At 42.4% G+C, this 62351-nt stretch overlaps 1 protein-coding gene across 7 annotated transcripts; it reads right to left on the reverse strand.

Moving 5' to 3' along the window:
- Positions 1–13571: 13571 nt before the first annotated feature.
- Positions 13572–60041, reverse strand: EVA1A (eva-1 homolog A, regulator of programmed cell death). 7 transcript variants are annotated; one of them, XM_074332235.1, is made up of 5 exons: positions 59737–60034; positions 38013–38135; positions 31356–31528; positions 30662–30799; positions 13572–14818 (listed from the first exon to the last, which is right to left on the reverse strand). In XM_074332235.1, exons 4-5 carry the CDS (start codon positions 30687–30689, stop codon positions 14445–14447), a joined length of 402 nt encoding a protein of 133 aa, XP_074188336.1. In that variant the 5' UTR covers positions 30690–30799; positions 31356–31528; positions 38013–38135; positions 59737–60034; the 3' UTR covers positions 13572–14444. The 7 variants fall into 7 exon arrangements, with proteins under 7 accessions (XP_074188336.1, XP_074188334.1, XP_074188337.1 ...); XM_074332233.1 differs by lacking the exon at positions 30662–30799 and adding an exon at positions 32167–32296 and having other exon boundaries at positions 59737–60006; XM_074332236.1 differs by lacking the exon at positions 30662–30799 and having other exon boundaries at positions 13572–14719; positions 59737–60041.
- Between the last annotated feature and the right edge of the window lie 2310 nt (positions 60042–62351).

Raw genomic sequence — 62351 nt, forward strand, 5'->3', positions numbered from 1 at the left:
ATGTTTGAAGTCAAACACATCACCACTGTATTTACCAGCATCTTTTGTATTGCAAATGACAAATCCAACTTAAAGTAGAGGAATATATTTCCATATGCCACCACGTGTGTTGTCTAAAATTGAGTCTCTTTTCTTCTCTCCCCTCCCTTTCTCTCTTCTTCCCTCCCTTTCTTTTCTCTCTTCCCCCAACCGCCGTGTGTGTGTGTGTGTGTGTGTGTGTGTGTGTGTTGATTTCATTCTTTCTTAGTCAGAGTCTCCCTATTATAATTACCTGTTCATATTACAGGGGTCTTAGAAAGAGAGATCTTCTCTTTCCCAATAGTTCCATCAAAAATCCTACAGTTGAATCTCACTGGGCTGACTTGGGACACTGGCCATCCTGCAACAAATCACATAATTAAAATGTGAAAATAAGCTAATTATTATTATTGTTTAAATAGAACAAGGAGTTTATTACTCCCACTCAGTAGTTCCTGGGGGCTGTTAAGTCATACATAATTCAAGAAATACCAGGAATCTTCTTAATATCCATGACCATCTTTATCACCACCTCTACAGGGGTGGAAATATATTAATTATTGTTCTAAATTGTTGGAAGCTGTGGATTAGCTTCAATCACATAAACTGTAGTCTTCTATAGAATAAATTGAGAAAAAGGAGAAAGTCTGTTGAATCAGCAAACACAACAGCCGTCAACTGTAATTTACCCCCCCCAACCAAGTTTTCCCCATTGATTAACTTGTTTCTGTTAAACAAGATAATATCTGTAAAACCATTATGTAAATTAAACTGTGCTCCTCAAATCTTGTTAATGTTACTACTACTATTTTAATGATATCACAAGTTTAAATAATTCAGACTTTAACCCTCAGATCACTCTTTGACTTTATCTTCCTCTACATTGTCCCCCATCAACATTTAATCAGTTGTCAGATCTTCTTGATTCTGTATCAAAACTATTATAAAAGTCTTCTACCTAAACCCTTTTCCACAAGACCCTACCCTTTCCAATCCAGGTTAACATTTTTGAAGCATGTGCTGATCATATAACTTTCTGGTTCATAAATCTTTCCTTGCTCTCCATTGCCTGAGGACAAATGGCCAATCTTATTAGCCAGTTCTCAAAGTCCAATCTTCCAGAAGCTAGATCTAACCTATCTTTCCAAATTTACTCCCCACCACTTCCCTAAATATGTCCCATGCCTCTAGCCAACTGGAACTATTCACTATCTCTTATTCTGCCTCTGGAACTTTCTCTGGCTGTTTCCTACAAGCAGGATGCCACCCCACCCCCGCCACACACACTTCTCTGTCAGTGTTTTCACCACTCTTTGAGCCCAACTCTAGGACTTCTGTGGGTATTTCAGAAAGAGATTGTTACGTAGTCATTGAAAATGATTTTGAATAGATAGAAAACCTGGATCAGATGGGCATTTTCTGTTAATCTTGGATGACACATATCTATCTTATAAGATTCTCTTGGGCCAGCCTGGTGGCTCAGGAGATAGGAGCTCTGTGTTCCTAACGCTGAAGGCTGCCGGTTTGATTCCCACATGGGCCAGTGGGCTCTCAACCACAAGAATGCCAGCTTGATTCCTGGACTTCCATAAGGGATGGTGGGCTGCGCCCCCTGCAACTAACAATGGCAACTGGGCCTGGAACTGAGCTGCGCCCTCCACAACTAAGATTGAAAGGACAATAACTTGACTTGGAAAAAGTCCTGGAAGTACACACTCTTCCCCACTGTGTACTGTCCTGCTCCCCTTCCCCCAATAAAATCTTTAAAAAAAAAAAAAAGGATTCTCTCATATCTGAGAACACATTATTTACCCACAAAGGACTTTGATGAACAAGAACTAACCCAGTGTGCTGGTGCATGGAGCACCAAAAAGACATAGAGGTGAACATTACTGGTGACTAGAATGTACAGATAAGGCTGCCCTTCCTATGAATGAAAGCAAATACTATGAGCATACGCTGTTCCCCAACTGGCTGGGAGGTGCCTGGTTTAAGAAAAGATGGCTAATGGGTGTGTGTTGACTTTGAATGTGTATTTATTTGGCTTTCCTGTGTCACTGAGTCTTCATTCTCCCTAAGACTGAACACTTCAAGGAAATGGAGACAGCTCCATGGTTATTTTCCCCAGCTGCCAATGTTCTCTCCATCCTTGAAAGTTCTAGTACTTTTTATCTTTCAGTCTTATCCTTATCACATTATACTTTGCAAAGCAGCTGTTATGTGCTTTCTTATATCTTCTAGCAGACTGAGAGAGAGGACACAACTATCCTGGTGTCCTGAACATAGTAAGTCCTCAATAAACACTTGTTGAAATGATGAGAGCAGAAACTCCAGAATCTATGCCAAGGAATCTCAGGGGTTAAAAAAAAAAGTGTCTTGTTAACATTCTACTCTTTCTTGGGTTGTCCTCATGTTAATAGAATCTGCAAATATAACCAGAGGCTATTTTATTTATTTGTTCATTTTCACCAAAAGAAGACCTTTTTCCCCTATTGGCAACTAAAATAGCCCGGCAGAAAATAACTCATTAACAATACACTTAGTATTACTGCCTTATATAGCAATAGCAACAACATCAAAATTGTTGCAAATACTATAAACATACATTGTTCCCCAACTGGCTGGGAGGTGCCTGGTTTAAGAAAAGATGGCTAATGGGTCTGAGTTTCAAAAGAGTTTTTGGGTGCTAAAACTTAATGTTCATTCATTCAACACATATTTCCCGAGCACATATTAAGGCATGGCATTGTGTTAGGAATACTGAAAAGGCAAATTTATTGACCTCATAGAACTTAGAGTCTACTGGAGGAGACAGACAATTAAACAAAAAAATTACTTGTCAAATACCCTTTAAGTGATGGGCTCATAGAACAGTTAAAACTCAATTGACAAATTGCCTACCATTCTATTTGCAGTATCTCAAGGTTGATCCTTGGGGTTCTGTTTCATATCCAACTAGGAAACATCAGCACTCTTACACACTTTCCGAGTAAGCAAAGGGGCAGAGTTGGGTATCCTGCATGTCACAGAGATCTTTAGCAGCACCTGCTTCCTTCCTGGTCCCTAGAGAAGTCTTACCCAGGGTCCCCATCACCTACAAGGAGATGGTGATTGTGAGCTGCAGGCATCTTGGGAAAAGCAATACTGTGGGTCATTGCACCCACAAGACTACTCAGATATTTGGAAAGAACCTCTAAAAGTAGCTTTGTGCTTTCCTGCTTTTATATTCATATTGTTTATAAATAATTTGAATTATAGGATCTGTTCCAGGGTGGACCCAAATTTCTGAGAAAAGCCTCAGGAATTCCATGTACTGGTATCTCTTCCAAGGCTTGCAACGTAAGCAGGAATTCACTCCAAATTTTAGTTTTAATCTGTGTTTTGCATTCAGTTTTAATGATTTAAGGAGGTGCTTCCCATACTGTATTCTACTGTATTCCCATACTGACTCCTAGTTCCAAGGAATGATAATTGGTGATCTGCATGACATAATGTGAGAAATGTTGTCTTAAGAGATATTGGTCTGTTTAGTAAATAGTTTCTGGAATACGGACATAATTTTGAACACTAAGGGCTGTATTGGCAACAAATGACTGGTTGCCAAGGATACCACTGTGTGCAAATTACAGAAAACACAGGGAACAGATGGATTCTTAGTGAGAGGGAGAAAAATTCATCTGAACTTAAGAGGCAGGTGGAGATAAATATTCTGATTGGAAGGGAACTATCAGGCTTTATATGGTTGATAAAAAACCACACCCTTAACATTTTAAGGGCTTTCTTTCTTTCTCTTCTGCTGCCAATGGAGACATCATTTGAGTTCAGATAGATAGATACCTGGGTGGAGGCCATTTGAAACCTGAGGCTAGCTAATGCAACTGTGTCTCTTCTCCCAGGTCCTTCAGTCATTTCCCTTCCCTTGACTTTCACCCTCATTCCCTTGAGCAGTTCTTCTTTCCTTAACAGATAACAACTGAGCTGTTCTTTGGGTGCCTTTCCCAAATGCTCTCTAAACCATCAGTCTGCAATCAGCTGCATATCGTATGCTCTAAACTTTCTCTCACAACTTTACCTCTCCCCCTTACCCAGCTTGCCCATAGGAACTCACTATATTTTGTGAGACTCCACGGTGAAGCCTATGATTCTTCTACAACCCAAGGAGCACAGGGATGATAAATGTATAGGTTTCCTCTTGCTGCTATAACAAATTCCCACATCTTTAATGGCTTAAAACAACACAATTTATTATCACATAGTTCTGGAGTTCAGAAGTCTAAAATGATTCTTATGGGGTTAAAATCAAGTTGTCGGCAGGGATGGTTCCCTCCGGAAACTCTGTTTCCTGACACTGTTTCCTGGCCTTTTCCAGCTTCTAGAGGCTGCTCAGGTTCCTTAGCTCTTGATTGCATCACTAAAAGCTCTGCCTCTGTCATCACATGTCCTGTCTCACTCTGACTCTTCTGTCTCCCTCTTATAGGGACCCTTATGATTACATCGGGCTCATCCAGATAATCCAGAATAATCTCATATCTCAAGATCCTTAATTTAATCACATCTGTAAAGTCCCTTTTGCCATGTATGATAACATAGTCACAGGTTCCAAGGATTTGGACATGGACATTTGGGGTGGGGGGGTCATTATTCAGCCTACCACAGTTAGGGAAGGGATAGAGTTCTGCACTAATCCTATCCTCTATTGATATTTCCAGGCCATTACTCTGCAACAGGTGATAAAGTGCCATAAGTAAATGTTTTGGCTTTGTGGGCCCTGAGGCGAAATCAAGGCTAGTGTGTTGGTACTTATATAACCATTTTAAATGTAACTGTTTTAAGATGTAAAAACCATTCTTCACTTGCAAGTGGTACATAACCAGGTAGTGGGCTGGATTTAGCTCATGGACTGTAGTTAACCAAATTCTGCTCTCCAATCTCTTATAATATACTTCCCTAGAGCTCATGCCATTCAACTAAATTGCTTCTACTTTTGTAAACTTGCCTTTGTCACTATGGACAGCCTGGTAACTCTTTCATATATATTGATGAATCACTCACTTGGGGAAGTATCCAAAAAAGCAGGAGCAGCCTCTTGAGCTCTGGATATGCAAAAGTCTAATTCTGCAAAGTAACAGTAACATCATAAAGAGAAAACATATTTCTGTTCATGCATCTCTCCTTTCTGTCAAAAGTTCCTCGTTCAGAAATACATTCTTCCCATTCAAGGAATTCACTTGCGAATATACAGATATTGCAAAGTGGCAACAGTTTTTCCATTCAAAAGACATACGTAAGACTCGGTGTGGTAACATAGTGTAAGACATCTAATACTGTTCATGAAAAGACCAGAGACTGTGAATTAAAAAAAAAAAAAAAAAAAAAAAAAAAAGAGTTTTCAGGAGTACAAAAGAAATTCTTTAGTTCATCACCTTGTCTTTTTGACTATATAGAGCTGGAGTTGATTACATAATTATGAGTCTGAATGGACTCCCTTTCTCTCACCTCAGGCCCAGAGAAACCTTTCTTCTTAGAGCCTCAGACCTTCCTTGTGTTCTTCAAATGCAGGTCATTTTAAATGTCACTGTTGCCAGTGTTAGGCCCAGATCTCTTCCTACTGCTGAAAAAAGGAAAACAAAAAGGACCAGATGGCTAGGAAAAGAGACTTTCATCTAGAAGTTCCCTCTCTCAGTGACTGAATGATAGTTTTCCTATAGAAAGGAGATTTTAAATATATCTGAGGGTCAAGTGCCTCAGATCCAGTGAAACAAAGATGATCTTGAAAGTAAGAATAATAAAGAATATATGCTGTGACTATTTTGGAAGCACAGTCCAATGGTTAAACTTTAAAACTTTCTTGTTATTTGTTCAAGCCTGCGGGACTAGAAAATTGGTAATCAATGAGGTTAAGGGCAGCCATTATAATTTCAAGAATGAACATCCTTTCCTTATAAACCTGTAAGAACTTTTTGTAAGACTCTCAGTGCTTAATTGAACTTAGAAAGTACGCTGAAAGCCCTACCACATGGTCACATATGAGTCAATGTAGAAGATGATGGGAGAACCTAAAGTAGAAAGAGGCAAGGAAATGGTTAACAGTAAAGAATAAATGAAAGCAGATAAAGCAGACCTTCATAAAGTTAAAATCATCTTTGTCACAAACAGTTATGGCTTTGAGGCTCTGTAGAACAGCGCACTGCAATATGCTCTGTTTCCCATTGTCCAAGTCTTTGTGTTGCTTTATTAACTCAAAACTTAAAAATATTCATGAATTTTTAAATCAACAATTAATGATAAAGTGAAGTCATGATGCAGATTTTCAAGAAGACTTGGAGAGACTACCATCTTGCAGGCTGATACTTCTAAAGCTATATATTTTTTAATGTTAAGTCTAATATTTAGGGCAAGGAAATAATATATTCTGATCTATAAAAATTGATTTGGCCTGGCAAATAATTAGAAAACTGACACCCCTTTTCTGACAACAGTTTTAAAGAGGAGCCCATTTTTCAATTTGTGCAGTCGAAAAATAAGTTGAGAAGATGAGGAAAGACAAAAAAATGAGGCTAATTTTGCTCTGCCCCAAGCTGATTAAAAGAGTAAGTGTAACTGCCTTTATCTGATAGTACTACCACTCTGATAAGAATGATGCTAAAGCTTTTGTGAAAGCTATGACAAAAGGCAGGAAGTATTGCCTGACCCATTTTACTTCAACAAAGTGAATACAAGAAATGTTTACATGTAAATAAAATATTAGGATAAAAAGCAAGAAGTACCATGAGAAACATATAAATAAATTTGAAAATATTTAGCATGAAGAGAGGCAAGGCAAGGAACATGTCAACTTTGAATCTATCAATAATATAATATAATGTAATACCGGTCTTATATTAATTTTTGCTCCAAAAGACGCATTAGAGCCGATTGTCCGGCTAGGTGTTATTTTGCGGGAAACACAGTATTATGAATTGAAAAGAGAGACGGATGAATATTCTTGATGAACATAAAGTAACTCCAAGAAGCATAAGATCTTAAAAGTATCCTTTCATGACAAAAATTCTCAACAAATACATAATAAAGGCCATATATGACAAACCCACAACTGATATCATACTCATTGTTGAAAGGTTGAAAACTTTTTCTCTAAGATCAGGAACAAGAAAAGGATTCCCCTTTCACCACTTCTGTTCAACACAGTACTAAAAGTTCTAGCCAGAGAAATTAGACAAGAAAAAGGAATAAAAGGCATCAATGAGGTTAAGAGCAGCCATTATAATTTCAAGAATGAAAATCCATTCCTTACAAACCTGTAAGAACTTTTTGTAAGACTCTCTGTGCTTAATTGAACTTAGAAAGTACACTGGAAATAGAAATGGAAGAAGTAAAATTATCTCTGCAGATGACATAATCTTATAGAAAACCCTAAAGACTTCACAAAAAAACTCTTAGAACTAATAAATTCAGTAATGTTGCAGAATACAAAATCAAAATACAAAAATCCATTATATTTCTATACATTAACATCTGAAGAAGAAAGAAAAGAAAATGATACCATTTACATTAGTGCATTTTATCAAAAGTAATAAAAGTTTAGGAATAAATTTACCCAAGGAGGTGAAAAATCTGTATATGAAAAACTATAAGACTTTGATGAAAGAAACTGAAGAAGAAACAAATGGAAAAAAAAATAGCCTCTGTTCATAGATTGGAAAAACTAATGTTGTTAAAATGTCCATACTACCCAAAGCCATCTATAAATTCAATTCAATTCTTATCAAAATTTCAATGGCATTTTTCACAGAAATAGAAAAAAAATCCTAAAATTAATATGGAACCACAAAAGACCCCACACAGCCAAAGCAAGTTTGGGCAAAAAAATCAAAGCTGGATGCATCACACCTATTGGTTTCAAATTATATTACAAAGCTATAGTAATTGAAACAGTATGGTACTGACATAAAAAACAGGCCAATGGAATGGAATAAAGAACCTACAAATAAACCCATGCATATTTGATTAAGTAACATTTGACAAGGGAGTCAAGCATACTCAATAGGGAAAGGATCATCTCTTCAATTAATGGTGTTGGTAAAATTGTATGTTCACATGCAAAAGAATGAAATTGGACTGCTATCTTGTACCATTCAAAAAATCAACTCAAAGGGCCGGCCTGGTGGCTCAGGAGGTTAGAGTTCCATGCTCTTAACTCCAAAGGCTGCCTGTTCGATTCCCACATGGGCCAGTAGGCTCTCAACCACAAGGTTCCCAGCTCAATTCCTCAAGTCCTGCAAGGGATGGTGGGCTCTGCCCCCTGCAACTAAGATTGAACACGGCACCTTGAGCTGAGCTGCCTCCCGGATGGCTCAGTTGGTTGGAGCATGGGCTCTCAACCACAAGGTTGCTAGTTCAATTCCTCGAGTTCCGCAAGGGATGGTGGGCATTGCCCCCTGCAACTAAAATTGAACATGGCACCTTGAGCTGAGCTGCCGCTGAGCTCCCGGATGGCACAGTTGGTTGGAGTGCATCCTCTCAACCACAAGGTTGCCAGTTCAATTCCTCAACTCCCGCAAGGGATGGTGGGCTGTGCCCCCTGCAAGTAGAAAACGGCAACTGGACCTGGAGTTGAGCTGCGCCCTCCACAACTAAGACTGAAAGGACAAGAACTTGAAGCTGAACGGCACCCTCCACAACTAAGATTGAAAGGACAACAACTTGACTTGGAAAAAAGTCCTGGAAGTACACACTATTCTCCAATAAAGTCCTGTTCCCCTTCCCCAATAAAATCTTTTAAAAAAAACCCCTCAAGATTAAAGACTTAAACGTAAGACCTGAAATGGTAAAACTCTTAGAAGAAAACATAGGGGAAAGCTTCTTGGCACTGGTTTTGGCAATGAGTTTTTGGATGTGACACGAAAAGTACAAGCAACAAAATAAAAAAGAAATAAGTGGGACTATATCAAACTAAAAGCTTCTACGTAGGGAAAAAAGTAAACAAAATGAAAAGCCAACCTATGGATGGGAAAAAATATTTACAAATCTTATATCTGTTGAGGAGTTAATCTCTAAAATATCTAAAAGAGTAATATAATTCAATAAATGAATGAATGAATGAATGAATAAATAAATAAATAAATAAATAAATAAATAAATAAATAAATAAATAAATAATCTGATTTAAAAATGTACAGAGGACTCCAATAGATACTTTTCTAAAGATATTCAAATGGCCACAGGTACCTGAAAAAGATGTTCAACATCAGTAATCATCAGGAAAATGCAAATCCAAACCACAATAAGACATGAGCTCACACCTGTTAGAATGACGATTATCAAAAATACAGGAGATAAGTGTTGGTGAGAATATGGAGAAAGGGAACCCTTGCACACTGTCAGTGGGAATGTAACCTGGTACAGCCACTATGGAAAACAGTATGGAGGTTCCTCAAAAAATTAAAACAGAACTATAACACCATATGATCTAGCAATTCCACTTCTGGGTATCTACCCAAAGAAAACAAAGTCACTATCTTGAGGCTATATCTGTACCTGCATGCTCATTGGAACATTATTGGAAATAACAAAGACATGGAATTAACCTAAGTATCCATCAATGGATAAATGGATAAAGAAGATGTGGTATATACTATGGAATATTATTCAGCCATGAGAAGGAAATCCGGCTATTTGTGACAACATGGGTAAACCTTGAAGGCATTACACTAAGAAATAAGTCATACAGAGAAAGAGAAATACTGCATGATCTCACATTTGTAATCTAAAAAAGTTGAACTCATAGAAACAGAGAGTAAATTTGTGGTTTCTAGGGCTTGGGGTCGGAAAGATGGGGAGATGTTCGTCAAAGTACAACTTTCAGTTATAAGATAAATATCTTATATTCATCTGGGAATCTCATGTACAACATGGTGACTGTAGTTAATTCTGTATTGTATACTTGAAATTTGCTAAGAGAGTAGGTTGTAAATCTGAGTGCAGGATGTGTTAACTAACCTTATTGTGGTAATCACTTCACAGTACATATGCAATCAAATTGTTTTAAAAAAGGAACTTAAAAGTAGTAAAGAAAAATTGTTCCAAAAATAAGAGTGTTACTCTGACCTCTAGAATTTCCTCTAAAAATTTAAGATCAATTTTACTCATGAAGAATGAGTTAGGAGTAAGCCTATCTACCATGTTTCCCCTAAAATAAGACCGAGTCTAATATTAAGGTTTGCTCCAAAGGATGCATTAGGGCTTATATTCAGGGGATGTCATCCTAAAAACCATGGTAGGGCTTATTTTCTGGTTAGGTCTTATTTTCAGGAAAACACAGTAGAAATAGAGTTGGAACCAGAGATGTCAAGAGTCCTCCAGGAATTCATTTCATCAACATCTCTCCGCTCACACAAAGTACAATGTGCATGTTCCAGGTCAGTGGGTGGCCTTCTGTGTGGTCATTTGAAACCCAGGTCCTTTCTATTTTGTGGCTCCACCACCCCCTAAAGCCACAGAATTCTTTGCTGGATTCAGTGCATCCAATCAGCACATAGGGAGAAAGGGAGTATAGAGGATCATGTGGAAGGCAAATTCAAATGCAAATGTCATTTAGGGAAGCCTACTATAGTCCATTGGGCAGAACTTGGTCACATGGCCACCTCTAACTTCAAGGGAGACTGGGAAATGCAGTCCTTCTATGTGCCCAAGAGGCAGAGGAAAGAGAGTTTGGTGAATACACCATAGTCTATACTACAGTTCAATAAATAACTGATGAAAACATATGATGTGACAGGCTCTGTGCATCCTGCTGGGACCCAAGATGAACATAATAGACTCCCTGCCTTAGAGGCACAGATGGATAATTTCACAACAAAGTGGTGATAGCAATGATCATAGCAAGCATAGGACACATGAAAACTTAGAGGATGATGCACAGCCCAGCCTGGAGAAGGCTTGGAAGTCTTCCTGGTTGATGAAACTCTTGTGCGGAGCTTTTAGGGTGAGTGGCAGAGAGGGAGAAAGAGAGTGGAGAAAAGGTATTTTAGGCAAAGCAATGATTAGCTCATTCTGTGTGGAAGAGGACTATAAGCAATTTAATATTGTTGGAGTGAAAAGTGGGCACAAAGGGGCAAGTCATGAAGCTGTGGGGGCCTTCATGGGGAGACTGGCATGCTATCTAGAGGCATTTGGACATTTTCGATAAGCAACAGGAAAACGTAGGGAAGATAAAAGAGGGACAGACACATGGAGAGCTACACATTTAATAGAGATCACTTTAGTGTCTAAATTCAGGATGACTTTGAGGGAGACGAGAATTGGAGAACAATTTGGAGGTTTTTACTGTTGTCCAGATAATAAGGGCTTGAATTAGGTTGTAAAAGAAAGATTGACACAAGAAATATAGATAACTTAAAATTGGGAAGATTTGCTAACTTAGTTATATGTGAGGTTTAAAGGAAAAGAAAAAAACCTGGAATCAGTCCCAGATTTCTGACTTGGGTAACCCTGCAACTTGTCTTGTCATGACCTGACATAGAAATGTATGCCTGTACAAAATATAGATTAGAGCAGTGGGTCTGGGAGAAGGTGAATGCAGTTTGAAGAATTCTCCAGTGATGTATTGTGTAACAAACCACCTCTCAAAACCTAGTGGCATAACCGGTCAAGATCGCAGAGTAGAAAAACACTGCACTTGCCTCCTTCATAACCACATCATAATTACAACCAAACCACAGAATAATCGTCATTGAGAACAATCTGAAGTCTGCTGAACAGAAGTCTTGTAACTATGGATATGAAGAAGCTACATAGAGACAGGTAAAAAGGGCAAAGATGTGAAATGGGCTGGCCCGACACCCGCATGTGGTGGTTAAAATTTGGGAGGGATACCTTGGCTGCAGACATCCTGCCCTGAGGAGTAAGGAGTCACAGCCCCACACAGGCTCCCCAGCCTAGGGTTCCAATGCTGGGAAAAGAAGTCCCCACAACTTCTGGCTTTGAAAACCAGAGGAGGTTGTGGCTGAGTGACATGGAGGGCTTCTGGAGTCCCAGACATTCCACACATGGACTTACTCGCTGACGGGCTTACTCACTCTGAGCTCCAGTGCTGGAGCAGCAGCTCAAGGCACCAGGGACATATGGGAAGGAACTAGCTTCAGGGTGAGGGCTGGAGAGGCAGCTTTCTCTGACAGAAGTGCTGACAGAAGCCATTGTTCCTTTGTTGAACCCTCCCTTGCACCCCATGTGCAGACACAGATGGGCCCAATATTGGCGTCTCCATCAACCCTACTAACACCATTTGCCCTGTGCTGGTGATTCCTGAGACCCCACTCCATTCAACTTTTGGTCTCATCCAAGCCAATTCCAGTGGCTTTGCCATAAAAATGGCATGTCCTGGCTCATGCTGCAGACGTGCCTAAAATATGAAACTGCTTGGGTCAAGATAGAGAAGGAGGTTTCCCTATCTTTGGCTGAAAAACTAGAATCCTTGGTATATGGAAGTGAAACCATGAGTTAAACTGTTGCCTAGTATATTTTGTGCCTCAGGCAAAGCCTAAAAATGGAAACTTCATGAACTTGGTAGAAAGGTATTAGGACATTGGAATGAGAACTGGGACAACCAGATGTCCCAGAACCTTCCCAAACACCTCCACCACTGCAGTCCCCCATAGTCCCTGCCACAAGGGGTGAATCCCTCCCCGTTGCCAGCTTTGGATGCATCCTGGGGGGTGGAGGCAGTTTCCCCACTGTTTCATTTTTATAAGAGGCAGAGACCAAGATAGATAATGTTCATTTAAAGCCCAGGGGAATGGGATGATTCCTGCGTTGCTGTCAAGGGACTGAAACCACAAGGGTGGGAACCCAGATTCAGAGATGCTGATTAACTAGATTTTTGGCAGTTGTTACTAGCCAATGAGGCCACCCCAAAATGATATAGTCAGGCCAGCCTGTGAGGGTTTCAAGCACATCGTAAATAGAGATTTGTGATTGTTCACATCTTAAGACAGTCCTCCAAGCCCCTATCTCAGAGAGTAGGTTGCTAAAGTAGTAGAAACCCCAGCCGAGGATGTCTCCCGACCCCCCTCTCAGGCACGGTGACAAAGCAAGTGGACAGGGGAGAGCCTCCCAGTAGGCAGGCTCTGGGGCATCCAGACAGGCTAAGAGAAGGGAGATGACAGATAAAACTCATTATTCAGGCTGGAGGAGGCTGCTTCTTCCTCTGTAACCCATTTCTAAATGTGGCATAGCCCTGTCTCTCTCTTTTCCTTCCCAACCAAATTCCCCTTTCCATATAGGGCCGCCATCTTATCTCTAACTTTAGGTAAGTCTTCTATTTCCCTATCTGCTTAACAATCAGTCAACTATACTGTAACCATAACATACAACATAAAGAAAATGAAAAGCCCATAATCACACAGGGGCCATTTCTCCATTCCCCAGTTTTTCCATTTCTCTCAATTCTCCAATTATTTGAAAGGCCTGACAAAAGACCCAACCCACCTATATAAACGGGCTGCTGTTTAAGGTAACCAGAGAGACAGACATGAAACAAAAAAGATTTTATGCAACATTTATGTTTTTAATCCCATCCTAATTTTGGCTTTATTCCTCATTTCCCATTCCCATTATTTTCTTGGCAATCCAAACTTGGATTTTTTTTTAAACAAATGTTTGAAATCATGATTATCTACAGTCATAACAAAATTTTCTTCTCTTCAAAAGGGGAGAAAACACAGCTTTTATTCTTATGCAGCATTTTCAAACATGCATGTTAATAGATATCTTATAAACTATTTAAAATAAAACCCTTCATCCTTTGAGGTTAATGTCATTGTCTAGTTCACTGACACATCTCCCATAATACATTAATTCTATTCATTTTCATGAATGAGGTGGGAACTATACTAAAAATTAGGATTTTAATCCCTGAGGTGCCAGTTCAAATGGACGAGGTTGCTATTGCAACACAAGATTTTAAAAAATCAGCCTTAAATAATAAGTATGGCTCACGCTATTTGGATCAGAATAACTTCCACAGCATGAAGTCATTTAGAAAATTGCATTTACTGGAGAAAGTTCACCCTGCTGTTCCTAGCCCTCACGCTATGACCACCGTTCCTTTTGTAAAGGAATAACTCATAGCAATGAAGTCCGCAGAAACTCTGAGATCCTCAGAAATCAAGAGAAACCGTAGTCCTGTTTCTCTCATCTCCGTCCACATGGTGGGAGAGTGTTTTGCAGCACCATTCCAAGGCCTGGAAAGGTTGATGAACCGATGGGGTTTTTCTACTGCTCCACAAATCTCATCCCAAAGGAGAAAACGGGGGTGTCCTGCTCATCTCCTGCGCCAGCAGTAACCGTAGCAGAACTGCGTTCAGCTCTCTGTGCCCACCCTCATTGGGGACCCACTCCCTTCGGGGAGCCTTCCAGCAGTCCTGCCCCTAATAGTAGCGGTTCAGGCTCCTGGTCCCAGGCACCTCGGGCTGGCCATTCATCCAGATTTCCCTGATGATGCGCTCCCGCTCCTCCAGACGCTGCGCACGCTCCAGCTCCTCTGCCGAGGTGAACACGTTCTTATTCAAACTCCTCTCGAAGCGGCGGTGCCTCCGGATGGAGATGTCAGACGCTGTGTCTGAGCTGCCATCCTCGCTGTCGCTGCTGTCACTGCTGCTCTCTTGGTCCTGCAGGAACTTCCTCCGGGGACGCCGCCGGCAGTCTGTGTGGCAAGAGAGCCTCATCACCAGGGCAGCCAGGGTGAGGACCAGCCCGATGCACACGCCAGACACAAAGTACAGAGCTGCTCGCTCAGGGTTTTCTGGAGGAGGAGGAGGCAAAAGAGAGCATTTGAGAGAGGACAACTCTACGTGCAGAGAGAGAACAGGACTCCAACCTACCTGCACACCTCTTGCCAGACCCCAAAGCTTTGATGGTTACAGACAGGGCCTTCCCATATGACAAACTGCATAATGTATTCAAGAATATAATTATTCACAAATGGTGAATCTGGATAAAGGGTGTATGGGATTCTTTTACTATTCTTTCAACTTTAAATCTGAGATTATTTCAAAATGCAAAGTTAAAAGAAAAATAGCACCTATTATAAGCAAGCAACTATGCTTACATATCACTTGATTAAGCGATGCATCTGTCTAAAGCCTATTTTCGCCTATACTAGAAAAATTTTTGCTTCTGCATTTGCTCCTACAAGCCCTTGACTAAACTTTTAACCACAGTTGTAGGCACCTTATTCTTCTCCTCTTCCTTCTTCTCTTTCTCTTCCTCCTCCTCCTCTTCCTCCCCTTCTTCTCGACAAATTTATAAATAAAACCAAGGACAAATGGTGTCTTTCATCCTAAATATACCATCACAGGCCTTGTCAACAAATGTAGGCAGCTTCTAAGATGCCCCCAAGTCATGGTATTCACTCTCTTATGCAAGCCCCTCCCCCTTGAAGGCTGGACTTAGTGGGCTGAACCCAGCGACTTGCTTCTAACAAATAGAATATGGCAAAAGTGATGAAAGAGTCCAAGGTTAGGTGACATAAGACTGGTTTCCTGGTTTCCAACTTGCTCATGTTCACTCTAGGTTTTCTCACTTGTTTGCTATGATGAAGCCAGCTGCCATATGGTGAGCTGGCTTCACATTGCAGAGAAGCCCACATAGCAAGGAACTAAGCGTGGCCTCTGCCTAATAGCCTGCAAAGAACTGAATGATGCCAGCAGCAATGTCAGCGAGCTTGGAAGTCAGTCATTCCCTGGTGAAGCCTTGAGGTGACCACAGTCCTGGTCTTGCAGCAACCTTGTGGGAGACACTGAACCAGAGAACCCAGCCAAGCCAAACCCAGATTCCTGACCACAGAAACTGAGAGATACTAAATGTGTGTGTTTTAAGTCACTAAGTTTTGAGGTAATTTGCTACACAGCACACAGCAATAGGTCATTGTTACAATCACAGATTAAAAGCCAGGGTAGGCATTTTGGAATGACCTCATCAGGTTAACTTGTGGGGAAGGAATTTGAGCTCTTCCTTGGTTAGGGAAAAAAAAAAAATCATTCTGTTGATGAACAATATGCTTAGTGGGCCCTGTGATGATCCTTGTATGATGTACTCAGCAGAATGAAACCCTTTGGGTGAACAGCTTTCCCTTTCTAGGTAAATGTGAGAACATGGGGATATGCCTGGCCTTGAGTCATAGAGCACTGTCAATCTGACAGGACCCATGATTGACATAAGCAATGTCGTTTTCCATAATCTATATTCACTGGTAAGTATGAATTAAAATATACATTGTTTTGTGGGTTTTTTAAGAATATAATTGGGACAATATATGACACATATTTGTTTTTCAAATTTAAGAATATTTCTTAGATTTCCAGATATGTCAATAGCATTCTTTTTGCCTGCTGCATAGTGTTCTGTAGTATAGACCTATCATAGTTTATTTAACCATTTCTTTATTGATAGCATATAAATTGTTTCCAATTTTTTACTATTACGATCAATGCTAGAGTCAATGTCCCTGTGTTCTTGTACACATCTCTTAATGAACACAGATTTCCATAGGTTAGTTATCTAGAAATAGAACAGCTGCATCAAAGGGCACAGGCATTTTGAAGTACAATGTATTCTAAATTATACCCCCAAGAGTCTCTATAAGTCTAAACATAGCACATGGAATGTATACGCTTATGATCCCATCTTCTCTCTGAAACCCCCACCAATATTACAGGGATGTGAATAAATAAATACAAATCATAGGTACGAGGAGAAGAGTAGAGAAGAAATGAGAAAATATGAACAGTCAATACAAGAGTAATCAACATACAACGTAAATGCAGTGAAAGAGAGTGACATTAGCATCATGGCATGTGAGACATCCCTACCTCTTGCTCCTGCCCCCCACCCCCCACACTTTTTTTAAACAGCTAAATAGGCACACATCCACAAACCAAAGCATCTCTATGGGCGTTGTGTGATCCAACAACATATGCCAAGGGACCTGGGAGGAGTGTCGCCCACCTGTTCTTTTGTAATAGGCAAAGATAGGACCTACCCCAAATCTTCCCAGAGCAGTTGGGGAAAAAACTAGAGAGTGCCAACTTGGGCAGATACCCACAGAAGAAAGAGAATTTGTAAATCCATCTCGTCAGAGTGGAGATTCCAGCACACCATTGGAGCAACCAAACAAAACAAGTTGGGATTCAGCAGAAAGGAGAAGAGAAACTTCCAGCACTGAAAGTGACACAGCAGAGAACTGAATGATCCCATGGTGACCTCTCCACAGGGGGAAAAGGAGAGTAGTGTGTGTGTGCGCGGCTACCCCAGCTGTGATGGATGCTGTAGGATGAACCCATTTCTCTTCAGCAACACCCAGATCACCGTAGCGGGACCTCCATGACTGGAGGTAGGGAGGATATTGAGAAAGAAGCAGATACAAATATCAAAGGGTATTAAAGTGACGTGATTCCTGCTGACTTCACTCAGGATTTCAGCAGGAAGTTTACCAATAAACCTCTGGGAGAACCTCAGGCACGAATCTACCCACGAGCTGGTGGGCAGCCCCAAACCCCCATATGATAAACTCACCCCCCCCCCCGCCCCCGCAGTGGCTCCTTGTGTGAGTTCCAAGATTAGCAGAAGAGTGAATTAGGTAAATGGAGTGCCATCAGAAAAACAGACCAGGATCTGTGGGCAAGAGAAAAATTCAGAAACTTGAGCTATAGCTCCACCTTCTGGGAAACAGGAAAGAGGTTTCCAGCAGCCAGCCAGGTGAGTTGTAAGAACCAAAGGTATAAAAGTTTAAGAATTCTGTCACAAAAGCGAACAAGAAATGCACAGCAGGTGTATAAATACAAGGTCAGAGAGAATCCCAGATATAACAGGATCAACAGTTACTCCATCTGAAGGCAACTAGTAAATATTTGAGGAGGTGTCTGCTCCATCAAAGGCAAAATTAGCAATACAAAACTATAAGGAACATAAAGAATCAAGAAAAAAAAACTAATCACAAAAAGATATTAATCCTTAAATAACTGAGCTCAAAAGCAAGCACAAAATCTTGCAATATACTGGATAAAGAATGCAAAATAGCTGTTTTGAGAAAATGATAAACTACAAGAAAACACAAAACACAATTCAACAAAATCAGGAAAAAAAATACATGAACAAAATGAGAAATTTAGCAAAGAGATTATATATATATATATATATATATATATATATATATATATATATATATGAAATACTGCAGATGAAAAATTCAATGAATTAAATGAAAAGGTCAGTAGAGGAAATCTGAATGGGGATAGATCAAATGGAAGACAGAATAAGTGACCTAGATGATAGGAATTTTGAAATAACCCAATTAGAGGCAAACAGAAAAAAAAAGAATGAAAAAAAGTGAAGAAAGCCTACATGATCTACAGGGTTCAATCAAATGTACAAACATCAGCATAATCAAGGTTCCAAAAGGAGAATGAAGAGGAAAGATGAGAATGCTTATGTAAAGAAATAATAGTTGAGACCTTCCCAAACCTGGGGAGAGACTTAGATATCCAAGTTCACAAAGCTAATATATCATTCTTTTATTTCAATGCAAAAAGACCTTCTCCTAGATACATTATAACAAAACTGTCAAAAATCAAAGAAAAGGAAAGAATCTTAAAAGCCGCCAGAGAAAATATGACCTCCAAAGGAACCTCCTTTAGGCTACTAGCAGATTTCTCAGCAGAAACTCTACAAGCCAAGAGTGGGTAGAATGACCTATCTTAAGTGTTGAAAGAAATGCCAGCCAAGAGTACTCTATCTGGCAAAGTTAACCTTCAGATGTAAAGGAAAAATAAAGACTGTGTATACACATTTTAAGAAAGGCAAGCTGCATTAAAATTTTAATACTCAATATATACCGATAACAAAAGATGAACACAAGTCACATTTGACTTCTGCAATTACAAGAGGTGCTCAAAATGGTTACCACCAACGTCCAGATACTTCTGATTACAACGATCTACTGCTTGAGCAACATTGACCAAAGTGACCACTTGTATACATTTTTTTGGCACCCCCGGTATTATTCATGGCAGCATTATTCATGGTAACCAAGACATAGAAACAATCTAAGTGTCCATCAACAGATGAATGGATAATGAGAACATTATACACACACACACACACACACATACATATAATGGAAAATTCAGTCATAAAAAAGAAGAAAATCCTATCATTTGCAACAACATGGATGGATCGTAAGAGCATTATGCTAAAATTGAGATAAATTAACGAAGACAACTACTGTATTATACCACTAATATGTGGAACCTATAAAAGCTGAACCAGTAAAAACAGAGTAGAATGCCGGTTACCAGGGGCTGGGGGTTGAGGAATTGGCAAAATGTTGTTTAAGGGTAAAATTTGCAACTCGTAGCTAAGTAAGTCCTGGAGATCTAATGCACAGTGCAGTGATTATACACGACAATATTGTATTATAAACTTTAAAGTTTCTAAGAGACTAGATCTTAATTGTTCTCACCACAGAAAAAGAGATAATAATTACGTAAATGTGAAAGAGGTGTTACCTAACACTATGATAATCATATTGCAATATATAAATGTATCAAATCAACACATTGTTATCTTAAATCAACAATGTTATATGTCAATTATATCACAATAAAAATAAATAAATGAATGAGTGCAGTGAAGAAGGCTGAAAGCAAACTCTGTCCCATTGATACTCAGCAAACATTGAGAGGACTGAGGGGGCTTAACAATCCAGCAGGGAAGCTGACCCACCTGTTTTATTACCAAAAGGAAGTGCTACTACCAAAGCATTAAGAGAAATCTCTAAAAACACAAAGGTGAGTGGAAAGGCTGAGTTCAGATATGGGGATCTGAGAAGGCTTTCTAGAAAAAAATTCCCAAATCCCTTCTTTCTTTCTTCCTGACTCTTTTCTCCTGCCCCTCCCTTCCCCGCATCCATCTATCTATCTAGTCTACCTGTTTTCCTCCCTTTTTCCCTCTTTCTCTTCTTTCCTTCCTTCCTTTTCTCATCCCATCCTTCCTTCCCTGTGAGTGTATATCTCACACTGTGCCCTCACCCCCACCTATTACACAGGTTATTTCTGAAGATGGTTACTGAACTATCTTAGAAACCACTGTTCTCCCTCTAGTTTAACTAATCCACTCTGTCCTGCTACCTGATCAGAAAACATCCTCTTTTGCCTATAGCAGTCTCAGACATGGATCCCAAAAGTAAAAGCAAGCAGAAAGAGCAAGGGAGTTTACTGGGCCTCACCGGCTCCTGAGCAGGTGACTCAGGGCTGATTTTCAGAGCTGATATGATTTGTGTTGTTTCTCTTCATCATTCCTCTAAAAAAATCAAAACTGTAGCTCTATCATGGTTGTTTTTTCTCTCCTCTGCTCCAGGTCACTTCCTCTTGGCCAATGATCTGCCCCAGTCTTGAGCAGATCCAGACAGCTGTTAATTGCCCGGGAAGCAGAGTGGGGAGGGCTATTGTCGGTTGGTTTCCCTCAATGAATAAAAATAAATGTATTGCTATATCTTGCTTCCTGCAGGGTCATTGTTTCCCTGGGCAGGAAGAGGCCCTATGTGGAGGTCTTAGGGCTAATTTCATTTGCACCCTCTGAGGTCAGATCATATGAGCCCAGCAGATTCTGCAGGACAGAAGAGCAATACCAGCCCAGGCCAGGTCAGCTGGTCTCCATGCAAGTGGAACCTTTCCCCTGCCTGGACTTTCTTGTTGGTCCCAAAGATTGCAATGCCTTCCGTGGAAAGGAAGAAATTTTAAAAATAGGCCTTAAAGATAATAACGGGGCTTGTGTGGAATCAGGAAGTATTCAGCATCATCTCTTCTCTGAAATCTGAATGCACTGCAAGGATGTCTCTTTATAGGATTCTGTCCCTTCTCATAGAAAAGCAAAGACTCCCGCTGCTAACAATTCTGCCCTCTCTGAAATGCTGGAGGAAGTTTCCTTCCTTCCCCTCCCATCCCTGACTCATTCTTCCTCAGGAATAAGTAGCATTGGAAAATCACTGTCCTCACTAGGCTGGCTCTGGTGCATGTTCCTTTGCTTTCACCTCTTTCATCTTCCCTTCTCTTCCCTTAGCCCCGTGAGCCCCAGCAGTAGGCATCCCAGAAGAGGCCTTCCATTATCCTACCAACAGCCTAATCTACTCTCTTCATTTTTCTTCACTTGTACTGGGACAGGCCTGCTGGCCTACAAACCTAGGACTCAAGGGAAGATGGGTAGAAGCCCTGACCCCTTCTCTGATCTGGCTCAAACACTGCAGAAGTTGATACTGTATTTTGATACTTTTCCGGTACCTTGAGTCTTAGAAAAGAGGAAGAATGGGATTAATTAGCCCCATCGATTTAGGCAGCACTTTATGTAGTTGTATTATAATTAGTTACAAAACCATTATCTTTCCTACATGACAGTAAGAAATTTGAGGGCAGAATCCATGAGTCACTGGATTTCCAGAGCATCTAGCACAGTGCCTTGCTCATGGTGCATATCTCACAAATGCTTGTTGAATTAAATCATGAATACACAATTTCTAAAAGTCCAGTGAATAAATTTATTATATATGGACAAATATGTATATAGATGTATGCATGCATATATATGCAAGTGTGCATATAAATATGCATGTATATACATATTGCAATGTCATAAAATGTATGACATCTTTCTCTATTGGTCCATCATCTTCCCCTCTATCAGCCTAACAATGGCTACAAAACTATTCTATCCCATGAGTGCACCACAAATTACAAAAACAGTTTCCTATCTTTGGGCATTTAGGTTGATGCAAATTTATATACATTAGTACAACATTAAAAGAGTAGGGGATGGAAAAAAATTTATCATATCACCATAATCTCACTACCTGAATATGCAGTGTAGTGAGGTGAGTTTTCTTCTGTCATTTTTCTCTCTCATAGAAATATTTATTTCTATTTACTTGGTTATAGTTGGGATATAAATACAATTTATATATTTTTATCTGGATATACTTTTTTGTCTGCTTTTAAGACTACTTTTTAGAGCAGTTTTAGGTTCACAGCAAAATTAAGAGAAACATACAGAGATTTCCCATATACTCCCCACCCCTACACATGCATAGCCTCTCCCATTACCAACACCTCCTGACAGAGGGGTACATTTGTTTAAACTGATGAACCTACATTGACACATCACACTCACCTGAAGCCCATAGTTTACACTAGGGTTTACTCTTGGTGTTGTATATTCCATGGGTTTGGACAAATGTATAATGACACATCCATTATACTATCATACAGAGTGTTTTCACTGCCCTGAAAATCATCTGTGCTCTACAGATTCATCCTTCCCTCCAAGGGTATACATTTCATACAATATATAACACCTTTCTTTATCGGTCTATTGCAGGGGTGTCCAAACTGCAGCCCATTGGCCAACTGCGGTCCACAATCCATTGTTAATTGGCCCGCAGCAAATTCCAAAAATATATTTAGTTTACTTAAATAAACCAGGTGAGGCAATACGTACTTCACCTCGAGTGAGTGGCCCAGCTGTTTGTGTATTTTACCGCATATGGCCCTTGGTAAAAAACGTTGAAAAAAGTTCGGACACCCCTGGTCTATTGTCTTCCCCTCAATCAGCCGAACAATAGCTACACAGTATTTTATCAGGTGAATATGTCACAAGTTACAAAGTTTCCTACCTTTGGATATTTAGGTTGTTGCAATTTTTTTTTAATTAAAAATAATGATGGAAGAAATATTTTTGTGCTTAACACCCCTTCTTTTTGCTTGTTTATGTCTTTCATTTACTGCCTTATGATGGATTCTCAGAAAAGGAATCTCTGTGTCAAAAGGATACATATTTTTATTCCTCTCGATACACACTGCCAAGTCACTTTTCAAAAGTGACACATTAATTAATCTTGCCATTAGCTGTGTATGAAAATACCATATTCACCAAACCCTCTCCAGGAGGGGATATTCCAATTATTAATTTTTCCCCCCAAATTTTATAGGTCAATAAGTGATCACTTTATTTATTCCACAAAAAATTTACAATGCCTTTGGGGCTAGAGACAGCAAGGTTCTGAACCCTCACGGGATTCCCAGTATAAAGGGGAATAATATAAAACAGAAACTACAGTGCTTTCGAAAATCCCCAAATTTGTAACTATCAGTTGAATTATGGTGGGTTAGGCTTCCTCGCTGCTGAAAGACCACCTCATTCATGACAATCTCATAGGAAAAGTGATTCATTTTCTGGCTTACTACTACCCAATCCACAACACTGTACTTGCAAAGAATACTGGTTAAATAATAATAACAACAACAACAACAACAAAAACTGACACCCCCAAAACGCCTGCATTGAAAAAAATTACTGTAAGCAAAGTCAAAAAATAAATGCCAAAATAGGAAACATATTTGAAATACGTAACAGAGACAAAAAAAACTAATGCATAAAGAGCACCTAGGAGGAGCATTAAGAAAAAGAACAACAATCAATAAAGAAAATGGACAAAAGATATGAGCAATTCACAGAACAATAAATATAGATGGCACTTAAACATATGAAAAGATATTTAAAAGAGGGATTGGCACACTATAGCTTCCAAGCCAAACCTGCCCGACTACTGTTTTATTATTGGCACAGAGCCAAGCACATTCATTTATGTTTTGTCTATGTCTGTCTCATGCAATACTGCAGAGTTGAGTGGTTAAAACAGAAACCATACAGCTGCAGAGCTGACAATATTTACTATATGATCCTTTACAGAAAAAATTTGCTGACCTAGAAAAACAGAAATTAAATGACATTTAGATATTGTTTTTCGTCTAACAGATTGTCAGAAATCCAACAGTTTGAAAATACTGTTGCAGGACTTTCTCATACTTCTTATAAAGAGTAAATTGATAAAGCTCCTTAAATTGCAATTTGGTAATATTTATCTTAATTAATACTGTATATACACTTTGATCCAGCAATTCCACTTTTGAGAGTTTATTCTAGGAATGTATTTGAACATGTATGTATGTGACAGTTATTTATTGCAACAACTCTGAAAAGATCTGAACCATTTCCACTGGCCATCAACAGCAAACTGGTGAAACTGTGGCTCATCTATACAATGAAGCAGTATGTAGTTATCTAAAAGCATGCAAAAGTTCTCTATACACTGATACAACATATCTGCACAATATATTGTTCAGTGAAAAAAGCAAAGTACCAAACAGTATGCACACTATGCTATGTTAAAAGGGGAGAGGATGAGACTATAGCTTCATATTTTCTTACATTGCACAAAGAACTCTGGAAGGATGCAGAGAAGCCTGGCGATGGACCAAACTTGGGGACTGGATGGAGGGGGTTGCTCTGGGGTAAGACTTCTCACTATGTCTTTTTATATTATTTGATCATTGAGCCATGTTCATGCACTGATGTATTCAGCATCTAATAGGTGCCAGGCACTGTTCTAAGTGCTGCGGATATAGCAGTCAACAAAAGAAAACAAAAAATCTCTGTGCTCCTGGAAGCTTACATTCTAATTGGGGAGATAGACAGTAAACAAGATAAATAAAATAGGTAGCATGTTAGTTGGTGATAGGGAGAAAACAGGACAAATAGGTAGGAGGATTTGAAGTGTTTAACGTATGCTGGAGGAGAGGAGGTAGACAGAGTGACCAGAGCACGTCTTGCAGAGAAGGTGACTTTTAAGGAAAAACATAAAGGAAATGGAAGAGTGAGCATGGAGAATGTATTATCAATTCAAAACATTAAATTAAAAAGAGCAATCATTCCATTTAATCTTTCTAACAACCCCATTAGAAGTTATTAATAGGATTATTAATATTAATGACATTATGACCTTCATGATAAATTATTATATTATGCTCCAAAGGAGTTGCTTGCAAATAGTTGAAACAAGAAATGCTAACTCCTGGCCATATTACCCAAAGAGATATACAGATTTAATGCAATCCCCATCAAAATCCCAATAGCATTTTTTAAAGAAATAGAACAAAAAAAATCAATAGATTCGTATGGAACCACAAAAGACCCCAAATAGCCAAAGCAGTCCTAAGAAAAAAATAACAATGCCGGAGGTATCACACTCCCTGACTTCAGCTTGTACTACAGGGCAACAATAATCAAAACAGTACGATATTGGCAGAAAAACAGACACACAGACCAATGGAATAGAACTGAAAATCCTGGAATAAAACCACATAAATATGGACAGATAATTTTTGACAAAGAAGGAAAAAGCATACAATGGAAAAAAGACAGCCTCTTCAATAAATGGTGTTGGGAGAATTGGAAAGCCACGTGCAAAATAATTAAACTGGACTGCTATCTGTCACCATGTACCAAAATTAATTCAAAATGGATCAAAGACCTAAATGTAAGTCCTGAAACAATAAACTTCATAGAAGAAAAAATAGGTACTAAACTTATGGAACTTAGGTTCAAAGAGCATTTTATGAATTTGACTCCAAAAGCAAGGGAAGTAAAAGCTAATATAAATGAATGGGACTATATCAAACTAAAAAGCTTCTGCACAGCAAAAGAAACCATCGACAAAATAAAGAGGCAACCAACCAAATGGCAGAAGATTTTTGCAAGCAACGTCTCCGATAAGGGGCTAATAGCCAAAATATGCAAGGAACTATACAACTCAACAACAAAAAAATGAACAATCCAATTAAAAAATGGGCAGAGAACCTGAAGAGACATTTTTCTAAAGACGACATACAAATGGCCAGCAGACGTATGAAAAAATGCTCAACTTCACTAATCATCAGAGAAATGCAAATAAAAACCACAATGAGATATTACCTCACACCAGTTAGAATGGCTATCATCAACAAGACAAATAGTGACAAGTGTTGGAGAGGCTGTGGAGAAAAAAGAGCCCTCATACACTGTTGGTGAGAATGCAGACTGGTGTAGCCGCTATGGAAAGCAGTGTGGAGGTTGCTGAAAAGGTTACAAACAGAATTACCATATGACCCAGCACTCCCTCTTGTGGGTATCTACCCAAAAAATCTGAAAACATTTATCCATAAAGACATATGTGCTCCAATGTTCATTGCAGCTTTATTTATGGTGGCCAAGACATGGAAACAACCAAAGTGTCCTTCGATAGATGAATGGATAAAGAAGTTATGGTATATATACACAATGGAATACTATTTGGCCATAAGAAAAGATGAAATAGTACCATATGTGACAACATGGATGGATCTTGAGATTATAATGTTAAGCGAAATAAGTCAGACGCAAGAACCATACGATTTCACTGATATGTGGTATATAAACCAAAAACAACAAAAGAACAAGACAAACAAATAAACAAATAAAAACTCAGGGAGAGACAATAGTTTAGTGGTTACCAGAGGGTAAGGGGGGAGGGGGGTGGGAGATGAGGGTAAGGGGGATCAAATATATGGTGATGGAAGGAGAACTGACTCTGGGTGGTGAACGCACAATGGGATTCATAGATGATGTAATACAGAATTGTACACCTGAAATCTATGTAACTTTACTAACAATTGTCACCCCAATAAACTTTAATTGAAAAAAGAAAAGAAAAATAAAAGAAATGCTAACTCCTCCAATACATATGCTGAGATAGAGGGAAACAAAATATGTGTGAGGAGAACATGGATGGGCACCTAAGCTAAGGTGTGGAGTGAGGGGAAAAGATGACACTGAGAGAGTTCTGAAGACTCGGAGGGAGTTAGTTGAGGACTGGACGAAAGAATTCTTGGAAAAAGTAATGACTGTGCAAAAGCAAAAAAGGGAGAAAAGGCCTGGCAAGTGGTTTAAAAAGACTGCAGTGAAATCTTGGTCAGGGAGGGCTATAACTAAATAAGGGCCTGAAGATGTGTAGGTCAGACACTAAAAGCCCTGGGAAGGCACATAGTAAACTACAGACTAGAGTACCTCAAATCACCCCCATGGCCCTTCTCTCTTGCTTCCTCTACTCTAGAGCATGTTTTTTCAACTTTGGCACTATTAATATCTTGAACCAGTTCATTGTTTGTTGTGGTGGGGTTGTCCTGTGCATCTCAGGATGTTTCTCCACCAGCTAGATGCCAGTAGCAGCCCCCCCACATACACACCCCACTTGTGACAACCAACAATGTCTCCAGATATTGCCTGAAATCCCCCTATAGGGCAAAGTCACCTCAGTTATAAACCACCAGTTTGGAGGTTGAAAAAGCTAAAATTCTCATTTTTCCAGACTCCCTTGCAGCTAGAGATGGCCATGTGGCATAGTCGTGACCAATGAAATATGAGAGTAGACCTGCAGGAAACTACTTCCTTTTATTGCCGTCTTTCAATCTTGAATGAAAGCAAGAGCAACAGCAGCCACGTTGTAGCCATGAGATGACAAGCATAAAAGAAAGGCATTGAGAATCACAGAGATGTTGGTCTCTATGTATTTGAGCCAATGGACCAATGCAAGCAACCACCTACCTCCACACTTCCTGTTATGTGGGTAAGATCCTATGTGTTTAGGCCACCAACCTGAGGTTTTCTATTATTTGCAACTGAAAACAATCTTAATTGTGAAACCGTACAAAAGCATTTGGATTTTATCCCAGAGATAATGAGAATCCAATAAAGGATTCTAAAAAATAACAAGAACTGGATCATCACATCTACATTTTGGAAATATCATTTTGCTTCAAAACACTAACTAAAAAGCAAGATCGGAGGCAGGTAGACCATGGAAAACGGCATTATGTCAAGGCAGGCAAAAACATGATGGAGCCTAAACCAATTCAGTATTGGTGGAAATAAAGTGGAGGGGACATATCCGAGGGACATTGAGAAGCAATATGGATCAATCCTAAGCAATTGGATATGGACAGTGAAGAAGATGTATCAAAGGCTAAAAATTATATCTTTGGTGTAGGTGATGTCTTAGATGGTACACAAAAGAAGGAGCATATTTAAAGAGAAGAACAATATTCCATTCTAGTCCAGGTTGAATTTGAAATGCTTATGATATATCCAAGTGGTAACATTCAAGACATTTAAACACATGGCTCTGAAAGTCAGAAGAGTAGGATAGTGGTGATTTTTTAAATACATGTATCATAGATTTCAAAAATTTAAATTCCAATAAAATAACATTACTTATTATAAAAGTAATATCAACGAAGTATAGAATACGTGAAAATATAGCTAACCACAAGAAAATTGAAAACACACAGACACACACTCCTACAACCCCAGCATCCACGTATAATTTGCAATATAATGTGGTTATATATACATGTGAACACACACACATACATGGGATTATACTGCATACGCAGTTTGGTAATGAGCTTTATTCACTTAACAGCATATCATAAACATCTTTCTACTTCAATTAATATTCACCCATTTTTCTGATTTTTTTTTACTATTATAAACAGTTCTGATAAGATCAATTATCCTCACAGTAAAATTTTTACCCATGTCCCTAATTATTTCCTGAGGATAAATTCCTAGATGTAGAATTGTTGGCTAAATGGTATACATGTTTTTAAGGTTTTTGACAAATGTTCCTAAATCATTCTGTAGAGAGGTTTTAGCAATTTACAATCCCATCAGCACTATATGCAAGTACTCATCTCCCCACATTTTCTCCAAAACTGAAGTTATACATTTAATCACTCAAACCTTTGAGAATTTGGTAAAATAAAATGTTAACCTCATTGTTGTTTTCATTTTGCATTTGTTTAATTGCTAGAATTTGAGCTGTTTATGATGTTTTATATCAGCTCTCTGTATTTTTAAGTTTGGCAAACTACTGGTTCTTGTCCTATGTCCACTTTACTTTTGGTATACTTACCTGTTATTGATTTGTAAGAGCGCTTTATATGTTATAAACTTTAACCCTTCTTCATCACGGCTACAATTTTTTCTTAGTTTTCATTTGCCATTTCATTTTTGGCTACATTTTGATAAACATATTTAAAATTATTGGCATGGTCATGGTTTGAACTGGCTATTGTGAAGAATGGGAACAGGATGGATCCAAAAGCAAATAGGAGAGACTGAAGCACTATTCGAAAGGCTCAGCTGAGGTTAGATATCATGAATTTCTAATGACTTTAATCTGTAAAGATGTGGCTGCATTTGGTTACTTGAGTGCAAAGAGAGAAAGCAGTATTCACTTAAGAGTTAGGATTTGCCTGTTAGTTTAATCAGAAGCTGGAAAAGGAATAAGAGAATTACGCACATGTGTATTAGCAAGTGTGTTGCTGAAATGATGGGCGGGGATAAAATGAGAGGTAACTGCTGTGCTAGAAGAAAATAGGAGGGGTCAAGGGCTCCATGAAGTTGAAGTCCAGACACAGCCTAATGAGCACATGACAGAGCTAAAAGAGTAGGAAATTTTCTACAATTTTCCTCTATCATATTTTTTGTTATTGCTTCTGATCCACTTATTCTGTTTTCTTGTTTTAAAACAATGATGAATTTTATGTGTTATAGTCACATTCATATTTTACCATTTCTTTATTCATTTCCTTTATAGGCAGGCAGTGTTCCCCATTGCACTCAGAATCAATTTTCAACCATCAAGTCTATTGATTGGATCGAACACGTTTTATTTTAGCCACTCTACTTTCCATTTCCTTGCATTCCCTTTTTATCTTAGCCCATACTTAAGGAAAGCATTGTCTTCCTACATCCCAAGAAATATTTAATCCTAGAATATGGGGTGGGAAGGGGAAAGGTTGGAGGGGGGAAAGAAACAGCTTTCACAAGATCACAAGATACACAGTAAACACCAGACCATTCAATGAGTTACCACACTTAGTGGTCACAACTCAGAGTCATGCTGGCCAAAATGGAAAACTGCCAGGTACCTCCTGTGCTGAGTAGAGTTCCAAAGTCCAGTACCCTGTTTGCTCTCACATAAGATATTTTCTTGCAACAGCTGACTTGCAACTGTCCTTTGAAGCCTTGGAAATTCCAGACCCTCCCTGGCACCCCCATTTCATTTTGGGGGTGTCTTTCCTGTACAGCTGAGGGGACCATCATTTAATTGCTGGTGAATATGATACCAGAGTTTCAAACATCTCTTTTCCAGCTCCAGTGTCCTTTCTCCCAAGAATAGCTTTGAAAAAAGAGCAAAGCTGGGATTCCTCTGATGGATGGGTACCTGGGGAAGGCGGCCCCAGGCACTAGGCTTCCTTAGGAAGGTGCAGAGCTGACTAAGGACCTGAGAAAGAAGAACCCTGGATTTGAGACATGTGCAGACTACATGTTGCATCTTGCCAGACACAAGGGAGCCAGCCAGGTATGCCCTGAGAAGTCTTCCTTTCTAAAATCAGGCTGCACGTCATACAAGATCCTCTCACAAAGAGAAGCCATGAGCTTCCCTTATCTTCAGCCCTGGCTCAGATTTTCCATTGTAAATAGAAACGTCAGGTTTTGCATCTGAACTCTTAGGTCACCACATATGAACCCTGCTTAGAGAACTAGAAAGTAAAACCTAGTCTTTGCCCAGAGGAAATCTAATCAGAACTTCAGTCCCTTCCTTTTCATACAACATCCCGAGAGACATCAGGTGAAACAAGCACAGTAAAAACAAACTATCAAAAAATTAAAAACTCACTCCAGTAGCAGGAAACCAGTCTGGTCATTCAAGCAGGTGAGCATTTGCATGTTCTGGTTTTTTTTAAATTTCAGCTTGATTGAAGAATATTTTCATGTGTTTTAAAACATCTTTTTTCATGTATTATATGAAGAACATCTGTCTTCAAGAAATAATCTTAAGGAGAAAGTCAGCTATCTTTCTAAAAGAGTACAACTTTCAACCAAGGATGGGGTAAATATCAGACTATCCCAGACCCACATAGCCTCTCTCTCCATGTCTCCCAGAAGGTTATCAAACACCTCACACAGCCCCCCAAACACAGAGGTGCCCCTCCTGCCACACACACCGGACCTGGACGGGGTTGAGATCCTCTGCACATATATAGCCAGGCTGAGGATACTCCGTCCAGGCCTTTCACAACAGAGTTAAATACCTAATGACAGAAGCAGACCACAGCCCCAGGCTACTTCATTCACTCACTTAAGCCCAAAAGAAAACCAAACATTTTCAGCAAGATAAAGCTCTTAGAATGCCCAACCCCATTTGCCAAATTAGAGAATGCCACGCTTAACTCTCAGACCAGATGACCTTTCATTTCAAAACTCAGCATATCAGATCCCCCTCTGCTAGGAGGCAAGCATTTCTCTCCTGAGTGTGCCCCTAGCCCCAGCCCCAGGCCTCAGCCCTGGCCCAGCCCAGACCGGACTACTACCTGAGACATAGGAATAGGCCGCTAGGATGTTGCTGAGTAAAGCCATTTCCGCAGGCTCCCAATCACCGGCTCTGACTCTGTGCTGTGGCAGAAGGGCAGTCTCCACGTGGCATCCAGAGAGCCTCCTGGAGATGCTTGAGCTGGATCAGTGTGGCCCCTCCCTCTCTTCTCTTCTGTTTGGGAACACAAAGTGAGTGATGAGAACACATTCTGCTTTCCTGCAGCTGTGTGCCAGGTAGCCTGGGCTCAAAACAAAGAGCCAATTTCTTAAATGCCAGCCAGCCTTCCCAAGCAGGGATCTAGAGTCTGTCCTCTTTGCTCCACCCAGCTTCTTGGCTTTCAAGGAAATGGCACCTCTTTTCATCTCTGTTTTTCCTGGCTTTTCTCCTCTCTCTTCCCCCTATCCACCCAACTTCCCATTTAGCACTTCTCCGTCACCTTTCCTGGTACTTTTTATTTCATTCTCCCTCTGTTTGCCTCTGAGGCACAGCCCATCGTCATGTGAATCACTGCACTGCCACCCCAAGCCCAGCCTGCTCCTCACCTGGCTCTGCTCCCCTGCCCTGACGGCACCTGTGTACTTTGATCAGCTTGTCTCATCCCATGGGTCACTAAACGTGTATCCTTGGCAATGGGGCTGAGCTGGCTACTCCAGCCCTGCTGAAGTGGCTCCCATTCTAAAATGCCCACAGGAACTTGGGAGGTCAGGCCTGCTCCCTGCCCCCAACTCCACAACTTCACCTGTGACTGCAATGGGCCAACCAAACACACCTGCACTGCCACAGACTGCCCACCGGCAGAATCACATCACCTGGGTTCAGACCACAGATTTGGGATCTCAGTATTCGGGGGCTCAGCCTCTGGCTGGGGGAGCACATTCTCTCCCTAGCTGTGGCGTTATCATTACTCAGTTCACTCAGAGAAGCCCTCGAAGAGAGAACCTGAGGATGGAAGGGAAGACAAGTGGCAAAGATCTTGATGACACTTATTCAGTTCAGACCCATTTCCTAACTATCCCCACTCATTCTACCATAGAGCAAATCTCATCATTTCATTTCTGGGAATTTTAGAACAGTTTCTTATGTGGTCCTTCTGCCAGCATCTACTTCTTGCTCAATCTAGCACCCACTCTCATCAACAAGGTCATCCTTATAAAGCACAAATCTGATCACCTCACTTCATGGCCCAATCATTCAACTAATCTCCATTGAAGTTCTTAATACCGTGTTTCCCTGAAAATAAGACCTAACCAGGAAATAAGCGCTAGCATGATTTTTCAGGATGACATCCCCTGAACATAAGCCCTAATGCATATTTTAGAGCAAACTTTAATATAAGACTCGGTCTTATTTTCGGGGAAACATGGTACAACACACATCCACTTCCACAGTATCTGACTCTTACCTTAGCTCCTAATTCATCTCCTACCCAAGGCTACACCCACACACATACACAGAGATGCAAGCATGCTTAATGCTCCAACAATATCAGATTATTTTTAATTCCCCAAATATACCAAGCTGTTTTATCTTTCCATGCATTTGGTTTTGTTCTTCCTTTGCTTAAAATGCCTCCCTCCCCTTATCTGTCTGGCAAGTGTTTCCTTTAGAGAGAATTCAAAAGTCCTATGGCAGTCGTCCCAAAATCCCAATGACTTCTTTTGCAGAAATAGAAAAATCCATACTAAAGTTCATATGGCATTTCAAGGAATCCCAAATAGCCAAAACAATATTGAAAAAGAACTAAGTTAGAAGTCTCACTCTTCCTGATTTCAAAACGTATTGCAAAGCTACAGTTATCAAAATAGTATAGTACTGGCATAGACAGACATATAGACCAATGGAATAGAGAGCCCAGAAACTAATGCTTACATATGTGGTGAATGATTTTCAACAAGAGTACCAAGACCATTTTATGCGGAAAAAACAGTCTTTTCAACAAATGGTGTTGAGAAAACTGGTATATCTACATGCAAAGTATAAAGTCAGACCGTTACCTCATACGATACTAAAAAATTAACTAAAAAATGGATCAAAGACCTAAATGTAAGAACTAAAACTATAAAACTCTTAGAAGAAAACATAGGAGAAAATCTTAATGACACTGGATTTGGCAATGATTTCTTAGATATGACACCAAAAGCACAGCAATAAAAGGAAAAATTGATAAGTTGTACAACTTCAAAACTTAAAACTCCTGTGCATCAAAGGACACAATGAACAGAGTGAACAGGCAATCCACAAAATGACAGAAAATATTTGCAAATCATATACCTGATAAGGGGTTAATATACAAACTATATAAAGAATGCCTTCAACTCAATAACAACAAAAACAACCTGATTAAAACAGGGGCAAAGAACTTGAATAGACATTTCTCCAAAGAAGATATCCAAATGGTCAGTAGCACATGAAAAGATGTTCAACATCACTAATCACTAGTGAAATCTAAATCAAAACCACAATGAGATATCACCTCACACCCAGTAGGATGGCTACCATAAAAAATAAAAAAAATAAAATAAACAACCCCCAAAACAAACAAACAAAAAAGAAAACAACAACTGTTGAAGAGAATGTGAAAATACTGGACTCCTTGTACTGTTGGCCGAAAGGTAAAATTGTGGACTCGCTATGGAAAACAGTATGGCAATTTCTCAAAAATTAAAAATAGAATTACTATAAGATATAGCAATTCCACTTCAGGGTATATACCCAAAAGAACTGAAAAGAGGAAGTTGAACAGTTATTTGTACATCAATTATTATGAAGCATTATTCCCAGTAGCCTAAAGGTAGAATCAATCAAAGTGTCCATCCACAGATGAATGAATAAACAAAATGTGGTAGATACATTAATGGATTATTACTCTCATCCTTAAAAGAAAAGGAAATTCTGACACATGCTACAACGTGGATGAACCTTGAGGACATTACGCTAAATGAAGCCAGTCACAAAAGAACAAATACTGTATGATTCTACTTATGTGATGTATCTAGAATAATCAAATTCATAGAGACAGAAAGTAGAGTGGTAGTTGTCAGTGGTTGAGGGAAATGGGAAATGGGAAGTTATTGTTTAATGGATACAGAGTACAAAGTTTCAGTTTTGCAAGATGAAAATTATTCTGGAGATGATGGTGGTGGTGGTTGCACAACAATGTAAATGTACTTAATGCTACTGAACTATACAATTAAAAATGGTTAAAATGGTATTAATAAATTTTGTGATATATATTTTATCACAATTTTTTAAACTAATAATAAATTCTAAGTAAAAGATGTTAGTACACTTATGAAAGAAATTAGAAACTAATTGTAATCTATCACATTTACAGATTAACAGAAAAAATATATCACATCACTAGATGCAAAAATGTGTTTGTGTAAAATTTAATAAAAACCCATGATTTAAAAAAAAAAAAAAAAAGTCTAGTGCAGTAAAGCTCCAAATCCTCCAGGCTCTTTTCTTTGGCTATCAAAGTATCCAGATATTCTTTTAATATTGAACCTATGTATTATAATTGGAATTATCAGTTTACATGCTTCCCTCCTAGACTGAAGAGGCATCTTATAAAACCTTGTTACCCAAGCACTTAACGAGGTGCCTGATGAAAGGAGATTCTCAGTAAATCCTGGCTGCCTGACTAGATGAAACACAAAAAAGAACAATTAGGCATGAGCTTTGTATGCGTAAGTCTCAGAGCGTATTTCTAAACAGGTCTGAGGGTGAGCCACCTTGAAGATGAAAAGGACGCCAGGGCTGACTGGCTCTGAGCGGGGTACCAAGCCGAGTACTTTCTCAGGATTAAGAAAGGACCACATGCAAGATGGAAGCTGTACTGTGGCATGGAAGCTTCCTGCAACTCGCTTCATGCCCCAGGTGCTAATGGAGAGGGCTGCAAGAGCCAGAGGTGAGAGGAACTGTGACAAAGAAGGCAGGCCAAGTGTGAGAAAAGACAACCTCTGGATAGTCCATCCTAAAGAGCAACCAGGAAGACCCTCCATGGCCCTCGTGGCACAAGTCAGCCTAGAGAAGGGGTCAGGACATCTTTTTCATATAGGCCAGAAAATAAATATTTCAAGATTTGAGGGCCATATAGTCTCTATCTCAACTACTCAACTTTGCCATTGTGGTCCAAAAGCCACCACAGACAATATGTAAACCAACAAGTGTGACTGTGTTCCAATAAAACTTTTATTTTTGAAAATAGGTGGTGGACCCAGTTTGGCCCATGGACCATGGTGGGTGGACCTCTGTCCTAGATCTTATTACTCAAAGCATGGTTCAAAAACCAGCAGCACTGACATCCCCTGGGAGTTTGTTAGATCTGCATAATCCTAGGTGCCACCCAGACCTTCGGAATAAAAATCTCATTCTACAAAACACCTAGGAGTGTTTGCAAAGTTCTCTACCTGACCTCTGTGTTCCCCTTCAGTCTAAGCATTAAGATACGGTAATAGCGCAGGCCCAGGACGGGTTTCACTTAGTGCCTCCTTTGTAAATCTGATCCCGGGTAGGAGAGCGAGTCCTCACTGGCCCTGCCACACGGTCAGCTCTCCAAGTGGTTACAGAGCACCTTAGTGAGGACACTGGGACCAAAGTCAGGACTCGGCAAAAGAGACTGTGTTCAGGATAAATGCCAGTGAGACAAGATCTGCAGAAGTTAGAAAAGTGATGAGCCCCAGAGCCAAACTCTTGTCCCGAGCCCTCCCTTAATAGTGATGGAACCGCTCCAGGTAGCTGTGGACACTTTTCACTGACAGTTTGCCCTCTAATGAAAACATTTCTGCCAGTCATGAGTTAACTTGATTGGCCACGGGGTGTACAGATTAAACATTATTTTGGGGTGTGTCTGTCAGGGTATTTCCAGATGAGATTGGGATTTGAATCGATGGACTCACAAACGTAGATTACCCTCCCCAATGTGGTTGGGCACCCTCCAACCTGCTGAGGGCGTGAATGGAACAAAAGGTGGAGGAAGAAGGAATTTGCCCCTTTTTTTCTGCCTCACTGTGTGATCTGAGACCTCCCATCTTATCTCATCTTCCCCAGCCCTCAGATTGGGCTTTATACCATCAGCTGCCCTGGTTCTCAGGCCTTTGGACTCAGACTGAACTACATCACCAGCGCTTTTCTGAGTCTCCAGCTTGCAGATGGCAGATCCTGGGACTTCACAGTCTCCATTTTCCCATGAGCAACTTCCTCATAATGTTATTTAAGATGTTATCTTAAAATGTGTATACATTTTTTTTGCACCCTCTGTATGTACATATATATATATATATATATATATATATATATATATGAAAGAGACTATTAAAATTGTAATAATTTATACTGATAACAAACGATGAATACAAGTCATGGGTATACATTTTTTCGGCACCCCAATAGTCCATTGGTCTGTTTCCCTGGAGAACCCTTACTAATACACCTATCAATATAAGGTAAGGGGCGTGAAACACTCATACTCCCCCAAATGCAATTTTGTGTTCTGTTTCTCAAGGAAACTCCGTATCACTGGCTAGCTTTTATAACAGTGATTCTCCACTCTGGGTAGTTTGTCCCCCAGGGGACATCTAACAACGTCTGCAGATATATTTGGCCGTCACAATTGCAGTGGGGATTAATATGGCATCTAGTGGGTAGGAGGCAAGGATACTTTTAAACATCCTACAATGCACAATAGCTCCCTACAACGAAGAACTAGCCTAAAATACTAATGTATTGAGGTTGAGAAACCCTGTTTTAGAACACACATCATTACTTCACTGACCAGTCTGTGTTCTCAGTGTTTGTGAGCCTCATGCACATCACCAATATAACAAACTCCCAGCTGCCTTGATCAGGACACAAGTCCAAGGCCTAGACCAGAAGAGAATGGGCTCTGGGAGAACAGCCACATTGACCAAGCCCTCAAGAGAACACATCAACCAATACCAGCTCGTTAATTCATAACTAGAGAGCCACCGACACAAGCTCTAGATCAGGTCCTCTTCTAGACAAGTTGACCCTGGGAATTATATTGATGAGGACAAAATTAGGACTAAGGAGCTGTATATTCTCAAAGCCAGGGCTTTCTTCCAGTGGTAACCCATAGGACTAACCCCACACTATTCTAGGGAAAAATCATGTCTAGAGAACACTTGTGGGCCAGTGAACCAGCATTGCAGCACACTCTTTTTGGATACACCCTACCAATACTTATAAATCTTACTCTCCAACAACTTTCTTTCATCTATGACCCAAAGCTCCTTTGCCTGATTACTGAGAAACTGCAACACAACTGAAAACCAATAGCTTCTTTCCATGACTAACATCGCAGAATTTTGTCTTCCTGAACACCTGCTGGTCTCTGGATGAAGAGGACAGCCTGTCTTATGAGCACCACCTCTTAGATTGAATGGCTGATTGCATGCATTGTATGCTGTTTTTCACTGGGTTTCATTTTTGAGGTAACCTCATTTCCACTGCTGCAATTCATCTTCTCTGAAACCCATTTGTACCAAGTGTAAGCACTGAACGTATAAAATGAAATATGCCTGGTGATGATACTTTTCATCTTATATTGCAATAGCACCCATGCAGGAGACTAACTTATTACAAAGTATGCAGAAAGTGGTAAAAATAAAAAATCTCATTATCTCCTTACTACCTGGGGAGAGGTGTGCTGTCAGGAACAGAGGAGTCTCTGATAAGAATAGTTCATCCCGGGTGATGCTGGTATCAGGCAGTGCAGGTTTTGAATCCTGGTTGGCCCTACTTGGCTTCTTAGGCTCTGAAAGAAAAGAGACGTGGCACAAAAACCATCAGAGGTCATCACATGCCCAGGAGATCACATCATGCAGTAGACCTGGTGTCATCATAAATGGCTGAGCACATCAGCCTTGGTGATGTTTGTCTGGATCCCTGAAGAGCAGGAATGCCATCCCCTGAGAGGGTACAGCCCACTGCCAGAGTTTAATCTGGAACTTGTACCAGACAGCCAGAGAAACTGATCTTCCCAGGTCATAGCAGAAAGGGAAGCAAGGGGTGAAAGATCAAAGACACATGCTTCCTCTTCCCTCCTGTCGGCCAAAACCCACAAAACAGCTAGAATGGGATGTGTCCACATGGCCCCTCATCAATGAAGTTTTCATGCCAGCCTTTCTGGAACAGGAAGGGAAGGGATTCGGTTCCCAGATATCAATGCCCAGATGGGCCATGAAATGAAGTCTCATGAAGTGTGTGTGGGCACCAAAAACCTGGAAATGCTGATATGTGGAGTCCCACAGCCTGTCCCTTTCATCAAGACGTTTCAAGGCCTCTGTTCACCCAGCTAGGGAAGCCAGTGGGGCCTCTGAGAGGCCTGGATCCCACACAGCTCCTTTATGTTGTCAGCTTCATTTAGAAGTGTGTGGAAAGAATGAAATCAGTCACGGAGCTCACGGAGCCCTGAGCAGTCCCCCAGCTCCACACAGACACACTCCTTCATTTGTCATCCCTGCTTCCTGCTGACTCCTTCAGCATCCGACTGCTGCTGCTTTATTTAAATCTTTATAGATACTGGTCCCAGCTGCCTCTGCCTCACAAAGGATTTGTGGCACCTTCCTATCTCCATTTTACTGGTAAAAAACATTAAGGCAAGAAAGAAAAGGAAACTTGAAGTACAGGACCAGTAGTTCTTTAGAGACTCATGTACAAAAGCGTGGAAGTAGCTCTTTGAGATGCACTCACCCTCAGCTCTACACTAATGAAAACCACCCTTATGACTGATTCCAGTGTGGTCACACAGTCTGAGGTGCAAAGGCTTCAACGGAAAATAGCTCCCTCATCACAGGATGGGAAGAGGATACACATGGCCCAAGAGAAATAACTGAGCAGAGAGAAACCCAATTTTCTCTGCAGGACTGACAAACACCTGTGAATGACACATCCAACATGCTGGCCTGCCAGTTGATGGACTTCCTTTGCTCCGTCAACCTTCCACTCCAACCCACTGCAGCAAATCATTTCCAGAGACATATCCTTGATCTTGTCGTCACCTGCAAAGTACTGACTCTGAAATCTGGGCTGTGAACTCCTTAAGAACAGAGATTATGTCTTCATTCTTCTCTTTTTTCCCAGAGTTTCCCACAGTAAGTGCACAGAGCTGACACTGAGTGACGGTTAGATGAATGACTCACACTCAGAAATCCCACTCTCCAACCAGAACCTTCTATCCTTCTAGAGGAAGTTAAAGGGAAGAGAATGTTTCACCTGGGGAAATCTTGGAGGAGATTATGAGAGTTTTCTTTGTCCAGAACATGAAGATTATACAGGAGAAGTTAGACTTGGTTTGTGTGGCACCAGTAAACAGAACACAGGCCGATGTAGGGAAAAGGGCACTAGCTGCAGGATTGAGCAGGCAGGAGCTTAAACCCAAGCTCCACTATTTCCTACCTTAAAACTAGACAAGTTCATTAACTCTCTGACCCTCTGTTTCCTCATCATTAAAATGAGGCTTATGATGCCAACCTCAATCCATCAACCAGCATCTACACAGAGAAACAGAAGCTGCTTCAAGTATTTGCAGCAGAAGGAATTCAATGCAGGGAACTGGTTGCGGGGATAAGGTAGAAATAGAAGTTGAAGGTGATAGAGAAGCTGAGATTTGCAGACTGCTGCAATAGATGGCAAAGCCAAGAGTTTGAAGGGTGAAGGGAGGAAGTTGTGTCAGCAGAGAGCCAGGATCATCAGGACAAAGGGAGGAGGCAGTGTTACCCAGGAGCCAGAGTCACCAGAAAGAATCTGGAACCATGGAGGACTCAAACAGTGGGAACTGGAACCATGGAGATGCAGCCACTACTGGAGGAGATGCTTAAAGAAGAGAAGGAGGGAAGACATACTCGGGCTTCCTCCTTTCCTCTCCCGCAACTTCCCGCTGGTGATTCCATTGGCCAAACCTAGCAGGAAGTCAGAGCATCCTTCCTGATCAGCCGCTGCTATCCAGGGCAGAGCAGGAATCAGAGGCAAACAGACCGAGGGCTGGCACACTCACAGGGTGTCCGTAAGGATGCAGAACATGGAAGATGCCTAGCACATAAACGGTAATTCTAACTTTTACGTCCCAAAGTTATATGATGGTCGTTTTGAACCACATTTTCTTACTATTTTTTATCTGAATATATAGAAGCACAAGCTGGGCTATTTGGCTCATGCCACATGGACTCTGCCAAGAATGCTTATTTTTTTCCAAATGAGTAGCATATCTGAGAAATGTGAAAAGCAGCCCTGTCCTAACATTTCACTGTATAAAAGCAAATGTTGAGTTTCCACAGCTGCTGGCTTCAGCCTACCCAGAGGAATAGTTTTAGTGAAATATTAATCTCTGAGAAAGCCACACTGGGGTAAGACTACACAGTAATCCAACCAGCATGTGCAAAATTTATTTAGTGTTGGCCAGGAATGGTTTTAATTACGCGAAGCATTCAGAACGAGAAGAAAGTGATTGAAGATGTTTTACTAAATCACAGAGCCTCTGGATGCTACCAGCTCTCTCCCCAGTTTCAGTTTATTTCCACAGTCCCCAAATCATAAACACAAAGGAAGCTCCCACGGAACTGGATGATGGCACCGTCAGAACCAAGGTGCAACCAGCGGCAAAAGCAACACAGACAGGAAACATCAGCACCCCCAGTCCAAAGACCTCAGTGTCATGTGAAGGTCAGGTGTCCAGCTGTGGAAGAACAGCCAGGGTAGAAATGAAAAAGGGGTGAGAACCCAAAGGCGTGTTTAAAACCAGGGAGGCAGGATGCAAGATGCTTTCCTCAGAGGTCACAGGTGAGTGCAAGGTGCAGCGTGTGCTGTTTCACGTTTCCAGGGAGTTACTGATAAGGTGTTGGTGTTGAACTTGAAGTAGCACCTGGGTGTAAGAAGAAGGGCAGGATCCATCCCTGAGGATGATACAGGCACTGGAGACTAGGCCTTGCAGGCAAAAGTTGAGCCACCCCTATGGGTCTTAAAAATGGTCAAGGATCAGAAGCCACACAGTGTCTCCCAGGTTGGTGGAACAGACAGGAAACCCAGGAAGTTATCTGTAAAGAGTAGCTTTCAGCCTTTGGGTTCTGTCCATGGGTATCAGAGCCCTGGCACCAGCCTGGGGGCAAGGGTTTCTCTCTCAGAAAGGCCTCTACAAGTGAGAACATCAGAAATGGGACAGATCAAATATATGGTGATGGAAGGAGAACTGACTCTGGGTGGTGAACACACAATGGGATTTATAGATGATGTAATACAGAATTGTACACCTGAAATCTATGTAATTTTACTAACAATTGTCACCCCAATAAATTTAAAAAATAAATTAAAAAAAAAAAAATGGGACAGGAATTTGAAAAGGACACAAGCGAAAGCTGATTCTGTGAGGCAGAGCACATGGTTGGAGATGGGCAACAATGTCCTCATGACCAGCCTTAGGTTGGCCCATCAGGACTGATCCCTGATATCTATGCCCAGAGCGTCAGGTCTCAAGGATTTACTGCTTCAAGTCAGATAAGCCTGGGCAATAAGGCAGGGCTGGTCCTAGCTGGGAAGAGTAGGGCAGAGAGCCAGACCATCCTGACCTGAAAGGAGAGTCTGGAACACTGAGGTTGGATGAGGGCAGAATGCGATTCCCCACCTGGATTTCCCAGAGCTCTCTCCAGCACACAGTGTCCTAAACTCATTCCCCTGCCAATCTGCTTCCTTTTAATTTCTGAGCCTCCTAATCACTCTGGCTCAAAGTTGGGGGTCACCACAGACCCTTCCTCTCTCTTGCCCTGAAAATTCTATTCTCATGTCCATTCTAACTCTCCATCCCCACTACCACTCACCCAACTCAGGAGTTTCTCCTTTTTCTTCTCCCCGTACCCCAATATCATATACTGATACCAGATGGAGCATTGGGAAACTGTGTTCTAATAATGCCACTCCTCTGTTCTAAAATTGTCACCTACAGAGTAAAATTAAAATATGAGCCTGTAAATGTTAGCTCTTCATGGGTTCTTCCCAATCCTTCCAACACAGCCCAATGTCTAGGCAAATGGAATAGCCCTCGTCTCCATACCCTTCCTACCTGAGTCTACCTCTGGGTTTTGCTCTTCTGAATGCATTTCTCTATATGATGGCATTCCTGGATCCTACCCACCTTCAAGATCCATGTCACATCCCCTCCTACAAGAACATTCTCCCCCTGCATACGTAATTGTCCCCTCTTTTGGACTCCCATAATCCCGTGTGCCAATCTTTTGCAGACAGTAAAAGTATGTGATTTTTATATATATTGGTACTGGGCTATGAGCTCTTTGAGAATAGGGGCCTTACATCAGATTCTCCTTCATGGAGGAAGTGCAGGCAGACCCAAGAACACTGAGTTTGACCAGCTTGTAAGAAACGTAAACAAGTTTGGGAGAATAACTTTGGAAAGGGAAACTGGAGTAATTTGAGATCCTGGACTGATAATTAAAGACATTTCAGAGTCATCAGCTGAAATATGAAAACAGATGAGGTAACCCTTACAAAGAATACCAAATATAAAGGAAAAGGCCCATGGCTCAACCCTGGAGAAAACCAGTGTTAGCCAGATAAGGAAGAAATTGTCATGGAGACTGGCAGGAAGTGGTCAGACAGAATCACAACCTTCCTACCACACTGGCATGAAAAGAATTTCCACCCTGCTGGTCAGCTACATCAACATGGGCTTGAATAATTTTGACCAAATCCTGTGTGGCTTTCTCTCTAGAACTGCAAGTAGGGCAGGACATGCTGGCAGATTAGTGGATCCTTAATCCGGACCATTATAAAGGCGATCCACTTGCCATTTTATCCCTAACCAGCATTCAAGCAAAAGCTTCGGTCCACCACCAGTGGGGCCTCCCAAGTCCAGCATATCTGAGGCATCTGCAAATGTGGACTCACAGAAATAGTGCCCAACTGAGCAACATGCAAATGGGAACAAGGAGATTCCTGGTCACTGATGCTTTTCTATTTTGGCCTACGAGTCCCAAGCTGACTTCTAAGTCTATTACAATTATTAAAACCAGAGCATAAGCACAAGAACCCTGACAAAGTCAGAGTGTAGATCAAAACCCCTGACTATGGGGAGTCTGGAGGCTCAGGGCAGTCCCTGAGAAAAGGGAAATTTTAGCTAGTGGGGGTACCAGACTTCCTTGGTGGGAACTATGTGGATCCTTGGGGAGACAGGCAGCTTCCACTTCCTGATGTCTCCTCACCAGGGAGACCTAGTTCCACAGCTACACAGGACCTGCTCTGTGCCCCTTCAATTCACTTCAATGCAGACAAACTACTGAGTACCAGGGACATGAAATGTCCCTAGCTGGACAGGTATTCTTCTGATTCTAACAGGGAGGCCCTCCCAAGCCAGCTCTACAGCTTTCCTGCAACTGCAATTGCCTTACACCTTACTCCAATACAATGGAGTCCAACCTATTTGTTTCAAGGGTTCTACAAATGTTTGATTTAAACTACATTTTCAAAAATACTTTTCAAACTGTAAACAGACACACTTAAGTGATATGCCAAATTTGAACACTCATAGACCCCATGAGCTACATGTTAATATACTCATACCCACTTCAGAATAAAGGTTCTATTGCCAACACAGTGAATATGTTTGAACACACATAGATATGTCAATAATTAGGAAAGCTGTAGTTCCAAAAATGTCTTTTAACAGTTCATATCCATGCAAGTCTCTTCATGCTATGAAATTGTACAAGCAAGTAGCCAGCACAACCCTAGCTCAACTAAATGCCAGGCAAGGCTCAGGGATCTCCATGCACGTACAAAGATATAATAATAAACTGTACGGTAATAAGTGGACACATAACACATGGCACTGTGGAAAGTATTACTGGTAGCTTTCACACTTGTTTTATTCTTAGAGTGTTTGGCAGGCTTTTAAAAATCCAAACAAGAGCAACTCAGAAATGCAGGGCTATGCTCTTACAATTCCTCCTATAGCTGATAAAGTGTTAATGATGAAAATGGTAACTGATATTTTGACTTAACCTGCCAAATTAAAAAGGGTTTTTTGCTGTGTTAAAGGTTACGTGATTACTAGAGAGAAACAGACACTGAAGTTTTTGAAAATAAATTCAATAACACAATTAACATCTCCTAAAGGCACAATCTATTTTGGGAAGTATTTTCTGTCAAACAAAGACATAACTTGGTTGAAGAACCTGCTCATCTATTCTTTTCAATTAGATCCTTTGTAATTAAGGAACGCAAACAGTAGTTACATAGTGTTGGTGAGTCAACATTAAAACCAAATTTTCCTATATTCCTCTTTCAAGTTTCTGGATCTTTTAGTCAGAGTAACCTGAACCTGCAAGTATCCTGTTTAAAAGTGCTGTCACTTCCAATGTCTAGCTGTCACAATTTCCTCAAGGCTCTCCAGCCAATATAAAACACATGGACGCATTAAGAGTGACGATGCTAAGTAAGAGACTGCAATTCTCATCCCAAACCCTCAATTTCAAATTTTCATATTCATCATAACAGTCTCAGTGCTTTCATTAATTAACTGTATGTTATAAATTAGAATTATCAAATAAAATGATACTATATACAATATATTTGTTTCTTCTGTTTTACTCATTGATATGCCATGTACGATTTCATTTGGAGTTTTAATGCTGAAAAAAATTGAAAAATCACTGTGTTGTTCAATACATAGGAGAAACCCAATATATTAAGCAGGAAGGGGTTAAAAAAACACACCACAGATCTTTTTGGTTACAAAGGAAGAAACTAGATATGAGTTAGTGTGCTTCACACATAGCCCCAGGTATAAACCTGGGATTCAAACAAATGCTTGTTGAATTAATCAATAAAGCAGAAATAGTGCGTCCTTGCTCCTAGAATTGGGAGGGAGGAAACTGGAAATAGAGACACAGGGAAGACCATAGAGGAAGTTTTGCTTTTCCTATGAGAACCATTTTCCCACAGGCAAGTAAGCAGGCCTTTGTTTGTGTGAAGCAGGGCAGACCAAAGAGATGACGGTCAGTGGATAACCACACATGGCCACTGACCGTTAGGGACAACACAGTTGAGGTGTCAGCATAACAAAAGAATATCATGAGCAGTGAGGTCTCTGGAGTTGTGTTGGAGAAAAAGTGGTGACCACACATATGATTTTGAGGGAAGGAGGCCAAGGGAAAACTGCAACCTAGGGAGCAGAAACAAAGAACAAAGCACAGACTAGGAATCATTCATTCGTTCATTCACTCACTCACATATTGACTAAGCACCTACTAATACAGGCATGATACTAGGTACCGGCATTATGAAGATGAACAAGCCTCAGTCAATGTCTCTTTGTGTGTGTGTTGGGGACGGGGGAGTATCATTCCCAAACGGGAGCACAGGGAGCTAGAGAAGATTGGGGGGGGGGGGGGTGCAGGCGCAGTCAGCTTCCTAGTAGAAGCAGCTCCAGAGATGAGTCTCAAAGAAGAAACAGGACTTAATCAAGGGGATAATAACTGAGGATGGTGGAGGGGGAATACATTCTAACAGAGGGAGCATTCGTGTAGAAAGACATGATTTGAGACAGAAAATTGCATAGTTGGGAAAGAGCAAGCAGATAAAAAATGGGTGTAGCACAAAGTGGAAGGAATGGCAAGAGATGAAGCTGCTGAAGGGGCCTGGTGCGCTCTGCTAGGGAGTTAGGGAGCTTGGAGGCGCCTGTCAGCCCTAGGGAGCCAAGGGGGGTAAGAACTTGCGCGTGCACTCCCCTTGGCATTTGTTTCACTATTTGCTTGTGTGGCCTCCCACCAGAACTCCCGGAGAGCAGCAACTGTCTTTTTTCACTTTTTTCATCTTTATGTCCTCGGAGTTGAGCATATTGCCTGAATGCAACAGGAACTCAACACTGATTGTGACTCGTATATTAACTAATAAAAGAATGAGCGAAGTGCAAAGTAGGGAAAGGAGAGGCTGGGGGCACAGGAGCAGTGAGTGTGGCCTAGAGAACACTAGTATGTGCAAAGGCTGAGCAGTTAGGACAGGAAACCATCCGGAATATAGTAAGCTATGAGTGAATAGACACAGAATCACCATGTCCCAAGCAGCATGTGGAGGAACTGGACAGAAAAATGACAACAGATGAAGAGGCCTCGGAGTAGGCTCTGGACTGAGTCCCACTTAGTCACCTCAGTGTGAGAAAGCAGTCTGAATTCTTCTTGGGAAAGGGCTGTGTTATGGGTTGAATTATGACCCTCAAAAAAGATATGCTGAAGTCCTAACCCCAGTACCTCAGAATGTGTGACCTTATTTGGAAATAGGGTCTTTGGAGATGTAACCAAGTTAAGATGAGGTCATTAGAATGGGCCCTCTTCCAAAATGACTGCTCTCTTTATTAAAAGGGGAAATTTGGACACAGACACACACAGAGGATGAAGAGATGCAGGGGGGAAGACAAAATGCCTAAGGCCACCACAAGCTAGAAGAGAAACATGGGACAGATTCTCTCCTAGGGCCTTCAGAGGGAGCGTGGCCCTGCTGCTACCTTTTCTGGCCTCCAGAACTGTGAGACAATACATTTCCGTTGTTTTAAGCCACCCAGTTTGTAATACTCTATTATGGCAGCCATAGGAAACTAATACAGGCTGGTAGTCAAAACAGATCAACAACTGTGATGGACACTGGTATCTAGCTCCTCAACAGGCATTCCCTCCTCCGTGCTGGAAGCCCCACTTTTGTTGTGTGTCCATCCTCCTTGGCCCAAGGCGTGGGGAATACAATCGATTCACATCATTCATGGAGGTCTCTTTGCCATTCCATTTACCATGTGACCCAATCTTGGCCAATAGGTCTCACTGAAAGGAATGTTTTATCCATGATATAATTCAGATGTTCCTGGATATTTCAATGTCTCTAAAGCCCTGTTTAAAATATTCCACACAGAGGCTGTCTCTATTTGAACCTAAACAGGCACTAAATTAATGATTAGTGGGGTTACTAGACAACCTAATGGAGAATGGTAACTGACTTCTTTGATCACACTGGTCAGATTTGTCCTTTCAGACATTAACCTTGACCTCCAGGATTTAAACCTACAAGTTTTCACTCATCTGATATTATTACTTCAATTTGAAAAACATCTCCTGGGCATCTATGTTAGGCAGTGAGTAACATAATGTTCTGATTTAGGCACTTAAATCCAGGGATTCCCTATTCCATAGCCTAATACCACTGTCTTCTCCATATTGTAACATGAACAAAATCATCAGGTTAGAACTGTACATCTAGGTCTGAGTTTTGCTGCATGCCCTTTGTCAAATACAGAATAATGTCACACCTAAAAGTTTTTGCAGCTAAAACACAGGTCCACTCCTTGCTATGCCAGAAACATACTGAGAACTTTAAAAGGCTAGATGGGTCTTAATGGGGACAGAGAGGAAGGAGAAGAGGGAGCCGTATAGGCAAGGAGGGGAGAAGACTACATTTTAGGAATGGCACAGGCTTTGATACCAGACCCGAATTCAATCTCAACTTCACCATTTACTAGCTGTGTAACTTTGGGCAAAGCAACTTACCATTTCTAAACTTCAGTTTGAAAAATAGGAAATAGAATTTAATACACATAAGAATTCTTAAGAATTCTGCTTAGTGATGATAATCTATGTATGTAATGCACTCAGCACAGTGTCTTGTGACCAGCAGGTGACCTGCCAGGATGTGTGCGTGGTTCTGAGTCACACATTCAGAATGGCCACAACTTTTTTCCTTCAGTAGAAGAATAAGCCCACGGAGCATTCAAGAAACAACTAGACATATTTCCATCATATTGGTCAGGTAGTTTCTGTCAATTTTACATTGGAGCATGTCACAGACCATTTCTCCCCCTGGTCCCTCCCTTTATTCCCCTGAATTAAAGCAGCAGCTCCCAACTGGGCTCCCTACCTCCAGTCTCTCCCCATCCTGCACTCCAACCTCCACTGAGCCACCAGAATTATCATTCTTCAGCAGGTCTTGGTAAACTACAGGTCACAAGTAAGTAAATTAGGCCATTGCCTGTTTTTTTGTATATAAAGCTTTATCAGAAAAGAGCCACACTCATTCACTTACACACTGTCCACAGCTGCTTTCATACTATAGTGGCAGAACTGAGTAGTCATGACACAGCCTGCAAAACGTAAAACATTGACCATCTGGTTCTTTACAGAAAAAGTCTGCTGGACCCTTTGTGACTTGTTCTAGAACACTCCCCTTGGTAGTTCATCACTCCCCCAGTGCTTGTCTCTCAGATAAAGTCCAAGCTGTGTCCGTTGGTCCCTGACTATCTATTTTTCCTGGCTCATCTTTCTCTATTCCCCCGATGTGCAGCCTAAACACCATCCTCACTGAATGAGAGTCCTCCAAACACATCTGGTTCCCTGCACCTAGACCACCACTATTCCCTCTCTACATAGAAAACTTCTATTCTTCAAGGTTCTTCTTAAACATCCCTTCCTTTCTGAGGCCTTCCAGAATTGCTCCCTCAGCCCTAGCCAAGGATTAGCCACTCTTTCCTTAGAAGTGATATGCCACTAATAAATGGCATGGAATATACAGTAGATATGCGTCTGTATATCTGTCCTCACTAGACTCCCTCACTCTAGTCTGTCCTCTCTCTCGTTCCCTTCTGGAGCACCCTGTTCTGTTTCCCAGCAGAGCACCTAGCATAGTTTGTAATCATGTGTTTCTTTGTGTATTTATTTCGTTAATGTTTTTCCCTAATAACTGAGCTCCAAGAAGGCAGGAGTTAAGACTATTGGAGTCACCACCACATTACCATCACCTGGCCTGGAGCCAGCCACATAGCAGTTGTTAACTTTGTTGAATGAATAGTTGGATGAATGGAAAAAAAAAAAAAGATTTTATGAATGAATCAAATACAGACGAAAGAAGCTAAGGTATCAAAGATGTTACTTTCTGAGCGCACTGGGTACTGTCTCTCAGACCCTCTGGCAGCCCTATGGTCCAGAAGGTTGGATGGGCATAAGCACCATTGATAAATCTGGAGCAGGTATACAGGCCTACACACTCGTTCTTGGAATCAGTGTGGAACCTTTACATAGCCCTTTCCCAAGAGAGCAAATTCAGACCCCATGGAATTGGAATACAGCCACATGTAGGATTATATCACTGAGTCCACATTTGCACTGAGCCATGCAATGTCCCAGCCACGTGCTCCTGGAGGACATCCTCCACTTCTTGTCTACTAAGGAAAGGTAGGCAAGACTCCTGCATCTTCATCCCTCTGCCCCTAAGGAAGGTGTCTGTCTGTCCATCACACCCATACCCAGCCAAAGGCACTCCGAACCATGCTCACATCCAGGTGAGAGACCTTGGCAAGATGGGGTGGGGAGGGGATGAGATAGGAATGATCCTTCCTTGCCTTGCACAGCTTCCAGTACCAAGGGAAAGTTGAAGCTTGAAATATGACCCTTGACAGATGAACTGTTGTCTTTTCCCAATACCCAAAGCTCAAGATCAAACAAATAATTCAGCTGAGTTGCTGGGTCATATGGAAAATTATATATATATCCCAAGGCCATTTCTTGTGTGTTCTTTCTGATTCTGGCCAGTGTCTCCTTGGGAGAACCCCATCCATAAAGACCCTTTGTGGAGGTGTGTGCTTTTCATGAGATGTTTCTAAGAAGAGCAAAGATGCCTCTTCAATCAAGGGAAATTTATGAAGTTGGCAGCCAAACCCTAATTCTTGCCCCGAGTCTCAGGGACGTCAGCACCATGAACCAAGGAAAGCTGAGTTTCTTGTTTAAGTCAAGCATTAACCCTCGGTGCTATCTCCCTCTGGTCCTGAACAAAAGAATCTTATGTATTAAAACACAGAGACATTGTCTTTGATCTAGAAAAACACATCTTTTCAGAGCCTGTTGGACCTATGTCCTTTACGCCTGGTAACAAAGCATTTATAAGGAAATGTCAGTCTTTTCCATTATTTAGAGCTTAAATGGCAGCAGTTAAATCATGTAGGGTCATTCAAAGCAGAGGGTTGTCATCCAGCAAACCTCCTTATAATGTGTCTTCCATTTCCTATAAGATCCAAGCAACTCTGTCTCTTTCTACAGGCTTACCTTCTCCCCAATTACCTTTCCTTCTGCTCAAAGGCTCAGGTGTCTCATGTCCAGCTCAAAGCCAGTGGTCCCTCCCCTCCCCCAACCCACCCGCAGCCCATCCCCCACTGTGCTCTGTGTCCCTTTCTCTCCTCTCAAGGCTTTGTGCCACCCATCATCCTTATCACCCTGGTATCTGCAGAGCACCAGGAACACTGAGCTTTCTCAGAGAATATTTCAAAGACAAATTCAGAGAAGGATGTACTGTACATGACTTTGGTGTGGTCTGGATTTCACATGTGATAATTCACCTGTGGGCACTGAGAAATACTTTTTTTTCTACTCCACTTAATAAAAGCTAAAGATCCAAAACACCTATCAGGGGCTTCTTAGTGATTTCCAACTATCGACGTGGAAGCTGCCTAGAACATGGGGAGAAATATTTCAAATCTGTGTGGGGAAAAAAAGTGAACATAGAGATACTTCTCCCAGTGTGCACTGTGCATTTGTGGCTCTTTGTGGAGCTCCTCTGGCTCCACATATATACAATTATATTAACAGGTCTCCAAAACATTCCCTCTGCCTAATATTTCTAGTTACTTTCATAGCCATGCTGCTGGAAGAAATTGCTTATGCTGGATGTCTCCATTCCTTCACCCCACCTTTGTTCCTCAGCCCACCTCATCTTTCAGACTCCCCTCACTAAGTCACCAATAGCTTCCTAATTCCCAAATCTATGGATAGTTCATTTCTTTTCTTAGTGGACTTTCAACTCACTTGATGCTACTGATTCCTCCCTCCTGGAAACTCTCTTCTCCCACATTCCAGTCTCCCATTTCCTCCTACCTTTCTGCCCAGCCACCACTGCTCTTGCCTTCACCAGGTCCTCTCCTTCTCTTCTTTCAGAGGTTAGTGCTGCACTCTAGACCCCCAGTTCTCAGAGACAGTCTGGCTCAGACATTGATAGCACAGGCGCTGGATCCTGACTGCCTGGGCTAAAACCCTACGCCTATCACTTACATCGTATGACCCTGGGCAAGTTACTTACCATAGCTGTGTCTCAGTTTACTCATTTGTAAAATAGGCATAATAATAGTCTTTCCTGGCCATGATTCTTGAGGATTAATACACATAAGCGATTTAGAACACACAATACACACTCAATTAGCATTAGCCATTATAATTGCTCTTCCCATGCTGCATACCCTCCTTGAACAACTGAGCTACATCATGACATCATTACCTCATGTTAGAAGTTTGCATGTGAATCTTCTTTAAGACCTGTCTCCTGAATGTCAATCCTACAACACCATTTGCCCACAAATCATATCTCCTTGGCCATCCCTAAGATGTTTCAAATTCACTGTGTCTGAAACTGAGCTCATCATCTTTTCCTGCAAATGCTCCTCCTCCATTACCTCTTGGAATGAATAGCCCTACTGTCCTTCCTCGTGGTTGCCCAGGCCAAAATTCCAGAGTCATCCTGACTCCTGCCCCTCCTTTACTCCCCCGCTGGGACAGCCACCAAACCGAGTCGACTTTATTGACAGAGTATTTCTTGACTCTGTGCCTTATTCCCCACCCTTATTACCAGTGTCTTAGAGAGAATCTCATTGTATCTCACCTGGCTGAGAATAAGTAACCATAAAATTAAAAATAATATTGGACACTATTATCACATTATAGATGTGGTATCAATTATGGATCAGTCACTTTAGTAGACACTTCACATACTTCATCATAACGCTGACCACCATCCATACCACCCATTAGGGGGGAATTAGAGACCCTGTTTTCAGACGAGAAGACTGAGACTCAGAGACATTGAATTAACAGCCTCAGTTACACAAAGAGAGTGTGGTGCTGGGATGTGGATTGAGGTCTGTCTGACTCCAAACCCCAGGCTTTCCCCACCCTATAAACTGCAATGGTGTCCTAACTGTCTTCCTGCCACCTGTCTTATTTCTCTCCAATATCTACTTTTTTGCTAGAGGGGGTCTATTTTTACAATGAAATTCTGACCTAGTCTCTCCTCTGTGTGAACTCCTGCAGTAGCTCCCCAGTGCCTGCAGAATAAAATGCAAGTTCTTCAGCAAGTCTCTTCCTGATGTGGTCACTTCGTCCATTTACAGACCTGCTTCCCTTCTCTCCAAGCATACCTCACTCCCTTCCTTTCTGGGAGCATAGCATGCTGCTCACCTAGCAATGCTGTACGTCTCGCTGGCCCTTCTGCCTAGGATGCCTTTCTCCTCTCATCAGCCTGGATGCCTCCATCTCAGCCTCCTAGGCTTGGGACCCACCTGCCATCCAAGCTGAGTTTAGTTAGGTGCCCCTCGTCTGGATGCCCATGGCACTCTGTGATTTTCTCTAGCACAATGTTGGCCTGGGCAACCACGAGGAGTAATGCCACATTCCTTGATCAAGCACCTACTATGTGCCAGAGTTCCCAGTAGGCTCCAGTAATTTGGGGATCAACAAGATATATGTCCTTCTTTCAGAGAACTCACTTCACTGAGAGAGATGGGCTTCATTACTATGTCTGATTCCTGTCTCCACAATGGATTGCTGTTTCTTGGGCAGGAAGAGTATCTTGTTCATCTTTGTGTCCCCGGGGCCTAGAACTGTGCTTGGCACACAAGGGTGTCAGGAAACACTGACAGCTTGAGCTGAGCAGACACACAAGACCACCACGCCATCTCTGTGAGCACACAATCCCATCCACAAGGATACTCCACTTTCATGTGTGTCTTTTCCAGACCGTAAATGTCTAAGTCATTGTTTTTTGCATTTTCACAAGGTCCTCACAGTGCACCGTGCTGCTCTGACATACAGTGGGCTCTAACGCTGCAGAATTTCCATGCCAACCCACATAACTGATCCACTGAGAAATGAAAGGACCAAGTCCTCACAGCAGGTAAGTGGCAGTGCTGACACCCCTTCCAGTGTTCACCCTCCCCACCCACAGGGACACTGGTGCATTTTACAGCAGCAAAGGAGGGAGCTGCTGTCAGAGGTTGCTCAGCCATGTGGCACATAGGACAGGAGCTTCAGGAAAGTAATGCGCGTGTTTTCTAGGGAGAGGCCCTTCCCGCACCCTCCCGTAGGTGGCTGTGGCCTATCTTGTCCTAACAAGATGAGCGAGTGAAAGGACAAGCCAGCCGTGTTTGTTTCCATGCCCAGGGGAAGACAGCTTCAGGCAGCCCTTTTGATCGGGGTCCCTGTGCAGAAACAAGATCCCCTGAAATCTGTTCCCTGCAGCCACTGCCTGTCTGAGTGACACAGGCAGGAGGGTGCAGGACAAAGGGGAGAGGCTTAAATTACAGCAGGTGTTTTGTAAAAAGCCTTCTTTTCCTCACAAGTTTATGGAGACTTCTCTGCTGAGTAGCATTTCCGCCTCCTCTCACCACGCAGGACAAAGTGCAAGCTGTCCGGGTGATCACAGAGGGGGCGAGAGGAAGACAGAGGTGCGGAACCTCAGAGCAGAGAGCTTCTAAGTACCTGGGGCAGGGCCTCCGACACCAGGCAGGAGCAAGGGAAAGGGGGGAAAACGGGGAGGAAATGGCCGTTCCCACCGGACGCCAGCAGCCTACATACCTGTACTTTCCTCTCAGAAAACCAGATTTTCTGAAAGCATCTTATCTGATGACAATATGACCACCCCGAGACTGCCGGGGGCGAGGGGGAAGGGCTCCAAGTCCTGGCCTGGATCTGATCCCAGGTCAGCCTTTTGGCTGTGGGTGGGACCCTGCTTCCTCCTCTCATACCGACCTCAGAGTGTGGCCGTGGGGATCAATTCAATACAGGCACAGAAAGCCCCATAGAAGGGCCTGGCACCTACCCCCAGGTGCCACTATTATAATCGACCATGAGGAACCAACTGCAGGGTCACGTGCCCTGGAGAAGAGACCACGCTTCCCTCTGCCTCCATTCCTGACTCCTGGCTGGACTGGGTCTTCCTCTGCACCCGGATCTTCTCTATCATGGCAAGTCCACTGTGCTCAGCTTGTCTATCTCCCCATTAAGGCCATGAGCGCCCTGAAGGTCGGAAAAGGACTGTCATGCTAGAACACTCATTCATTTGTCACTCACTAAGTGCCTCCTATGGACCAAGGGGTCACTAAGTGGTGAATAAATGAGTGAAGTCTAGGAACAACCTGTAGAAGCACCTGTATGGATCATCCAATCAACCTGCATAGGCACTCATCACCTGTGGTGAACCATATACAAAGGCTTTGGGCTCAAAGAGGACCACAAATGTGAGCTCAATTTCCAGGAAATGTGTCAATCCTGACAGTTGATCTGCTGGGTCACATGCTGGGGTTTATGTAAAACAGACCTGATCAATATCTAACTATCTCTGTCTCTCTGTCTCTCCCTCCCTCCCTCTTTCCCTATCCCCCTCCCTCCCTCTAATTCCTGAGAAACTTATCAATTACTTAGCAATTCATCCAGACTTTTGGATGCTCTAAAGGTAATGTCCAAAACCCCAGATTCAGAAAGGGTCATCACAGTTCATCGACCTGAGCTTTGAAAAGAAAACAACAGCCCCCAACCACTGCGTGTAGCTTTGTTTGTGACTGGTTTCTTTGCTTATTGGAGACAACGTCCCTCCCTAGGCCCCTGGGCACTGGTCCCACTGACCCAGGAGGGAACAGGCCAGCAGAGACAGGAGGCAGAGCCACCATTCAAAGAGCTTGGCACGTTTGAGGTCTAAGCACCCACCCTATTGTCTCCCAACATAAGGAACCAGATCCTTTGATTGCTGAAAAGTCAAAGCCACTTCGCTAGGCCCATCTCCAGGCCCCATCCCACCATTACTTCCTCATCCCCCAGGCCCTTTCTTGGCTCTGCACCGTGTACATACAGTTTCCTGTCTGTAATAGCCCTGATCACCAGTCCCCCCAAAACCAGCAAACTCCTACTTCTCCATTATGACCCAGCTCAAACATCCTCTTCTCTCTGAAGCCTTTCCTGACTCCTCCAGCAGGGACAGTGGCTGGTTCCTTTGAGCTCTGTTATCTGCTCAGATCTCTCCTATTCCATTTAACACACTCTGATGACCTGTTCACGTGTTCCTCACATGTCATGGACTGTGACCTTGATGATAAGGACCGTATCTTCTTCATGTTTGTGTCTCTGGCACCCAGCACAGAGCCACTCACCTCACATGTATTCCAAGCCCACCCTAATACCTCAAGATTCCATCGCCACTCTAGTCTAGTCTGGTCTAGACCAAATGCCCCTTCTCGCACTAAACGGGATTTCATATAGAGTCAAACAACGGAGGTACATTTCACAGAAAACACAGCTCAAGACCTTAGAGGGTGAGGTGTCTCTTCCTAGAACCAGACACACAAGCAGGAACCAGCTTCATTAAGAATCTGGTCAGTTAAGAGGTGCTACCCAAGATGGCAGCCAACAAAGTATGACATCAAAGGTGTGCAAACCTGGCACCAGGCCTGACATTACTCTCTGGGCTAGTTTATCTTCTGGACCAGGCTATAAAAACCTCAGTGAAAATACAAGTGATGCCCAAAGATCTTGGGTCTTTTGTTCCAGCCATTAGCACCCTGGGGAATCTGTTTCTCAGATCAGGCAGCTGGTGACTGAGGAGACGGGATCACGCCAGCAGGCTCTGGGTCAGCAGGGGCAGGCAGTGCCCTGGGGTCTGAGGGTCTCTGACGTGTTGATGGACAGGGAAGTTCTCAGCCTGCTCCACTCTCAAAAGCAGCCTTACTGCGACCCCCAACAAAACTGAAAGACTTGCACACACCAGGTACCCTCACCCCACTGAAGTTTTGGGGACAACCTGCCAAAATAAGCAAATTCAGGGGATCACAGCTGTGGAGGAAGCCAGAGTACACAGATGTGCAGGTATTTGTGCAAGGCAGTCTGGCCTACCGAGCAAGTAGCCAAGGGACCAGCAAGGAGGAGGCTCAGCGTTCAAAGCCAGGGCCACATTCAAGAAAATCAGATTCCAAGTTGGTGAAGCAATCAACTAGTATCTGGTGTCACACAAAGGATCAGTGACTGGTTCCAAACCTCATTCTCCAAAACCTCAAATGTGTCATTAAACTCCCTTACCAAGGTTTACCTTTAATTTATGTGTTCTTCAAAACACTTGGAGAGAAGGCATAGTCTCCATCTGATCAAGTATAAGGTGGGAGACCCAGCTGGTGGCATTCATCCATCCATCCCACATTCACTGATTGATTTCACCAATATTTATGTGCTAGGTACACAATGAAGGGGGCATGTGCTTGGAAAGGACAAAGGTGGAGTCAAGACTTGAACCCAAGTCTGCACCTCTCTCCTCCAGGCAGGTGTGTTGACTCTACACCCCATCCCCAAAGGGTTAATAAGGTTCTCACCCTGACCAGGTACACTAAGGCTCCATTTAGCATCAAGTTCATTGGTGCTGAGCTGGCACTGTGACGGGGGGCTGACCGCAATGTCCTGTCCCTCTGTGGCTAAGGGCAGGGTAAGGAGGAGAGGAAAGGAACAGGAGTTGTAAAAATAATCGCACAGGCTTAGATCACAAGCTGATGCAGGTGGAAAACCCAATGGACTTCAACTCTTAACAATGCACACAACAAATCTCAGCTCACGTTTACTGAGTACTGGGCTAAGCCCTTTACCTGCATAGTGTGAAGAGTGTGTGTTCTATAGTCCAGATGTCTGTGTGAATCCTGGCCCTACCCCTCATTAGCTGTGTGACTTTGGCCAAACTGCTTAGCCTCTCTGTGCCTCCGTTTCTTTGTCTGGAAAATGAGGTAATAACTTTAAAGGGTTGTTATGAGGATGAAACAAGTAAAAACACAAAATGCTAAACTTGAACCATGTCCTAGCACAGAGTAGGCACTCAGTACTAAAATGAATACTTATTATCCCATTAATTAATTAGTCACAGTAGTCTGCAGAGAAGGCAGAATATTTCTTCCTATTTTACCAGTTAAGGCTTTGAGAGACTGAGCCAACCTGCTCAAGGTCACAGAGTTAATAGGTGGCATCTGAACACAGGCAGCCTGACTCCAAAGCCCACAAGCTGAAGCACCACTATGAGCATGGCACAGTGCTAGGTTCTAGGTACATAGAGACCCATGGGGAGATGAACTAGGGATCCCTAGGCAGTGCAGTACACACTGCAAGAGAGATATATTGAAAGAAAAGAAAGAGGGGAAGGAGGGCTGGGATAGCAGGGAGCCATCTGCAGGACCTGAAGAATGCTCCACTCCAAAGGGAACTTGAGCTCTAGCTTCCAAAAATGATGAGGAATTTGCCAGCTAAAGAGGAAGGGCATGCCAAAAAGTCAGGACCCAGGACACCAAAAGCATAATGAGTTGGGTGGTATGGCGGACGCACATAGGAAATGGAATAAAGTGAGGTGGGTAAGGTAAGTTGAGGCCAGTCACGGACAGCCATGTGTGCCAATGTCGAAGGTTAGATTTTATTCTGTAAGACAGTGATTGTCAAGCTTTAACACGCACAGGATCTACCTTCAGTGCTTGTGAAGCAGGCGCAGATTCCCATCCCTTCTGTTTGCACTGGGGGACGACAAGTGTATTAAGGCAGGGTAGTAGCATGGCCTGCTGGAGTTTTAACAGCAGAATTCTGGCACTGGAATGAAAGGAGATTTGGGGACAGAGACTGGTATAATTGGTCAAACTGGAGCAGATAAGAGGATGAGAGTTGAAATAATAGCACTCTTAGTGAAACTGATACATGATACCAGGGTTTCTCAACCTCAACACTATTAACATTTGGGGCCAATAATTCTTCTTGTGGGGGGTGCTGTCCTGTGCATCACAGGAAATTCAGCAGCATCCCTGGCCTCTGCCTATCAGATGAATAGTATTCTCCCCTACTTACATGTCGACAACCAAAAAGGTCCCCAGACATTGTCAGGTGTCACTTGAGATGCAAAACCAAAACCCCAGTTGAGAACCACTGCTTTAAATCCTCCCATCCCTACTTTACAGATGAGGAAATCCAGCCACAGAAAGGTACAAAAAGGCCTGTCAGGATTCTAACCCTGGTGGTCTGGTTCCAGGGCCCCAGCTTTTAGCCATCTAGCTTTACTGTCTCTCAGGAAAGGGAGCTCAACCCAGCCTTCTGGGGCAGATTTGGAGATAGACTGGATGAGGAGAGGAGGATGGAAGAGTGGGGTTCAAAAGTGAAACCTCAATCCTTGCCACTGAACTGGGAGGACAGAGTAGGTACCAAATAAATCCTTTGTATTTGAATAGAAGCAAGAGGTACTGGCTCAAAAAGAAAAAAGCCTGGTCCCCCAGTAGTATAAGCCAGCGGGAGGTGGTAGGTTGCTACTCAGACTGGACAGAAGAACAGCCTCTCTGCAGGGCTTGACAATGGGATGTGTCGTACAAACCAACTGATAACCCAAATCCTGTCTGGGTCCCTTCCCAGCTGTGTGGCCCTGAGCCCTTTACTTAACTTCTCTGTATCTCATTTTGTCCATTTGCAAAACAGGAATAAAGATCCTACTCATGGGCTTGATGTGAGAAATCAGGCCTTTAACATGAGGGAAATGGCAAGCTAGCACGATGTGGTTGGTCTTCCTCACCTTGGGAACCATCTGTATCACTCCGCGTCCCTGAGCTACTCTTACGGAGTGCTCCTCCCCCCAGCCCCAACCCAATATTTGGGATCCTCAGGCAGAGCGGCAAGGAATTGACTGCACTCCTCTCCACTAGCAGAGTCCCACGGTGGCTTTAGGGGGCGCCAACAGTCTTTTCACTCCCAGTCCACTCAGATTTCGGGGTTCTGGAAGTCGCGAAAAGCGCGCTGCGAGCTGGGTGCTTTCGAAAGGAGCCAGGTAAATGAGTTCAAAGTGAGCCAGGGACATTTCAGGCAGGTCCGCACCCGGCAGGCCTGGGTTCAAAGCCATCACTGCCACAGGCCGGCCAGTTCAGTCCCTGTTCTGGGAGGCAGAGGAGCAGAGAGAGGCGCCGAGATTTGGAAAGCACCCCCGAAGCCAGGCTGCAGCGGCAGGGAGCTGAGAGTAGTTGGATATATGGGGGAGGGGGGGTGAAGCGGGGGCGGGGGGCAGAGGAAGCAACAGGAAAGTAGTGGAAGAGGAGGCAAAAAGAAAGCGCTGGGAAGCAGAGTTCCCTGGGGTACCCAGTCTACAACACCTGGGCAGGGGGTCAGGAACAAAGCAGCGGCTTCAGGTCAGAGTGCTCCGGCTGTTTCCGCAGAGGGGGCGCTGCGGGGAAGATGGGGCCCGCTTGGGATGCCGGGCGCCCCTGCGCCCCGGGCGCGCTCTCCGGCGCCGCTTACCTTCGCCGGGGCCGCCAGAACGCACTTCCGGGGACTGCGCGCGGGGTGCGCGGGGCCGAACCGGGGAACCCGGAGCCGATCACTCAGGGGAGGACGTGACAAAGCAGTGCCCTGGGCTTAGGCCAGTGCTGGCGCTTAGGAAAGAAATCCTAGGGGAGGAGCTGCAGGGGGGTGGGGGTAGGGGGCCGGCGTGGGGCGTGGGGTCCTGGCCTCAGAGCTCACGGGCAGCGGTGCGGAGCCCCACAGACGCTAGAGGAGCCCGAGTCAGTGGGAGGAAAAGGTTGTCTCATTTCCTTCGGTCTCCCTACTCCTCCGCCCCCTCTGCTCCAGAACTGCCCTCCCTCTCCTCCGCCCCCTTCCCCAAGCCAACGGCCCATGTGGGCGCTGGAAAGACGCGAAACCTGAACGGCTGCAGCGTGCGGCACCTCCCTCCCCACCAAGTTAGTTCACGCTGCCGAAATCCTGCTTGCCTCCCCTTGCTTCCGACTGTCTCCAGGGCCCCCGGAAGGTTCCCCATTGGCCGTGCCCACCCTGTCCCAGAGCTCTGGTCTTTCCCCCTGCTGGGACGAGTCCAGACTTAAAAAGCAGACCTCCAAGCTCCTGCCAGCATCCATCCTCTCATTCCCGTTGCCTACTTTTGAGCCTGTATTAAACCACCCGACCCAGACAGGAAGTAAGTACTCACTTGGCTAAATTTGATCAACTTTTTTTTCCAGTAGCGAGTTTAAAGCCTGATACATAATCTCAAAGGAATGTTCATTTTGATCGGAAGGAGAGCAGCTGAGGTCTTTGTTTGGCCTTGCTTATTCAGAGTTAGGGTTTTGTTTGTTACTTCAATGACTTTACTGAGAGCTTGATAGGCGCTGAGCTGGGCAGAAAGGAACCAGAAGGGCATATTGCTCCTAGACAGTCATCATAGATGATTAGTGCAGGCAGAAAGGAGACCCAGGGATGGTGTGGTCTCTTAAGAGATAGGTCAAGGACTGGAAAAATACTCTGCGGAGTAAAAACAGCATGGACAGAGGCAAGAAGAAATGAGAAAGCCCCATCAGGAGGCAGTCTAGCAGAGAACAACCAGAATGGGGTGTGATGGTGGGCGAACAGGGAAGAGAGTATTGAACTACTCTATCAAGAGAGGATAGGAGCTGTAGGGAACGGTGGGATGGAATTGACAAGACCTAGTGACCAAGAGTCCATAGGGTGCAGATGAGGACAGAATGAAGGGAAGACGTAACTTCCAGGCCTCTGGCTGGAGTAACCAGTGACCAGTGGATGACCAGAATCCCAGAGCACCTCCTAGTGAGGTCCAGGCACTGGCAGTATTATCAACTGGGAGTTTGTTATATATGGGGGTTTTCCAACCCCATTTAACTTATTGAAGCAGAATCTTCAGCAGGTGAAATGGGGTTGGAAAATGAAGCATTTTATCAAGATCCTCAGATGATTCAAATGTGTATTAGCATTTTGAAAGCATTGCTAGGACACTGACTGTACAGTAGAGTGTCTATATATTAGAAACACCTGGAGAGCTTTAAAAAACAATATGAGGCCCCTTTTCCACCCACATAAACGCTTATTTAATTGGTCAGGGGTGGGGCTCCAACCTCAGTATTTTTGTAATACTTGCCTGATGATCTAATATAATCAGAGTTGATAACCACTGTTCTAGACTTATTCAAGAGCTACTTCATTAAACCTTGAAATGCAGCTCTTCAGAAAGGAAAAGAACACCTGTGTTTGGATAAAAACATACTGACAAGTTGTACCCCCAACACAGAGGCAACTGTTAGCTAAAAAGGGCCTCTGTTTCCTAATCAGGGAACCAGATTTTAGCCTCCAGTGGCCACGAAATTACTCTCCTGAACTTGGGCAAGTACTCCCTTCAGTTTCAGAGGGAGAGGCAGTGTTGAGAAATGGGTTTTCCTGGTTTAGTACTGTGTGTGCTAGTACCAGCCCTCTACACAGACATGCGTGAACACCCGAGATCAAAGGATTGTGTGCCGAGCACAGGACTACACACATAATTGTTCATTTAGCTCAATAAATGTGTACTAAATGAATGAATAAATAAATAGGACACAGATGCCAGTAGGTGACATAGACTTTCCATGGACTGGCCCAAATCCAGAGCCTATTCATTTGCCCCTTAAGCCAGAGAAAGGACATTTGGAAACATACTAACCCATGCACCTGGCTTTGGATTTAACATTATTACGTACTATTAAGAATTGTTAACATTTGTTGAATGCTTAGTAAACACCTGGCATCGGGCTAAATGCTTTGCTTAGGTTCTCCTCATTTCGTTGTAAGTATGAAGTTACACTCCAACTGGTTTTGGGAATCACAGCTATAGAGGGACGAGAGCTGCTATCTAGGGCAGCCTCTGCCTCTGGTTATGCAGCTGGATATAGGTGGCCAGACAGAGCAATCTTGGGGGTCTTACAGGTTATTCTCTAGAGCATGCATCCTTGCACAGAGACCAACTTTGAAGGAAGGGTTTTGGAATGACTGTTCCGGGGTCCTACAGAAATAGATGTTCCCAGAAGCTATGTCAGAGGAACTGTGGGCTATGGTTAAGCCTTGGAGAGGGACTCCTCAAAGCTACCCACTTTGTG

Source organism: Rhinolophus sinicus, linkage group LG05 (assembly GCF_036562045.2).
Source record: "Rhinolophus sinicus isolate RSC01 linkage group LG05, ASM3656204v1, whole genome shotgun sequence".
Lineage (NCBI taxonomy): Eukaryota > Metazoa > Chordata > Mammalia > Chiroptera > Rhinolophidae > Rhinolophus > Rhinolophus sinicus.

Coding starts and splice junctions, on each gene's coding strand:
- EVA1A (XM_074332234.1), bottom strand. CDS start 31,401: ATGGCTTTACTCAGCAACATCCTAGCGGCCTATTCCTATGTCTCAG. Junction 14,819..31,355: donor GGCCTATTCCTATGTCTCAG/GTAGTAGTCCGG, acceptor CTCCTCCTCCAG/AAAACCCTGAGCGAGCAGCT.